The sequence below is a fragment of the Acipenser ruthenus genome, chromosome 10 (genome assembly GCF_902713425.1).
Source record: "Acipenser ruthenus chromosome 10, fAciRut3.2 maternal haplotype, whole genome shotgun sequence".
In the NCBI taxonomy this organism is placed as follows: domain Eukaryota; kingdom Metazoa; phylum Chordata; class Actinopteri; order Acipenseriformes; family Acipenseridae; genus Acipenser; species Acipenser ruthenus.
Window position 1 is genome coordinate 15,972,943 of NC_081198.1, and position 72,089 is coordinate 16,045,031.

The following is a 72,089-nucleotide window of genomic DNA, read 5'->3' on the forward strand; positions in this document are numbered from 1 at the left end:
GGAAATACGTTCAGTTTGTGAGTGTCAGTGACAGAAAGGGCAAACGCAATACACTGATAAGCAGAAATCAATATTTTGGAAATGATTATTGAAGGGGCCATTGTCCCTGCTTGTCCTATACCCCCAACCCCCCCCCCCCCCCCCCCTTGTGCACGCCCCTGTTAACAGTGGTCTATTGAGTTGATTGTGGATAATGAGATAGATAATGCAGTGCATGAATATTGCAATTTGGTTTTACTTTCATTTACAAGTAGGAATCTGCCACAGCACGTTCATCTGGTGTATCAAGAAACAGCATGCAAACGGCATGGCGTATTACTTTTGGCACTTTCTTAATTGACTCGTATTTCAGGTGAATGTTTAGTAATTAAGGATCCTAGTGTTCCGCAATAAAAAAAAAAAAATAATAAAAAAATAAAGAAATTCTACGATAAAAAACGCGTTATTCCGCAATTAAAATAAAAGGATACAACTGAGTCACATTATAAGATACACAAACAGTAGGCCCTACTATTGCATAACAGTTTTTAGAGCAAGTATTTATTGGTACACTTTCAAATTCGAAGGAAGTTACAAGCTCATCAGAGTGTCATCAATTAATAATATAAACAAACGTACCATTTTACTTTAAACATTACAAATAGCCTGTGTACAAATAATAATAATAAAATTTAAAAAGAAAAAGTTATTTGCACCTGGATGGCTACTGCCAAACTCTGACCATTAATGTTTAGGGGTGTTTTTTCTGCATCTTTAAACAGCTTGTTGAGTAGTAAAAACGCACTGAAGAAAACTGCAGCTACGTTTCAGCATGAATGTGACGTGTGTCTCGTTCACCAAAAGCAGATTTATTGAAAAAGTGTACTAAATTTGAAGCAAAATTGCCTTTGTTGATGATTATATGTGATAAGTGTATTAATTTGATTATAAACAACCAAAAAAAAAAGCCTGCATGTTTTTTGCAAATGAAAACCAAACAAAAATCAGCATACAAAATCCGTGTTATTCCGCAGCAAACAGATTCCTAGGATCCCTGGTAATTATTAAGCACATAAAACACAAAAAGTTACATTGCAAATAGTGGTTGCTATTGTTACAATGGGGAACAACATCAGCGGTGACTGTGATGTCACAATTTACACTCCCGATTGGGCGAGGGGTTGGGCGAGTTTTCGGGAAGAAGTGGGCGGGTTTTGGGCGGGTTTTCGGGAAGAAGTGGGCGGGTTTTGGGCGGGTTTTGGGCGGGTTTTCGGGAAGACGTGAGAGGGTTTTTGTAAAAATAGGTGGTAACCGTGAGTACAGTATTGTGCTGCAACCAATGTCGCAAGTAATACCAGCAGTAGTAATGGACACAATCGAAGCACTAAGAAATATGGTGTCCTTTCCTTTCGATGTATATCGCGTGTATCATTTAATTGCTGTATTCTGTCTGGTAACCTTGGTGCTGAAAATAACAAAGCTGTTTATTCGTAGAAAACAATCGATCAAAGTATTGGAGGCTTTTCCTGGACCGCCACCACACTGGCTTTATGGGCATGTGCATGAGGTACAGTACTAACATGTTATATTGTGAACGGGCTGCATATATATATATATTCAGGAGCTCTAAATTTGTTTAGAACAGTGCGATTCGGGTAGTAATTCTGTCTTTGGATTTTAATGAATGCAAGACACATTAAATACAAAAAAAGTAATTCAACACATGTATACACGACCACAATATGACATGTACAGACCTTTATACAAAGCTACAGAATACGATATAAATCAGACTTCATCAAAACTACGGATTAATCGGTCGTTAGTACACTTATAAGCAGTTGCATACTCATTTATGTTTTGGTGTTTAATATTGTACATACCTACCTCCTTCTTCCCCAACCTGTGAAGTTTCATCAAGATGGGACAGATTTAGACAAGGTCGTCAACTGGGCGAAACAGTATCCCTACTGTCTCCCAATGTGGTTTGGGCCTTTTGTGTCATTCCTGAACATCAATCATCCAGATTATGTTAAAACTATCCTTGCAACAACGGGTATGTGACTCTGCCTTATTGTATTTACAAACATTTTCTTAAAGTGTCATTTAAATTAAACTGCAGATGTTTTAGAAATGTTTTGTTTACCCGGTTTTGATTGTATAGGTTTGTTTATTATATATATATATATATATATATATATATATATATATATATATATATATATATATATATATTGGGGATCAATCAAGATGTTGAATACATTTAAGGAATTGTCTTGCTGCAAATCTCCAACACTTACAGTGTGGATACAAAACATTTTATCTGGTGTGTAATATACTGTAATAACATTTTACACCGTAGATATTATATCAGAAGCAATGAAAAATCATTTTATTTACTACAAATATATTATAAATCTGGGGATAACAGACCAAGAAAAAACTCATTATTCAAAGAGAATTTTGTTAAAAATATTACCAGTTGTTTTTTTTTGCTATTGAAATTTGTTTGATTGATTTGCTTAATTTTATTTAATCTTTACTACTAAAACAGAAATCTTTCTGTACGTGGGGTTATTTTTAGCTTCAGTTAGGAGGTCTGCATGATATATTATTGTAACATTCATGTGTAATGCATGTAAAATATTTTGAAGATGCATTGCTTCTTGAGCTATTGGAACAGGGTTAAGCTTTCTTTGCACTTTATTTTGTATTTATAATGATTTAAGATGCATAATTTTCTTCTTGCACTTGGATTATTTGATCCTGATATTTTTTAAAGCACATGTGAATGTGTGTAAGGAAATTGCATTTTAATTGATTAATTAGTCCAATTGTTTGTAGCTGAATACTTTATAAAGCTTCATTAATAAGAACGAGGAGAGAGCTTTTGAGAAACTGCTACTTTGTGTGTGAAGTGTATGAACTGTAGTGTATACTGCCGGTGGTGTGTATCCACATATGGTAATTGTAGCTCACCTGTTGCCGCTGCTACTACTACATTCTTAGCACGGCACTGGCTCTATCTGTAGTGAGAGGGGTAGGTGAGATCTAGAATGGCTCCTATGTGATTATTTAGCCTGTAAAATGAAAATGAAATGAGCTCTGATTTATCTTGATTTGAATATATTTCATTGACCGAGTCCTCAACCATGTCACCGAATTCATCAAATTAACTAACTCTGGATTGTCTTATTCTGCTTCGGTGCCCTTCAGTGCTTTATAACCTGCGATGCTGACTTGTGAACGACGGTGTCTAATTTGTGTAGCTGATGTTAACTAATAGGCCTCTGTTTTTACGAAGCCCTGGAAGAAAAATGATCAATTTGATATATTCTATTTTTGTAAATGCAAAAAACACATTTTATTATATAAATAAAATCATTGAACTCCATCTTTGCTTGCTCTCTGCTTTTCTTGTGGTTCATGCATTGGTCTTTCCCAATAAAATAACCTTTGCTGTTAAACTAGGGGACAATTGGGAAACATTGAATTTGCGTTGCTCATTTTTTATAGAGCTGACATAGTCGGATTACTGCATGGCACAGTGGTGGCTTAGCCTGAGCGTAGTTGACCCGCTGTAACCCCTACACTAGTTTGGCTTCATTATCCCACCCCTGTTACACTATTAACTTATTTTTTTTGTATTCCTGTTTACAGAACCAAAAGATGATATTACGTATAAATTCCTTATTCCTTGGATCGGTATGTACTGTTCTTTTGTCTACCCCAAAACACAGTACGGCACTTCATTACTGAAGAACATTGCCTTTGTTTGCTCTCCTCCGCAAGATCCTGACAATGCCATAGGGAAATGGGATAGGTCTAGCTTGGTATAGTTCCAACAGCTGTATAGTTCAAAACAAAGAGTGAACAAGTGAATAACACTGCTTTGGTTTATCAAATTTATCAAATAGCTATTTACTTATATTAAAATTATATATATATAGTGACAGATTGCCTTCTGGTCAGAGGTTTTCCCTTCTTCAAACAAACACTTGACAACCAGGATGCGAGGAAACGCCTTAGCGTGTGTTTATTATTTACAATAATAAAAATAAGATAAACAAACAAAACCGATCTCGGGTCCTAGCTAAATAGAAGTTGTCTCTCGCTAATAATGACGCAGGCTAGGCCTGTTACCTCATCTTCAAAACAAATTCACAATCCAAGCCATAGTCCAAATACCTTTTCCAATAGTTCATTGTCCAGTTTCACTCCTCTCCCTCTCCCTCTCCCTCTCCCTCTCCCTAAACACAACTTCTACCATCACCCTCTCTGACCCCCCCCCCCCCCTTCCCCTTCCCCTTCCCCTTCCCCTTCCCCTTCCCCCCCCCCCCCATTCCTCAGTAGATTTATGACCTAGGGTATTAATCTGTACCCTGTAGTACTCTGTCTCTTGGGAATGTAAGAAATACATCAGTTACAAATACCACAAGTAACAAATGTGGTACTTCATACTTCCACTACGGCAGAGTGTTGCAGGGTGACAGGTAGATAGGTAGATGACCAGCTGTATAGATAAGCAAAGGAGGGGCTTTTAAAAAAGTCACCCTGTGATGGACTGAAAAAGAAAACACTATACAAAATGATTCTGAACATATTAGTTAAGATATCTGTGATATTCCAGACTAAAGTTGCTCTTAAGAGATGTATTTTTTTAAATTTATGAAGCATACAATATACTCCACATTTCACCAACATGTTTACATATGTCAACAGGAAACGGATTGCTGGTGGCAGATGGTCAGAAATGGTTTCGGCATAGGAGACTTTTGACGCCCGGATTCCATTATGATGTTTTAAAACCATATGTGAAACTGGTAGCAGATTCTTCAAACGTTATGTTGGTATGAACTATTTTATATTGCTTCTTAAAACATAAAACAAAGATATCCTTTATATCAGAACATCAGTGGAGGAGGAAGAGAAAGATTGGCCCCGGTGCAACACTTATTGTGGGCCCCCCTTCCGCCCAAACGTTAATGAATGTAACACTTGTTTATAAGCAAATGCAGCATGTATGCAAAAAATGACTACATATAGTAAGCATGTATACAAAAAATATGACTACATATGACTACAGCGAAAACTACACTATTTTTAATCACTAAAAAGCTAAAAAGTTTAATCAGTTCCTCTGATTGGAGAATTAAATACAGAAATACACAGAAATTGGTCATTTTCTCACATAGAAAACAGGTTTCCCCTCAGAAATACAGGCCTGTTCATTTGCGTGAGTGTGTTTTGTGACTCAGCAGCACCCGTTAACAGCTTCTGCCAAAATAATCAGCTGAATCGTGCACACATAATATAACTGCAAAAGACCATGCTGAACAGAACCTCAAAACCCTCAATGAAGACAGTAGGAAACATGCAATATTATGCATACATCTAATGCTGTCCACCTACTAGTATTAAAAAAGTATGGAACAAATATTCAAATAATCAAACAAATAATTCTTGAAATGTATTTGGTGTCATAAAAAAGCTGTCATGCAAAGGAAACCATGCATGCATGACATCTGAAATGAATAACATTCTACTGTGCAGAGGGATGATTCTCTGCTTTCTTTTACAGGTCATTTTATAGTGTACTGGGTTATTTTACTGTAGGTATGAATTACACTTTTTTGTCCAGATAATTTGAATATTCGTTAAATTATGAAAGAGTGTTCAAACATAAAACCCATTTTGTCCCAGTACTTTTAAGTAAAATTTTGGGATTAAATCAAAACTAGCATGTGGCAATGTGCCCCGCCCCTGTGTGCATATTATGTGTTGTATGTTGCGTGCATGTGTTAATGTTGGTGTATAGTTATTGGTACACGGGATATAAACGGGTCTGTGTTTCACGTGTATTTAAAAGTGTAGATTTGTATTTAGGCACGAGGAGGGCACAAATCACTTCACGTGCTTGTTAAATGTAATATGTGAGCACGGGGTTGCACAGAATTAATTCACGTGCTGGGATTCAAGTGAATAATTAATTAGTAATTGAATCCCAGCACAACAGTATATATAGATGCACATTTCTTTCAGTCGGGGTTTTGGGTGTTCGGTGAGTGGAGAACGGGAGAGAGAGAAGGAGAAAAGTAAATATAAGTAAATAATAAGTGTTTTCACTCACCGTGTTTGTTCGTCTGTCTGTTTAAGTGTTTAGTACGTTTTGTTTGTCTATTTATTTTGGCGCAAACCTTGTTTCAAACCTTTTATTTTCTGTGCTGTTTATTAAATGCTGAGCGAAAGCATTCGCTCAGCTCCACCAAACCACAAGTCTCTGTCTGTTTATTTCCTGCTTCTGGTCTGACGCCACCCACTCCGGCCGTCTTTGTGACATAGCACCAGAAGTAAAACACATAGCATAGTTGTAATTCTTTCTTTCACTGACTTTACTGTAAACATGCAAGCCTTAATTTCTTCAAACTTTGCATTGTATCCATGTTACTGTATCCATGTATCACAGGGCCACTGAATTGTATAATGTGTTTTTTATATTATTTGCTGAGGTTATGTGTTACAAGCATTTTCCTATTAAACAGGATAAATGGGAAAAACTTGCTGGGAAGGAGGAGTCTATGGAAGTTTACCAGCACGTTAGCCTGATGACCCTTGATAGTATAATGAAGTGTGCTTTCAGTTACCATAGCAACTGCCAGACTGAGAGGTCAGTATATTTATATGTCAATATTTGGCACATCAAAATGTATGAGGATTCTTCCTAGTGAATACAGTCAAGGACTTTGTAGCATTGTCAAAATTTGGAACAATAAAGTAATTGCAGAGGCAAGAAAGATAGATTGTGTGTATTATTTTGTATTTTTAAGAGACTGCCTTTCCTAATCATACATTTCTATTAAAACACAACTGTGTGTTAAATGAACCACTAAAGCAACCCTATGATAGTAAGTATGGTGGACTGTGCATTTCTTGTCTCAAGTATAGGAGCTCTGCTGGTTCTTGGTCAGTCTCACTAGAAATACACATTAGAGAGTTGGCATTCCTTTCTGTTTCAGATTTTTTCCTCCACCCTTTAGCACCACTAGACACATTAGCAATTGATATTTTGCAGAATCTGGGCTGCATACAATGTGTATACAAAAAGCTATCAATATCACAGACTATACCAGTCCAGCAGAATATGCTATATAAGGAGGGGCTTGGATAACAGGGTTCTGTTGTATGAATTTTAGCATGCTTGTTATACACAGTATAAAGGTGTTTCTGTGTTTTTCAGTTAATATTTACAGAAAATAGGATGGTTAGAAAGAAAAAAGATAGAACAGCTACATTTAACAGTTGCAATTAACCATTTTGTGTCTGGCATTATTAATATTGTCATGTCAACATGTCATTAGTGATAAGCAGGGATTCATATAAAAACAATATCAGTGTCTTTTTGTGTTCTTTTTTTCAGTGGTACAAATTCTTACATCAACGCTGTGTATGAACTTTGCCATCTCACAAATACCAGGTTTAGGTATTTTCCTTATCACATTGACATTATTTTCCATCTTAGCCCACATGGTTATAGATTTCGGAAAGCCTGCAAGCTAGCACATGGTCACACAGGTAAAATATTTTATTAAAAAAAAAAAAAAAAATTCTGGTATGCTATTTACTCATAAAAGGCTGCATGGATTAAATTGTTCATAATAATAATAATAATAATAATACATAGTTTGTTTCTGCCACAATACTGTGGAAGAAGGTTTCTTTAAAGAAAGTTTTATAATTATTCCCTTATGACAGAACAAGTGATAAAACAAAGAAAAGAAACTCTACAGGATGGAAATGAACTTTTGAAAATTCAGAAGAAGAGGTATTTAGACTTCTTGGATATCCTGCTGTGTGCAAGGGTACGTTACCACAGTACTATCTTGATTTTATATCTTGTCTCTTCCTTGCAAACAGTTCAAAACATTTGTTTCACCTTTAATTTCTACAGTTAGTGGACAACCAAAATGGTGAAAATATTCCTGATTGGTCCATTTAAACACATTGCACTTATAGTAGTTGTCTATAAGTGGAGAGTGCTTATGCCAGGCATGTTGGTGCATGTGGTTGCTGATGCATTTGACATCCCAGCTCATTCCACATTTGCTCAGTTAGACTGTGTGGGCCACGGCAGGTGTTTAGGAACAGTCAATAGGTCATATGCAAACACATTTTGTCCATCAAAGTAAAAGGCAATTAAGCACCTGCCCATTGACTCTACCATTCAAAGGAGTAACTGGTCCCAGACAAAAGACAAGACAAGACAAGTACATTATTAAGCAGCCTGGGTGGTTGGCCCAAAACAATCAATGCAGATGGCTTTCTCCACACTTGTATTTTTTCCATCCATTGTGTCTAAACTTTCTTCTGACAACATGTTTTTCCTGTTCTCCATAGTTCATTGACAGGGCTCTTTGAGCTATTGTAGACAAACTGCCATTTTGCAGATTATAAGTGGTTACCTAATAGGTATACAGCTATGGATATTCACCCTGTGTGACTCTGTTCATTACTTTCAGTGGCAGAATTGTCTTTGTAATGCGCAGTGACAACACCTCAAATTACTGAAAATGTTGTTTCCCCCTGTCAGTGAGGAGCTGATTCTGACCATGCATACAGACCATTCAGCAATTGTATTCTGTGGAAGTATGCCACTCTTTGAAGACATGGGACACAGTGTTCCTTTGTGTCCTACTTGCAGTAACAGTCATTAATGCACCATTCAGAGAGAACTGACAGTCATTACCCTTTACATAGCAAATATTGCAAGGGAAAAGGCTACTGCTCTGAATGAAATCAAATATATGTAATGGCATTACACCAGCAAGATAATTACATGATTGTTAATGACATGAAAGGTGGTGTAAGAATACCTGACACCATGGCCTGCAAACAGATTTCATTACCATTGTGTAGTACCTGAAGTTTTAAAATTAAATACATGTTTTACATCAAAGCGGCACCCTTGAGACCCAGGTACAAGTGGAAGTGTGCAACAGTTCAGTTGTATCAAATCATTTTGTGAGCTAGAACGACTTTAAAAAAGAGTTGGAAATAAAAAATAAATAAAAAATATACCCCCCTCACGTTACACCCTGCACAGTTTCAGCACACACTTTCACAATAAGCAATGAAGACAAACCTGTTTTCAATTGTAGGATGAACATGACAAAGGACTTTCTGATGAAGACATTCGGGCCGAGGTAGACACATTCATGTTTGAGGGGCATGATACTACTGCAAGTGGTATTTCCTGGATATTGTACAACCTGGCTGCCAATCCAGAACACCAGCAGAAATGTAGGGATGAAGTACAGGCCATGCTAGTGGGAAAGGACACCATGGACTGGTAAAATCATAATGCTTTCACCTTCGCTTCTAGTAGAATTTTGCCTAAATGTGGCCTGTTGTCAGAAATATGCAGAGCATATATACGTGTTACACAGCATTATACATACAATTTACATTGAGAGCTCTGGCCAATCTCACAATGTTTTCAAAACCGGAGTGCATACAGATGCTCCAATCAGATCAATGTAATAGTTTAATCGACCCCATTTTCATTTCCTTTTAGTTTGACATCCATAACTTCAAAAAGAATAGTTTAGAACTGATGAACAGACTGTTACACTGTGCTATTTGTATTTCATGTCTTAAGTTTAGAGAATAACTGGTCATTAATTCCGATTTCAGGGAAGATCTCAGTAAAATACCTTACACTACAATGTGCATAAAGGAGTCACTTCGTCTCAACCCCCCAGTACCTGGAATAGCTCGGAAACTGACTAAACCAATGACATTCTGTGATGGGAGAATGCTGCCTGAAGGTGTGTTTTTTTTTATCATTGCAGGTTACAGAACTGCATCATATTAACACACATTTCTACTTATTTTCTTTTCAAGTGAAAAAATTGTAGTTCTTTTAAAGCAAGACAACTTTATTAGTGATTACTGAACTGAGATACTGCCCTGTGCTTGCAAATTCAGTAGCAATTGACACAGGGACCTAATGTGGTGGCAGAGCCCCACCAAAATAGCTGACTAGTGTCTGTATCCATAAGCTGCCAATCTCCAGAAATGCAATGGTACAAAAAGGGAAGAATCAGACAGGTTTTACCTAAGACATATTGCTCCTCAATGAAGTGATAGATATGAAGGTCATGTCTTACTGATTACAAAATATTCCTATAGTCTTCAGCTATTCCAAAAATATTTTATATATGGTTATAGAATAGCTAATACAAATCTAATTAATCATGGGTGTAATTCGTAATTGTAATTCGCCATGGATAAGGGTGTCTGCTAAGAAATTAATAATAATAATAATAATAATAATAATAATAATAATAATAATGAACCTGTGTAAATTGTATCCCTCACTCTTCTGTCATGTTAGAGTTGCACTTTACACTTGCTGTACTTTGTGTACCAATGCTCTTGAACTTCAGCACAGTAAAGTTTTTTATGTTACCTATTATTTGAACAGTCTTGCTGCTATTGCAGTTCAAAACATAGCATTCCCAGTGAGTAAACACAACAGAAACATTCAAGAAAGTATACCTGTCTCAGTCACCTGAACAACATGTCATGGGCTTTGGGTTTGTTAGAAGTGTTATTTTCAGTATGACTAAAGAAAGTCTTGATTTATTTGGATTTTAGGGCTGTGTTACTGATAGATGTACTGTACAGCGCTGGCATGATGTTGCTCTCTCTTGGGTTATATCCGCTCTTGCTGTGGCTGTAGAAGATAGTGTAAAGTGCTGCCACAAAACAAGCAATGGGGAATGCAGTGATGCAATAAAAAACAGGAGGTGTTGTTAATGCCCTTATGTGCCTGTCCAATGGTTTTGTGAACAGCTATATTGCTGTGTGTTTAAGGCCTCCGTTCATTAAATATTATTGTTACAGGCTTTCTGGTCGGAATCAGCATTTACTGTATCCACAGATGTCCAAGTATTTGGGAAAATCCAGAGGTATGCTTTAAAATGGTACAAATGTAATATTTATGTACTAGCCTATATATATATATATATATATATATATATATATATATATATATATATATATATGGTAACACTTTATTTTAAGCACTACACATTAGGCATTTATTATGTACTTATGTTTGACTAATTAGCACATAATACATCATATATAGCCTCCTAATAAGGGGCTATTAGGTACTTATGCTTATTCTATATATTATATACTAACAGGTTACTATTAACAGTCTTCACTTCAGTATAAGGCATGCAAATCCTTTATTAATGTCCAGTAACCTGTTAGTAAGGCATGTTTGAGAATAAGCGTAAGTACCTAACAATCCCTTATTAGGAGGCTATATATGATGTATTATGTGCTAATTAGTCACAAATAAGTACACAATAAATGCCTAATATGTAGTACTTAAAATAAAGTGTTATCATATATTTTTATCTCTGCTGGAGATATTGTGACGGTATTCTCATTATGTTTTTATGGCTCACCTTAGTATACAATTATCTAAAACAACCATCTATTTTTACCTAGAAACATAGGTAACATTTTTTTTTACCACAAGATTCGATTGAACATCAGAAGTATATGTGTATAGGTTATGGTGGTCTAGTTTTCTATGACACTAATAGCCCCGATTTATGTAAAACTGTGGCAAAGGATGTTACTAACTTTCTTGTTTTTTAAACGTATAATTAACATTATCTTTTAGGAAATGAAACCTGCTCTACCTAAAACGTTCCCATAACATAGTAAAGTGTAATGAAAAAATTATAAAATCATGGTAAAGCATAGCACAGAGAGGCATGGTAAAGCATTTTTAAAAACAAATGGTAAACTTTGGTAAAATCATGGACAAACTGCAACACTACTGGGTACATTTACTGTGGTCAGTTTGATAAGGGTATAGCTGTCACTCCTTTGTTTTTGTTTTTTTCACTTTTTGTTTTAGGTTTTCGACCCATTGAGGTTTTCAGCTGAGAACTCAGCCAAAAGACACCCACATGCTTTTATACCCTTCTCTGCTGGCCCAAGGTTGGTGCAAATCAGTAACCTTACCTCTTCATAGCATCTAAAATAGAAGAACTCATCCACTTATTGTTATGCTAAATATCTTTTTGTTCTGTGCTTCTTTTTGTAACCAGGATACCACATAGGGTGTCATTTAAACCTTTATTTAATTTGAAGCTGGCACAAGAAATGAAGGACCAGTGATACTCTTGCTACATTAAACAATTCAAATTAGAAAAAGTCTGCACTCCCAACTATTACACAGGAGCTGGTTTGTAAAAAGTAACACAGCCTTGAAAACAGCTTCAAAGTGCAAACCCTGTACGTCATTGTATTTATTAAAACACTGAAAACATCAATGTTTAGATGCTGCTAGAGCACATTCATCATGATGAGGATTTAACCACTCAAATATGCGTTGAAGTAATGTGACACATGGCTTGGCACTGAGTCCTTGTTATATAGTCATTCAGCTCACAGAGGAATTGAATTGATGTCACAAGCAATGACCTTGAGCTTTGTAATGTAAGCCCATTCTGGTATTGTATCACACCCATCTGATTATAACCTTGCAGTGTCATTTTTTATTGCTAACAATGTCTCGTCCTTGATACCATGATAATTTCAGTTTTGCATTGATGTACATTATTAACTTATGCTAAGTTGTACTCCAAAACATATCATGATAGAAGAATACTTCTAAGAAATGCAGGTAAGGCACAGTGAGTTAATGCTTTTGCCCAGGGTGGATAATTCCAGTGCTGGTAAGTATATTCCCTGCAGGTTTAATATAATTAATCATCCCTGTGATTGGGTTGTATAAATGTGCAGATCCACCACTGCCACGACTAGAACTGCTAATATCTCATAAACCATTTGAGCTTGCATCTATATATTTTTAGGTTATGGAAACTCCTCGGCTTTCACTTTGACCTCATTGCTTTAATGATACAAACCACATGTTTTCAGACAGCTTGTCTTTCAGTGTGTTTACAGCTGGTGCACGGATGAGTCTCTCAATAAAGTAATACAGTTCTATACAAATTATACAGATTTTTAAAAAATTGTTTTACATATTTAAAATCCATTGAATCGAATGTTCCCACAGATTATGCCCCTGTTAAAAACTCACATGTCTAATTACTGCTACTTAAGGGCATGGATTGAGGTTTCGTTTTGAACATGGTTGGAACAAAGACCTGGACTGGAAGAGACAACTTTCCCTGCCATAGTTTGAATTAGTGAAATCAATTTACTGCTCTCAACTTATCCTTTAGTAGACAGTAGTCAACCTCACAACAATAACTTCAAAACAGAAACAGCATAAGATTCAGACAGGGAAATCAGAGGAAACTGCTTATAATTGAGTCTTTGCTCTATGGGCAGACAAATAGAGAGGATTTTTTATAGCTACAGTTCAATGAACCATCCCTACAAAATGTGGAAACATATTATCCACACTCCATGTGACTCATGTGACATTCCTTGGCTAGCTGACTGGAAAAGTAAGAGTACTTTGCATTCTAATGTGTTATTTAAAGGTAGATAAAGAGTAAGAATCTATATCTTTACTACTAAGTGCAACATACAGTTTCAAGCTGTAGCTTTGCCTGCTTTAAAAAATAAATAAACATAAAATATATATTTTTAAATATATGTTTTATTGGACCAGGCTTCGTGATACTCAAGTATATACAACAAGAACAATATTAGATCTGTTTGTTTAAGGGGTAGTGCCCAAGAAAATGAAGGCATTTAGGTTATAAGAAGCTTAGCCGTCTCCAATGTTAATTGAGTAGCCTGCATTTATTTATTCCTGAAAATCAGGTTTAATGTTTGCTTCAGATAATGCAAATACAATTCTTCTTTCATCTAAAAACATGTTTAATCTTATTCAAATATCGGTAATGTTTCATTTGAAAACATTTTTTATTGCCATTTCCTTTGCCTCCAAGTTGCTTTTTAAAATCCATGACCATATTTTTGAATAGGAACTGCATTGGACAAACCTTTGCCATGAATGAAATGAAAGTGGCAGTCGCAATGATACTGAATCGATTTGAAATGGCTGTAGACCCGTCCAGAATACCAAAGAAGATCCCTAAACTGGTCCTCAGGTCACTGAATGGAATACATCTTAAGATAAAAAAGATTGAATAAAGATTCAAGAGTTGGTTGCAAGATTGTAATATAGAACTGCTGTATCTTTAAGAGATTAAAACATCTAATTAAACATGTAATTTTCATTTCCAAGAAGTTTCAGTTACTCATTTATGATGACAATTTAAAATATTATAATTATATACTAGATTTTCAAAGTATGATATCTTTATGTTCTTGTATGGAATTTTGTGAAAATCAGACTTACTATGTCAAATAGATGTTTTTTGGGGTTTTTTTTTCTATCATGAATTAAACCATGCAAGTATACCATAAGTATTTTCTTAATTATGTAATCACAGAATCTGTGCCAAATTGATTTTTTTGTGTAAAGCATAGAAGTGCAATGTGTAAAATAAAATATGACTTGTCTTTTTGGGCGCTTTCCAGTATCGGTCTGCATTTTCGTTATTTACTGTATTATTTAGCAACACTAAATCATTAACTGTATTCAAAAATAAAAATAAATCAACCAAGTTTTTCATTTTAAAACAAAAAAATTGAAATGCTACTGAATTATTTTAGATGTTTTGATGTCTACCTTCCCTTTATAGCAAAGAAATGTTACACTGTAAGAATATATATATATATATATATATATATATATATATATATATATATATATATATATATATATATATATATATATATGTATATATATTAGCTCAAAGAGCCAGCTGCCCTTATATATATATTCTGTTTTATGATATTCCAGCCCTATCTTGTTTTATTTCTTGAATGTATCTCTTCAAAAACCGACATCCTGACACTCATGATTGGATTAGATTAGTAATTTCATGTTAAATTAATTAAATACAACAATAATCATACTGAGGTGCATGTACATGCACATATACAGTAAAGTTTGAATCCTGAAAGATAAGTGGTAAACAAGACTAGAACAGCAGACAGCCCCATCTAGTGGCTATTACTGTTAAAGCTTCTAAAATAAACTAATGCAAATGGACAATGAACACCACAATTAGAGATGACAGTATGTGACCTTTTGTCACTTCTCAAGGGTGGTGCCCCAATTCTCTGAGAGAAGTTTAAATTACATGTTCTTTCTTTTTCTTTTTACTGTCCCTGTCCATGTTTCTGATGATTGCAATCATTCTCAGTGGTTCTTCGTACAATTACTCAAATATTGCAAATTATTGTTGTTTCTGTCAAGGGGAGAAAGCCAGCACCCTTTTTGTCCAGCCCTGTTATCTTATGCAGATAATATGTCAGCACAAAGTTGTTTTTTTTTTTTTTTTAAATTTCCAAATATGAATTGCAGTTGTCAGCAGCTGTTTAGGTTTAAGGAGATCTGCTTTCGCTTCCCCCAAAGCTGACACATTTTGGATATGCACAATTAACAGATGGTAGGACATGCCTTTTCTGCCAGTTCTACTGAATCAGCCCTTCTGTGCTGTGAACCCTCTTATTTCATATGGTAGTTATTTAGGATTTAGGATTCCAAATGTCAGGTGTAAAATAATTCTTGCACCAAACTGATATTTCCATGTCAATAGCAGTTGTAAATTAAGTTACTTCACAAACAAGTGTAAATAAGGATTTTTCTTTTGCCCACAGTTGGCAAATTAAAAAAACAAATCTGTAAACCAAATATTTGTTAACTGATAGTTGATAATATGCCCATCAGATAATTTATCATTTGATGTTTATCATCAGCTTGAAACTTGGCTAGGCAACTTGGCTTTAACATTAGCTGTTTTGTGTACAATGCCTGGTAGAACAGGACAAGCTGACAAATAAAACCCATCTATTTTATCCATGGATGAGTTGGAATCATAGACAGCCCCGCCACAGCTGTAAATTCTGAATTTGAGCTGTTAATATGATGAAAACGTTGATGACCGTGACACATATCAGCAGTATGTACAGAGTAGTATAAAATAAGAATCATCAATGATTAATCACAGAACAGTATTGAATAAGAATGATCAATGATTAATCACAGTTTCATAAGCATTTCTCCAGACATATGCGCTCGGCCAATTGTGCGCCACCCCCTAAGAACCCCCGGTCACAGTTGTCAATGACATTACCTGGATTTGAATCTACGATCTCCAATAGGGCGCATCCTGCATTCCACGCGGAGAGCCTTTACTGGATGCGCCACTCAGGAGCCCAGGTTATAAATGGTTAAAACAAATGAATACATCTCATTCATAACAACAAGTATAGAAAAGGCTAAAAATTTCATAACTACAAATATTGAATTATCTAGGTAGTCTGTAAGAAATTAACTCTGGTCCTGTACACACTCTCTCTTTATCATCGGCTTCACAGGTGTTACATACTCTTTTGTTAATTAAAACCCTCCTTTTCTAAGATTAAATTAACTCCTGATAAATTATGACAATTAAAACAGATTTGCTTTTAAATTCCCACGAAAACAAAAGAAACAGTCGCAAGAAGCACTGCTCGTTAAGCTATTAACATTATTTCATAATTAAACAAAATTTCGGAAATTACATTAGCACAATTATTTTAATAACGAAACAGGCAACACTGGAGTTATCATTTATGACCTTTTGAAAATCCTGCCCAGTATAAAGTTCTCAGTTTCCACTCCTTACTTTCAGGAAATCTCTTATACTTCTCTTATACTTCTTGTGACAGGATAGTGTCAGGAAGCTGCAGGGAAAGAGCTGGTTGCACACGTTTATTAACAAACCACAATAAACAAAGCAAAGAAACAGAGGTGTCAAAATAAAAGGTTCAAACAAAACACAATAATCACCTTTGGTCCAAAATAAATGCTTCAGCTTGTCCAGCCTGAGCAATGCCTTCACTGGCCCTTCTCATCCAACTTCTTCCAAACACCTCCAACTCTTCATATACTGTGGCCATTCACAAATCAGCACAGAATTATCTCATTAGGGAATGGCCACATTCCACACATGGATTCTCACAGGATGGAATTAACCCCATCCCTGCCAAACTTAAATTCAAAACAATACATTTTCTTTAAATATTTTCACAAAACCCACACTACATCCACATAGAAAGTAATTTATACCTCTTATGAGAAGGATCCCTTGAGACAGCCTCTGTCGGCATCTGGATCAGTTTCCCGCTGTTGTAACATCAATTTACTAAATAAAGCAATTTGCTCTAATTGCTCTTAAGCAATAACATAGCTAATAATGAGTATACTTAGTGCTCTAATAACAGTGAAAACAAATACTTGTTGCTGAGAGGAAATGCTGAAGGACTGGCTGGCATCAGTACCGCTGCTCACTGAACTTCCAGAGCTTCAAGCTTGTCTCCATGGCAACATGTGCTCTGTGAAGCTGGACTTGTCGGCCCATTCTAGTCAGAGTCTATCCTTCTGTCTAGTGTGCTGTGTCTGCTACTTGAAGAATTTAGATGAGAGATTTTGGGTTAAAATGTATATGGGAGTTTAAAAACATCTTAATATATATTTTTAAATGCATTCAAATATTAATATCCATACACTTATCATCATGTCATGAGAGCCACATTTCTTAAGGAACCACTAACTGTGCACCCTTCTGGTTTACAAATCAATGTGGTCTGTCCCGCTGTAACAGGGCAGAGGCTGGTGAACTGGCGACTTAACCACTGTGTAAAAGCCAGGCTTGTTGGCATTCATGGTTAAAGAGCTTTTTTAGCCTCATCTCATCTCAACGATGGGACAGTGTTTCACACAACAGCCTGTTACTCAGGGATTTTTAACACATATTGGCCTAGATGCTCTCTTTGGGGGTGCTAGCCTCAATGGAAATGATAAATGTCCTTGTACTTGTGGGAAGATCATCAGCATTCATTGGGACAGCAAACCACTGGCATCTGTGTATTTTACCACACAGTGCATTTACATGCCAATTGCTGACATAAAGAAACATTTGTTCTGTAAACTGTGGTTAACAGAACAGAATGCCAGTTGATGGAAGAACCAATTGGCCTTCCGTCTGCGTCTGTTTGTTAAAATGTCTTCAGTGAAAAAGACATGCATCAAAGATCGCAAATATTTCTGCTAAAGATTGCTCGACGAGCACACAACCTTTTAAAAGGAGCTGCGAAGCACACTCTGGTTCTTTTTCCAACCAAAGGTATTCCTCAGAGGGAGAGAGAGAGAGAAAGAATCACATTAAATCAGCTACGAAATCACTTGGACAGAGTGAACTCATCGTGCAGTAAGAATTCTGTGTGTTAACCGTGAGCAACCGAAACACTAATAGAGATTAGGGCTAGTTTAGGGCTTCCTCTTGTCTGAGGTACTTGATGCCCCCACCCTCCACACACATATGCACATACCGGTTGTGGCACAGTGTGTGTGGAATATTGGGTGACAGGGAGGGGTTAAATTCCTCCCTGCAAAAACAAGTGGGAATGTGGCTGGAGCCAAAAATTGAATAAATGATTACATGATGAATTAGCCACAGGTGTATAAAAAGGGAGATCACAGTGTTAGAATTAAAATTAGTGGTGAGACTTAATGTTGGTGATAGCAGTGCAGTGTTTATGTCCGTGAGTTTTTGTAAATCTTTTGTTTAGACCCTTCTGCTGTTTGTTTTGTTAAGTGTGTTTTTGTTTAGTGTACTGTCTTTGTTTGCTGTCTGTTTTGTTATTAAACATGCGTCTTTGCACTTTAATCTGCAGCTTTTCTCTTCTCTGAGTCTCTCTTTCTGCAGGTAACAGCTTGGCCTTGATGCTACCCTGTCACACCGGTAAAAAAAAAAAAAAATCCAACATGCCACTGGCTTCTCTGTATGTCACTGCTGTTGTGTTTTTGGGTTTTTTTGTGTGTTTTTTTTGTGTGCCACCAATCCATTGTGATAAGATCAAACTTAAAACTGCACACCACGCAGTAAACCGATAAACAACGTACATTACCAGATGGCAGTGAACTTCACCCAAAAATATGCAAGCTTAAAGGCGCCAGACAGATGCACAGCACCGTCTAGAAACTTGTACATGCCTGGAGGTGTCAGCAGTAAGATCTGCTTTAAGTTAATATATATACAACTTTTTACATTTATAACTTTAAAGTCTTTTTCAAAGCTCTTTTCAAAATGGCCGCTCTAGTCCACTGAGGTTTGAGATCTGTCCTAAATCACTGCAGGAAGAAAGGAAAGGAAAAAAAAACATAACAAGTGCGCTGGCTTTTCTGTTCCATACCACATCATGGATCGTTATTGCTGTGTTACGTGTTTGACAATGTGGGCACAATAATCTTTACACTATCAGTGCAGTAGAGTGGCCATTTTGAAAAGAGCTTTGAAACAGACTTTAAAGTTATAAGTGTTACAAGTTGTCAGGATGTTAACAATGAAAATAAAAATGACAGGTATGTTATTTAAGCAGTTGTAGCAACACATGGGGAAGTGGAACGCTGTATTTTTTTGGAACCCCACCACTTACTCTTTAACTTACACTTATAAGCCACCCCTCACAGGGCTCTGTTTCAATTTATTTAAATAGCAGATCCAAATACAGGCACTGTATATGCAATTTTCTCGCTGATGTCCTCATCAGTTTTTCTGACACTGGTGATGGCATTAGCCCAGAATGTTTCTATACTTGAATGAGCTTTTGCCCTTAAAAACGATGTAAAACTTTAGAGAAAACAACTGTTTTTCTATTATTGAAAACACAGTACAAGCATTAGTGCTATAGAATTAAAAAAATATGTGTACTACAAAAGCATTTCCATTTCCACAACACGAACAACAAAAGCCACATGTAGGTTATGTTTTACTAACCATTCTTGTTCAGATCTGAATGAATCTGAGGGAGACAATGGCAATTGCTGGAACAGTGTACTCATTGAGAATGGTATGACTGTGCAAACAGATAAAGCAGAGTGACTTAGGTAAGGAGGGTAGGAGACACATTTTTTTTACAAATAGTTGTGAGGGTAAGGAATGGGTTCCCAAGCCACGTTGTTGATTCAGAAACTGGGAACAATCAGGTACTAGGCATTGACATGCTGAATAGCCTCCTCTTGTGCATTATTTTATGTGCTTTCATATGAAGCTCTTTATAATTCTCTGGCTTGATGCCATTCCTTTTAGACAGCAGAAACACAGCACAGCAGTTTAATTTGCTCAGGCTTAAGCTGCTAATTGTCAAGAAAGCAGGAAGACAGAGAGAGAAGAAATCTGAGCTGCAAGTCTCCCTCCCAACCAGAAAGGGTGCTGTGTAAGGTTGGTGGTATGCTTTTCCATAGACGGCGTGACTTGATAGTAGGTGGGAACCGGAAATCAGCTATTTTGGAGAAAGCGTGTAGCTGCGAGTTTGCTAAACAAATCCATTGTGATCAGCTGCGGGGCATGCAGCGATTGGATAGACCGTGGTGCCGGGCTGATCACAGGGAGGAGTTTGGCAGTGCAAATGGGACACTGCCCCTTACACTGGAGTTACTAATGCGCCGGAGCACTGTGTTTGTTTTTGTTTTTGTTTTGCAGAGGAATACGAGACAGGAGCTGCGGCCACAGAGCCATCACAAACCCCAGAGCACTACCCTCACTGCACAGGGTACCCCGTTTTGCAGAGCACATTTCCGTGCACCATTGGGATTATTAAGAACTGTTTTTTGTTTTGTTTGGGACTGTAAACCCGCCGTATACCCCCCATGATACCATTATTGGTCGAGGGGCAGATTTATTATTTATAGTTTAAATAAATAGGGATGTTTTTTAACTTTAAGCACTTGTCTGGACATTCACTTCCTTACCCACATCACTCACATCCTGACAAAGCCCACCATCAACAATAACAATATAATTGTTAAACGCAGTGTTCGGAGAGTAAGTGCGTGCTAAATCTATTTTCTGATTAACTGAAAATAGTTTTAGATGCTCAGTCTTAGCCCTGTCTCATTTCACCTAGACCAACCAGTTTTACTTACACATCCTCCTTCACATCAGGGTTTTACTAAAGCACCATTTAGTAAATGAAGTAACAACAACTACCATTATACAATGAATATAATATTCATTATATTGTATACTCCCCAAGTAAGGTTAATATTAAACATATAGCTAGCCCTAATAACAACAAGTACCCCCTCATGCTGCAAAACTGAAATGAAATGTATTGGATAAAAAGGTGCTAATAACTATTTCTGAGAGAAAGAAAAGCACAGGAATGTCTCTTCAGTGTTTAGAGTGGTGGGGTTTCTCTTGAGGTGTCGTGGGCTAGTCGACGAAACACTGAGGATGGAAGGTGCCCACTTGAAGACCCCAGAGATGTACCCTACTTAGCTCAATCCAGACGGTTGTCATGCTGATGCGCTGGGGAGGCTGCACTGTGGTTGATCCCTGGAGCCAGCATCGCAGCCGTTGTGTGTGCTGATGTGCCAGGGAGGCAAAATAAGATGATCCCTGGAGCCAGCATTACACTTCAGCCATTAACACCAGACAGAAGGATATCTACATCATTATATGGAAGGAAACGTAAATGGATGGAGACACATATGGATCACATTAGTTTACTGCAAAGCTACGTCTTAGTTGGTGCTTATCTTGGCGAGAGCTGAGTTCAAATCAGCATGAAGTTTTAACATCTACTCTCGTGTAATGGAAATCTTAGCTTTTTAAATAATTGTGCTAAAGGGCAGAGAGTAATGAAGACCCAGGGATCTTCAGGACTGTAAAATTGATGTTATGGGCTGGACTAAAATCATGAAATAGATTCAGTAAATACCTAATCTCGTAATCAGAGTAAATATCCCAAAACATTATTCCAAAAATAAATGGAAAAATATCAGGTTCAACATTATGCCCCATACCAAAAAGTTTAAATGGAGAACAAATATCCAACCCAGTTGTCCTGTATTAGTAGTAAATGGATAACATGTGGTGAACCACACTGCATATGGAATGTCGAGCTATCGGTTGTAACATGGCTGAAATCTTTGCATGCATTCATAGAGGACCATTATCTATTCAGAGATACTTGGACTGTGTAAACTGTGTTTGTAACCTAATGATAACTGAGGAACCCAGTGCTATCCTGTAAGACAGCAGCTCTCAAATGTTTTCAACTAGGACTCTAGGGTCTGTTGTGAACCCCTAAAATACCTCCTTATAAATGTATCATAGAAATACATCTGCATGTTGATTTTTAACAATCAAATACTTGTATTATTCTTAATCAGGCCTGGATAGAAATCAGTATGTTATTAGGTTCCATAAAAAGGCCTTAACTTGAAGTAGGGCTGTGCTAAGCTATATTGTTTTTTTTTTATTATTTACACATAGGTTTTTGTAATAGCTTTTGTTCTATTAAGTCTATACTAATCCTAATTTAGTAATCACCAAAAAACAATATATTCAGTGGTGTACAAAGATACAGAGATTTATACAATTTAGAACAAACAGGCCCTTTAGTATTGTAAATGTCATTAGTTGCTGTATTTGTAGTATTAGATTAGTTACAATTTCTGCAATGTCTGCAATATATTGAGTGACCAGTAGATGGTAGTCTAATACAGCATAATTAGGATGTCCCTTTGCAATGCTTGGTGTGCATAACACATCAGTATATGAGAGTTAGCAGTTCTTTTTAAATCAGTTTTTTGAGCCTATATTAATGTTTACTATTATTAAAGGTGTTTATTTTTTATAATCATCATTTTTGAGAAGACAGAACCACATTCTTTCACCATAGAACAGTGTGTCCTGACGTACTATAATTCTGTATCTCACTCTAATACTTCATATTGCAGTTACATCTACATGTCACAGTAATGAGATACTACAGGTACTGTACTTTATTTCTTAAAGGTTAATTGCATAGACTAAACCCATACCCACACTACACCAAACAAGAACCCTCAAATGATACATTTTCAGGAATGATTACACTTAGCCAGTACAACTAATGCTAATGCTGGATGCATGTAAGTATTCCATCAGTAATTGCTGCTACCGGATTATTCCATGTATATTCAATGGATTGTTTATAATTATCTACATATAAGATTTTTTTAACACAGCCTATCCTGTTGCGTGTAATGCTCTTCTGCCTGGTTGTTATGGAAAATGTGATAACTAGCCTTCTATTTCTAGTATTTACAATACAGAACAATATTGTATTGTGCTTATTTCTTGATTGGCAAAAGATTTTATAGAAATAATTTGCTAATTTAAATAAATCGATGTTATGATTTTACCCCCTGTCCCAATCAGTTTGAATGAAGAAAATAGAGTTTTTACTGTACCTGACTATCAACTTACAGCATTTGTCAGTTATTAATTAGTCCACTTACATTTACAAAGTAACTAGTTAAGGATATCCTTTAGCACTAGGTATTGATTATATTAGAATCTACAGAGTTAAGGAAGTACCTACCCATTTGTCAGTCTCTGTTTTCAAGATACTAATGGCTCTAATTATATGATTAATGTCAATGACATATACAAAAAATAACACCTGCACACACATGTTCCATGCTGTTGTCTTCATTGCAAGGTGACCACCCCCTCCTTCATACAGAAAGGACTACTGTAGGTCAGAGAACTTGGGTACCCTTGATACAGCATACAGCTCTCTGCTATTTGTATCACACTATCAGTACGGTCAAATAGGTTTTTGATTATAGCTATCAATTTTGTTAGGATATTGAAACTCCCAGCGCCACACTTGGCTGGAAACTAGTTCCCAAAATATGAGGACCCATTAAATGCCAGGTACTGTACTTCCATAGGGACCACCCCCCAGGATCACTACAGTAATATAATACTATGAGCTCCCAAAGAAAACCCCTCATCATCCTCTGTCAAACATTTTAGAATACATTATTGAGCTCTGTCTTTTGTTCCATAAATCTGCCAGCCACTGGATGAAAAGGCCATCCCTTCCTTAAATCATTCCGACTGCAAGTCAACTCCACATTACGTGTGTTATTAGTGTATCTGGATCAGTACATGCCTCATCCTGTCTATAGAAGGCAGCATTCAGAAACTCCTGGGTGCTGGCAAATAAACAGTACACAAAATATTTGAAACAAGACGTGAAATGTGCCTTGCTGTTGATCATACATCCTAATGCACATTATGCTCATGTAGTATGTACCATGGATGTATATTAAATATACAGTAGAGTGTTAATCCCTTGGAGCATCCCACTGCCGTCTGCTAAAAAACATACTATAAAATAATAAATCTGTGCGATGTGTTCATCCCGGTGAACAAAAATGATTAGGCAGAGGAGCATTGTATACTCCACCCCCCCTCCATGACAAGGCTGGGAGCGAGGTGGTGGTGGTTGAGGAGGAGATGGTAATTCAAATGCACCGCAAGACTGAGTTTGCGAAATAGGTATATATATATATATATATATATATATATATATATATATATATATAGTTCCAATTAACCTTATAGGTTAATTGGAACTTGCTGGTAATAGGCTTGTAGATTAACCAATGGATGTACCAGGCATTTGTACTATAGATTTCCTGCTGACAAGCTTTATAATACAGAATAATGGCATGGTAACCATAGCAAGGGTTTTTGGATGATGTCATATTTTCTGGCCACACCCACTCTACAATACAATTACAACTATTGTATTTGAACTGAGCTCCAAAATATGCCACTTTGTGTTGCCAGTGGTAATTAGAAGTGGAGACACTATAAAAGTAATGTACATTGACAGTTTCTATCTAAAATACGACCGTGGTCCTTTCTGGTCCACAAGATCTTCTTAAGTTGGATGCTTGTAAAGCTGCATTGCCTATTGAGCAGGATTTCAAAAGGAATTGGTTACCAGGAACAGAGTAGGTTGTCATATATCAGCAGGGCTGTGTTCCAGCTATGTATGTTTGTTATTTGAGTTAAAAAAATAAAAAAAATAAATAAAAAAGAACTTAATCAATTTGTTTTATTTACATGATAGTACATACAATCATTAAGCTTGAAATATTCACAGACACTAAAAGGTATTATGCTTCCTCTTAGAAACGTGTATGTTACCATGCTATTACCTATGTTTAAAACTGTAAAGTAGGACAAAACAGACATTTGAGCTTTTAGGGGAAATTATTTACAATATATAATCATGAGGAAAGGATACAGCTTTAGTACATAGTAGCTGCATTTTATATTACATTTTATAATAGAACTTTGAGACAAACAGTATTCAAAACTGGCATAAAAAAAGTACTTTTAAGAACTGGACTACAGAAAACACTATTTACTATTCAATAACATCTCAGAAAATGCTGTGGTGTATTTGATTGATCTAAAAGGCAGCGGATACAAGAGGTGAACAATATTGAAATAAAAACCAGCATGATACATAGGCTGGTGAAGCTACCAGATACAGGAACTCCTCAGAGTAGACAGAGATGGAACTCTTCAAAGAATAAAAATAAAGCCACTTTAACTCCAAGTTTTATGAAACTATGTTCAATCTCAGTAGGCTAATTAAAAGATTTCTCTTGGATGCATGGACAGCATTGTGAAACTTGACAGAGGTTATTTCAAACTGTGCTGTTGCATTAGAGCTATGTTTACTTGGTAAGTACTTAAACCCTTGAAACCAATTTAAAGTTGCCCACGCAGAAAATATACAGTGGGATGACAAGCTATGCTAAAGAAGACTGAGAATTATACCTTCAGTAGCCGGGCCAAACTTAATTGAATTAAAAATGCTACAATGTGACAGAAAACATATGGACAGTATAAGCCATACACTGTACTAGTACCTGTCACATAAAAGTTGTATACAAGAAGGGATAATAGTGTTATTACAAACTGATGATAAATAGAAGCTATCTCTTTTTTTATTCTGTAATCCCTGCCCAGCTTTTCATTGAAAGCCTTGTAAATTTGCAATTCTGAATGATTATGTGATGAAACAGCAGGCATATTTACAGATATCAAACTACACGGTGGTTTCAGTTATTTTCAAAGGCGAGTAAAGCCGAAAACAAACCAAACTATCTTATTCAAATACTAGTTATGTTACACTACAGATTTAATTTAAATTAAATTAATAGGAACCAACAAATAGTTGCCTGATCATTACGATAGAATCTCTGCTACATAATGACATAGATGTCAACTTTAAAAGTAATCAGTCTCTGAAAATATTTAGTTTTTATTCCTATTTCCAGTATGTCTCCCCTTATGTTACAGTTTGCAAAGTTTTTTGTTACACCATACAGTGGAAATAGTGAGGAATAATTAATGGGGTTTGCAGCACTCTGACAGCCTTAAGCATTACAACATCCATTTTGTTGTCCTTGATTTAACTCAACACAATGTCCTATTTTTCCATGTACAGTAGTTTCCATTTTTTTTGGTTCTTTTTTTAAAAATTTTTTTTATCTAAGGCACTCAAAACAGCAAGGCACATTTTTAAACAATCGGTAGTATTCTTCTTGGATCTGTAAAGGAAGAAAGATATTGTTACAAAACAGCTTGAAAGAAAATCTTAAATGATCTACTGCAGTCATTTGTAACTTCAAAAAGCTCAATCAGAATTGTAAGGTAAAACTTCGAAGTCAAGTAAACTAACTGTTTGGCTAGTGTCTTTTTCAGTGGAAAAGTGGTATTAATTTCATAGGGCTAATCCATTGTGCAATGACTGAAATATACACACATTTCATAAAAATTGTGAGTTTTGAGCCAAAAGGCTAATTCATGAATAGAAAAGGACAGCTCACATTGACCAGGATTAGAAAAAAAAAGATCATTATTATCAGGAGGAACTTTTTAAACCTGGATTTGATAGCACAGTCACATGCCTCATCTGTTTCACATTAGGATACTGCATTCATCGAGTTAAAAATGGCTTGAGTCTACTTTAATAAGGTGCAATGATTTTCTCAACAACACACTGTTTTTCAATGTCTCAGGTGGGATTAGAAGCCTGGATATCTTGGCTCCACATCATCAGCTGTAAGCACTGGGAAATATTACCTCCCACTGTCCAGGAGAGTCCAGTGGGAAGCCATGATATTGAGTGTTTTAATTATTTAATTATGGAGTAGTGAATACAAGCCATGGCACTAACAAATCACCTCAGAATATCAGGCACAGGGCCTCATTCACTAAACAGCGGTACCGGTAATGTGTTTTGCACGCAGTAAGCCCCTTTACTGTGTGCTTTGTACACCTGCTGTATTTACTAACCAGTAGCAGGCAACCTAGCACGTGGAAAAAAGTACAGTGTTCGAGTCATTTAAATATAATGAATAATGTTAATATGTGGAAATGTATGTAAATTACGGCACAAAATACTGCAAGGGAAGTATTTGATATGGAAACCATATTCACTTAAGGGCGCTAACTTTATTAGGTGCCTCAGCGTGTGTTAAAAGTACCGCTTATTGAAACCAGGCGGTGTCACAGAACCAGCAGAAGACCTGCACAGGAGAGTCAGGGAGAGAGTATTTCAGACCAGGAAGACGTTACTAGGGCTGTGTGAGGAGGAGGTAATAACTAGATAAAGATCGAGCACAGATCATACTAGCCTTATATAAAGGCCCCGGAAATTCACGATATCATGAATTTCACAGAAATGGGGTATTTGACTGCCGACTGTGAAAAATATGCATTTTATTTTCCTTACACTATTTTAATGACCTCCCCTGTTCATGTCATACCGTACTTTTATCAAGTAGAAGCAGCAGTACAGTAGCTGTACACAGTTCGTTGTCAATGACGTGCGTGTGGTTACTAAGGAAACGGGGTCAAACAAATACCGGCTTCATGATTGGTGAATTCCTCATACTGTACAATGACGTAACATCAGAGGCGGGAAGTTTAAAATGGTTGTTCAGATATTGTTGATTTATTAGTGTGCAGTGTAGGATTAACATTAGCAATGCAGACAGCTGAGCTGACAAATCAAAAAAAGCTAAATTCATTTAAACAGAAGATCGCGTTCAGAGCTAAGAAAAGGGGGCATTGCATGCAGGTGGTGGGATTCTGTTTTGCTCAACTTGTAATGTATCTTTGGATCATCTAAGAAAACATACTATTGACAAGCATCTTGACAGCGCAGTACACAGAAACAAGAGAATCAAACTTGAAGTTCTGGCTAAACAATTACCGAACGAGCAGGTCACAAATCACAAGATTGTTTAAAAAGAGCACAGAAAGTGGAGAAACACGTAATGTCAACATGTTTGAAATAGTGGAAGTCTTTGTGCAGCAAACATACCGATACAATGGCTGGTCAATTAAATATTACGAAGTTTTTTAATGAAAAAAATCCCAAATTGTGGAGCCGTGCCTCACTCAGACGAGAGTATCTCCCTAAAGTGTATGCAGCACATGAAGAATATTTAAATGGAAAAAATAAACGATTCTGAGTCTGTTTGTGTTGTATGCGACGAGGACACTGATGATCAAGGCAACTGTGTTTTGTACATTATTTTCATTCCACAGAGCTTTACAATTGCTAATTCAGAGGAACTTACTGCTTACTTAGATACACTGCATTTTGACTCTAAACACACGACAGTAGTAGGTCAGGATATCATTAAGACACTTGTGGAGAATGGAATTGATTTCAATTGTGTGTCTGCTTTTCTAATAATAGACAACGTAACAGAGGGAGAAACACTAGGGTTCAGTTGCAACGAACAAAAAGCTGCGGATGATCCCGTAGTTAGTACCTCAGGACTAGACTAAACTAGTGTGCTAGTGATCACCAATTGCAACAAACTAAGAACTTCCAGATAATCCCCAGGTGTGGATTAAAAATGTTCCCAATTGCAACAAACTCCAGATGATGACTGCTGCCCCTTAGATGTTCCTCATTTACACTACTAAATTAAACCACCAAGCTCTTTAGACTAAGTAGAAGAATTTAGTACTAACTCAAGGTTTATTTACTCAACATACGTTGCCAAAAAAACTATTACCTTTCTGGATAACACACAGAGAAATATAAAGATGAACATCCCTTGAAATGCATTTGAGATTGTGAAGAGATAAGCCGTAATCGCCGAGTCGTGGACAACATGAAGGACGCCAAACGTCCAGGTAGCACCGAGAAGAAACAGAAGGGCCAGGGCGCCACGTGCACAGGACCTGAAAGATTTGAAACATCATTCTCTATTATTTTCCTTTATGTATTTGTGCTAGTTAAATATTATTATTATTATTATTATTATTATTATTATTATTATTATTATTATTATTATTATTATTATTATTATTATTATTTATTTCTTAGCAGATGCTCTTATCCAGGACGACTTACAGTCGTAAACAGAAATACATTTCCAAGAATCACATTACAAGTAATAATACAATTAGGAGCAAGATAAATACAATGACTTTGGTTCTAGCAAGTACAAGTATGACAAAATACGATTCAAATGACAAAATACTGACATAAAATCTATCAGCCCAATTTTTCTCTGTACTACACTGATAAAGCATAGCTTATTTCATTTTTATAAGTCAGGTATGACAAATCAACCAACTGACATGAAGGTTAGTCAGAATTCCTGTACATCTTATCCTGTGTACAGAAGACATCCCATGCACAGAACCTTAGGATCATTTCAATATATATATATATATATATATATATATATATATATATATATATATATATATATATATATATATATATATATGTGTGTGTTTATGTGTTATAGTAATTCCTGGCTATAGTATCACTTTTTGTGTTATAAAATAATACAGTACTGAACATCATGTGTAGGGTGTTTATTGTTATAAAATACATCATTTTGCACAGTTTAAGCAGACAGAACCTGTTATACTATAAGAGAGCCTACACACAACTTGTTAAGTTAAAAACATGTTCTGTAATTATACCTGGTCCACACACAATTGGAATAAAAACTGATGCTGTATTACGAGATAATTGAGAAACAATAGCATAATAAAGACCCAAGGAGCAGCTGCCTGAGGACTATCATGCCGGCAATCAGTGGCAGGCAAAGGGCTTTGTTCCAATTATATTAGTGATATGGATATACTGTAATAGTAAGAAGAATGGCTGCAGGACAGGTACAGAAAGCAGGGTTAAACATGTTTATTATTACATGTATACAATATATGGCATTGCCTTCAAACCGCAGTAGCCCTTGGGTTTCATCGGAAGTGCACAGATACTACATGAGGTGAATTGAGGATTACACTGATCTCAGGTAGTAGAACACAAGTGTGCAATATAATGGGAGCCTACAGCACGGTAAAGTGTCTAAATGTCTCTTTACACAAGACAAACTGCACTTTTCAACATGGCTCCAATTTACTATCATTGACCTCAAATTGGATATTTAAACAACTGCATACAATACAAGTTAAAGATTCAAATTCCACTTCAATAGCTTTCTTAAAATATATTTTTACATTTTCCTTACAATTGTATGGTGTTTCGGATCATTTTGACTGGTTCTAGATTATGCTATTCCAAAGAAAAATGCTAATAACCTAATATTGGAGAACAGAACCACGCTGAACGATTACAAACCCTGTAAAATAGTAAAGGAAATGTAAAAAAGTAAATAAATACATTTACATTTAAATGCATTATACTCTTTAAATTGTCTATAGAATAAATTGCAATCCAAAACATATATACTGTATACTGCAGACCCTATTCCTTGTGTGTTATTTAGACTGTTTTAAGTCTGATTTTTTATAAATGAAAGTCTGGCTGCTGTGGTTTTCTGTTTTTTAACAGTAGTTCACAAAAATGTCATGAATTAATTGTTCAATGTTTCACACAGTAATATAAACATTATTAATGCCACTGCAGCACATTTAAAACATTTTTTTTTTTCAAATATATAACCCACCAAACTTATGAAAATTAATATATTAGACAGGAATCTAGATCCCTTCTCTTCTAAATTATTTCTCAGGGTTTTAAATTACATTACTTTCATGTGTAGTTGACTTTATTTAGTTTCAGTCGAGCCAAACTGGGAATTTTAATTATTTTTCACAAGAATTATAAAATTCATTATTTTAACTTACCTTATATTTTCATAGCAACTGACTTCAGGTTTTTTCACAGCGGTATGGCGAAATACTTTGTAAATAATCACTCCAAACGCCAACAGATTAACCTGCAATATTGTATGAATAATATTAAAACTTGAAATATATTCTAGAAAAAAAAGACCCTTATCAACCTAAAAGATGCAGTGTCTATCACAGGAATATATTAAAATAAATCAACCAAGACGTGTGATGTTACTTTTAAGTGTTAAGATAATTGCAATGTGTTAAGAGCAGATGTTATTTTTCTCACTCTGAATGATGTTTTAAAACTATAAAGTTGTGTGTTGTGCTTTAGTGGTCTCTTCCTTTTTGAATAATAATAGTTAAAAAAATGTGAGCAATATTTCCAGTGTTTTTAACTGACATGTTAATTAACTCTGTGTTGATAGAAAACAAGAGCAAGTACTGTAGCTTCAAACAATCATTTTAGTTTCCTTTTTATGACGTTTGTAATCATTCTGTGTGCTGTTGTTAATACTCAAATACTGTGTTTTCTTTATTTTTGATAAGTCTGATCCAGCCATACATTGGCTCTTCTATAATGACACTTTCACTCATCTAGCCTTGGTTGCCTACGGTCTGTCTTTGGCAGATCATTAGAACTGAAGAGCAGCTCCTAAACTCAGGTGAAATCAACCCTGAAAAACACATTATTTGAATCACTCAGAATGACTACAAATCTCATAAAAAGGTAAGGGGACAGAAAAAAACAACAAATGTAATTTGTAACTTTAATACTTCAAACTGAAAAACAAAACTTGAATGAACTTAAGAGACCGTAAGCTATATTACAACATACTTATACAGCATGTTATATGTGCTGTCTTACCCATTGTGACTGAAACAGAATGCAAAAGGAGATGCAGCTTTTTTATATTACACCCATTAATCACTTATGAGGGACAGACATTTTATAGCCATTTATGAGCTACAGATAGCAGGCACTTCTCATTTAAAATATATATGAAACAGCATACTGTACCTGATCTGAACTCCCCAAACTATTCACCATTCCCTTCTGACAGGAAATAATGGGTGATGAACGTCTTTAATTGAACTAAAATATCACAGAAACGGGTTTGATGGATTTCCCATTGTTTGATTTATGAGTCAAATCATATGTGTTCCATTTTAAAATTGATATGTATGCCTATAAATTCTGTAAAAAAACAGCTGCTGAATTGTAAAAGTAATTTACAGCTAAAACAGGAAGTGTCAAATGTGCAATATGCATTTTGTTTTGATGCACACATTACTATAATAGAGTTGAAATGTGGAGGTTTTGGTTTTCAATTGATTCTTTATGCAGAATGTTTGTGTTCCAAAAGTACGTTGTAGTTTGACAAACAGAAAGAAAAATACAGGAGACTGCTGTACTTCAAACTAGAAAAGTTTCATTCATCCAGGTTTAAAGGTTTTTGTATTCCATTAATCTCAGCCTGAATCAGAGATTCTCTAAATAGTTTGTGAAGAAAACCCATCAAAGGCAAAACTTTTCTACGCTTCTCAAACATAAGAGTACACTTTATGTCAAAGACTAGAACACTTGAATCCCTATTGAGAACAAAACAGACGTTATTTTCTGCTAACCGTCTGGAGACGGTACCATCACATCAGCTTGGGTTCAGTACTATCAATTCTGATCCTTAATCTCCATTAATGCCATCTGTGCTAGGTATTATTGCTTAATTATCACATAGGTACCGTCTTTTTAACGCCTCTAATGTTAAAATCTGGATAACCTAATAGTCAAAGCAATGATCAATGGAATATTGTAAAATCTGACAACTGGTTCATGCAGCACATTTAGATGTCTGTGAGCTACCCACCCTTGAAGGACAAAGTGAGGCGAGTCCCTGTCATTTTTGCCTCCCTAACCTGCGGGAGTGCCAGAGCTGATTCGAAGAACAGCAAAAAGCGCACAGCTGGGGTGCAAACCTTTACTTTATGACAGCCTGCACACCTTGTGTGTGCCCTTTACAAGATTATGCTTTTGCTTATTATTTTTAGGTCAATGTGACTCAATGCCCTATTGTAAAGCATGTTTGAAGGAATAAAACAATTGTACAGGTCTAAACCTTTGTGTTAAAACAAGTATAAAAATATGAGTAAGCATGCCACCAAGGTGGTAAAAGCAATACAATGAAAAAACAGCAGAATTTATTGAATCTTACCAGAATTATTAAGCATGCTGGTCCTATAAAACTCCATATAAAGTTGTTCTCTGTGCTTAGCCAACACCTATAAAATAAATTGTTGCATTTTAGTCAGACATTTTTTAAGTTTAATTTTTTTAAATAACTTTCTTTCTAACAATTTATTTTAATTGCTGAACTTACACATTATTTGTGCCATAATATTTGTAACCCATGGTTGCAGAAAATGTAACCACCACCGCAGGACTCCCATAGCCAAAAATGTAAAAGTTTTGGTGCAGGAAACCTTTGTTGTATATAACTCCAACGACAATCAAATAAAGATGGATCCCCTCAATACACATCCAGGCAAAAGCAGATAGAAAGAAATAATGTAACAGTCCAGCAATGATGGAACAGAGAAGCTGGAGAATAAAAAAAAAGAAACAATACGTAATGTTGAGATAATTAATGCTATTCAAGCAAGTGGTTTTAAAATGACCTCTTATTTCTGGGAAGAAAAGCTGTCACACTTTAAACTAAGGATCAATTTTTAAAACATCTGAACATGTGTAATTACAGTTTTATTAAATTGTGGCTTTTAACAGATACTTTTTGTCTTTTTAATCAATGCAATAGTGACTTGAAGATTTGAAGTCTCTTCTTGATAAGATTTTAATGATCCATAAACCAAAGTGTTATCAATATATTTTTCATATTTTCAGTGTTTAATCTTAATTCAGGATTTACAGATGTTTCAAGTAGTACTCTATACATAAATAATAATAATAATAATAATAATAATAATAATAATAATAATAATAATAATAATAATAATAAAAAAACATTGTACTGTTGCTTCCTGCTCTAGTCACTTCCTGTTAAATAATGGGATTATTGTTACTCAGACTTCAACCAAGTGGGCCGTGCCAAACCCAAAAGCAAGTAAAAATAGGATGTCATACAGTGGTAACAATTCACACATCTACTGTCAATAGAAATGACAGTACAGACATTTGATACGATACCAATACTTACTTTATTACTGTTCATATTTATTCCAACCAGAAAGATTAATTCAGCCAAGAACAGACTGCAGCATAGGTTTTTGTGAATTGTGGTCCTGGTGCTCTGAATTTCACTGAAGAACCAGAATGTAAATATGCACATAGACAGACAGATCAGAGATAGTATTATTCCCAGCTGAGTGATTCTTGTAAGGATGTTGTAGTGAGCCTTCAACTGCCAAAACAAGGTACAGTAATGTATGAAGTGAATTCTGGTACTGTACATACTGATGCTCAATTTTATAGTATTACAGACAGTCTGATCATGGGCTTCTGGCTTAGATTCATTATTATTCACACTAATTTATATGAAATATCAAGGATGTTTATTTAAGCTTGCCAGTGTACATTTTGTAAATTATAAAAAGCGAATGTGAAGATAAATACAGAAAGTTGAGTTGTGTCATAAGGTCATTGCTTTATATAGTTTTTCTTAAACCTCTTTCATCGGGACTCCTCGATATCCTGTGATAAAACGATACTGTACAGTTTGGATAAACAAACATAATCAAGAAAAATGGGATCAACTGGTCCTAAATCATTATTTAATGATATGTTTATGTGGATATTATTTTACCAGCTTTAACTACTTATTGTATTATATATACTTACATCAGCCTGCCCTGATGACATCAGAATAGCAAAATGCGTCAGGTGATTACACTTGCATCCAGTATGGGAAGTATTGAAGTGAGTGCGTTCACAGCCTTCTGTGGACCAATGACCCTTCATGTTGTCTATAGAGTACCTCCAAAAGGCACACTTTGTTTCAACGTCTTGATTCACTGGCTGTATAAAGAGAAAGTTTATTTGGTATCTTTCTTTACTGCTTCTCAAACTAGTCATTCACTTGACACAGTAACTTTGTTCTGCTGTTCAGTCATTTATTTAGGTGAATGAATAATGCTCCAAAACAACAACAACAACAACAACAACAACAAAAGGAAAATGTAAATCATGTCTGAGAAACCAATCATTATAAAGAATGTGTCAAAATTTCAGTGTATCTCACTGCGTGTACATCCCGTGCAAAGAACATATAACACATCGTTTAGGTTTTCATGTTTAATAGTCGTTCTTTGGTACAAGATCTTTAAATAAAACCCTGAAGCTGTTTTAAGGTAACCAGCCCTATTTCATAGTGATAATTATGGCTTGACTGTTCTTACCCTCACATGTTTAAGAGTAAAAGTTACTTGGTCAAGCTGGTAGATTTTTGGGGGGATTGTGTTTATAGCTCCTGCTATAACCTGTGAGTTTAGAGTGAAGTCATCTGGTTCTTTTGCCAGGGAGTCATCCATTTCTTCAGAGATGTCATTTGGTTTAAGGAGAAAACCAATGCTATCATAACGGAGAAAAACAATAGCAATGCTACCTAATAAAAGAAAAAAAAACAAGATGTGTTTTCTTTTAAATACAGCAGCATACCACAAGTATTCTCTGCCAAATAAATAAATATGCTTTATCTTTGTCATCTTTTTTATTGTCAGTAAGGAAAAGAGTTCCAGCTACTCACCATTAGAACCAACTGTTTTGTTTTGTTTTGGTATAATCCTTATAACATCCCCGTCTATATAAGCATGTGGGTGAATATGATTTATTTGGTGTGACTCAAAGGTGTACAGTTTAAGAGCTGCAAAAGAAGAAAAAAAACAAGTAAAACAAATGTATTTGTTGCCTCATGTGTAATATATGGTATTGTTGCAACTGTCATTGGTTGCTTTGATTCTATATCAACTCAGAATTACTCCAAAAGCAATTTCACTTACAAAATGTCCTCCCACTGTCCTCTGACTCATTTTGCAGCACTTCTTTGTGAATTAAACAGTTTCTACAGTAATGATGTGTTACCCAAAGGCACAATGCAATATAGCATTCAAACAGCAAAATGAATCAGACAATATTTCCAGCTAAGGGGAGTGAAATTGCTGTAGGAGAAAACCCCGATCGGTTGATAACCCGGTCTTATTCATAAACTAATAAAACAGACCCTCTTATTGATAAACTAATAAAACAGACAATACTATTTCTATTGCTTAAATTCCCTCCTGTCAGTGGTCAGTGAGATCATATAGGCTACTTCAAATCTACTTACCATTAACCAAAAAACATCCTATTAATTCATAATTAATTTTGTTGTTAAAAATTAATAAATGTTGTCTCTGCTGTTGGCCTCTAGAAAAGTTTCATGAATATCAAACTGCATATGTCAAAACAGACTTTAAAAAAGCACTTTAAATAATGCATGTGAATAGGGCTTTATATTTTCAAAATAAGCCCAAGGGTTACCTGAGGTAAAGCAATCTAAAACATAGGTATACTACCTAAGATTATAGATTCCCCCAAGGATTTTCCAGCATTATAAAGTATCCAGGGAAATACTGTTAAATACAGGGAGGGAGAAGGAAGGAAGGGTCAGCTCAGTTACTGGTGCTGTCACTCCTCAATACCCTTTAAGCTGACAGCCAAAATGTTTACTTGTGGATGTGCCCCTGGAGAAAGCATTTGCCCAGCTACATATATTATTTAGGATTCATGATTTCCCATGCTGAATAGAAACAGCAATGTATCTATATATAGACTGGCTGTTTCTCTACCTATGTCACTTGCATTGACTTCCATCTGTGTGTTCTTCTGGAAGTTGTGAGAAATGCTCAGAGTCGCCTGTTCCACAGTGTGAAGCAGCTTTGTAACACTTTTCTTCCTGTCTTCCTGATCTAGCTGATTCCAAACCTTGAGTTCATCCTTTTCGACAAGGTTGTTTACAGTGTTTACAAATGTCTGTAAAAAAACATATATAGAAATACAATAAACCAAATTAAACCAACACATCAACCAACCTCAGTAATACTTTCTACATAAATAATGTTTTAAAAGAGAAACATACAATTTGGTGATACAAATTTAAATAACTGCCGCTTTTCTTGTTATTACCACTTTATTATTATTATTATTATTATTATTATTATTATTATTATTATTATTATTATTATCATTATTATTGTTATTGTTAATAATAATAATAATAATAATAATAATAATAATAATAATAATATGGGATAAAGTACACCCAGCTGTACTTTCAGAGTTACATTTTTAATTTTCTCAAGGTTATTTTTCACTTGCAGAATTTACTTGCTGTTCAATACTTTCTTTGAGTTACATTTGTAAATCAAAGATGATGAGTCATAAATGAACTGCGGAATCTATTCCTCAAACTTTCTCTGAAGCATTTTCCAGGGGAAAGAATGTACCTTATAAGGATCACAGCATATACAGAACAATGCTGGTTTTCTGTTCCAACAATATGCCACTCATTTCAATCACAGGCCATGCATTATTGCCCAGGGGAGCATGATCCAGATACACAGCAATGTTCTTTCACCTGGCAAACATCCCAGAGTAAAAGGGGACTTTTTTTGGGGGGGCGCAGGGGGGGGCGGGTAAGTGGGCTGTGCGGGGAAACTACACGTACCTGTATTATTATTAAGAATCAGAATAGAAAATTCACTTGGCTTAATTGGAGGGTGTAGCTGGATGATTTCCTCATCACTCGAGCCTCTGCTTTCAACACTGCCTAACATTTCTCGTTAAATGTATGTTGTTTATTGTTAACTTGCGTTAGTCTGCTCTTCTACAAATTTCTCCCTGTCTTCTGTGGATAAAACTTTCAATCTACAGGCCATTGTTGTTTGTTTTGATACTGACAGTGTTTTACTGTGTTCATGCACTGGTGGGAGGGGTTTTATTTGATCTTATTCTTTTTTTAATTGAGGTTAACAGTTTTATCATCAACCTAATTATACATAGGCAATCTTATTATACACGGGTCTGCACCACAACCATGTTAAATAAGACTGCAAACACTTACGTTTAGAGGAAATGATCATTCACCATGTATAATAATAATAATAATAATAATAATAATAATAATAATAATAATAATAATAATAATAATAATAATAGTACACAGCAAAACAATCATTCATGAAAGCTTACTTTGATGGTAGTATTGGTAAGAGCTTCCTTGTCAGTGACATTGTCATTCATAACACTTAATGAAGACACTGACTGTGATAGGACCTCAACATAGGAAATCATATCAACAGGTGACAGATCCCCTGAAGTCTGTTTGCTTATCTCTTCCAGCAGATACAGTGGTTCTTTAATGTTGCTGATCTATAGACATAAAAATAGAAGTCTTTAAGCAAGTCGAACATGCAATGAATACATAAGTAAAAGAGAGTTCCTGCTGGAGGAGGTTTTCCTCTTATCCTATCTAAAAAGGCATTACAAATCACAAGCTAGAGAGACTATCAGATTATAAATAATAATTTTAGCATGGGCCTGTACTCTTGGGAACTGCAATACATTCTATTGTACCAACATTATTATATTAATGAAATATTATATATAATATTCTGTAAATAACCATGATAATTGGAAGAACCAACCACAAGTGAGACACCTCAAGTTTAGTTGTCAAATGATGGCCTTTGTTATTGACAGAGTAAACCATTTACCAGTAAATCAATGAAGATTCTCTAATCTGGTTCCATGTTTGTTTAATTAAAGTAACAGTCAATTAAATAATTGAAATACATTCTCCTGGCTTTCAATATGAAAGACGTCTAGATTAAAGGTTAAGATCAAGGTTTACACTTTTGCAGCTGTTTCAGTAGCCAGACTTTTTAAGTTTAATTGGTCCCATGGTGACAAAATAAAAGATTCATAAAGCACAATTTTCATATTAGAACAATATCAAAAAAGTTGTCCTCAGTTTAGTTTACCCTCAATATTTAAAACTTTAGCCCTTATGAGGAGCAGTGAGACAGAGAACGTAATCGGTCTGGAAAACATCTTAAAGATTGAGTTTTCCTGTAATACATATAGATAGTATTAAATTATTTAAGACTTTGGTCGACACGGTATTGATCCTGTGACGAGGGAATGGCGAAGACACTAGAATGGCAAAGCTAGCTAGTACACAGTTCCACTGTCCTGTGCTCTATGATTTATATCAGACTTGATGGAATGACCAAGCATTAAGAAATGACCTATCAAGGATCAATATTTTCCTTGCAGCTGTAAGTGAATTGAAATAGTAAGGTATGGGTGGATTGTGAATATGTTTCTTCGTGGGCAGTTAATGGGTAAATACCAATGATACAATATTTTATTTTACCTTTAGGGTGTTATATCATTAATGTACTTTCTACAAAAGAAATTGGATTTTTCATCAAAACTTGATCAACATATTAATACTTATGTCATGTTTCTTTATGTGGACAGACTAGCTAAATGTAAGATATATTTATCAATGTCAATCGCTGGAATAGTCTAAATTGGAAAGGCAATGCCTTAGTTAAACAGACGGAAAAACAAAATGGCCTTCGGCTTGGACATTTAACACCACTAGTCCATACATGCCAACAGTCCCTATATGGTCGGGACAGTCCTGATTGCCTAGCAAATGTCCCGTGTCCCGATGCATAAGAAGAAAGTCCCAATATTTACACATAGAAAAAAATTAATTTATTCTGCACAGTAGAGTTAGTGAAAACCACACGCTGTGCTCTTTGTGCGGCTGACACATCTGCTGATCACTAACTTACCGGTATGCAAAGGTAAGAACGCTTCATTGTCTGTGTTTACTGTCATGCTGGTGAGGTGTCGAGTTGAGGGGATACGTCTATTATTATCATGGGCAGGAGTGTGGAGTAGTGGTTAGGGCTCTTGACCGGAGGGTCGTGGGTTCAATCCCCAGTGGGGGACACTGCTGTTGTACCCTTGAGCAAGGTACTTTACCTAGATTGCTCCAGTAAAAATCCAACTGCATAAATGGGTAATTAAATGTAAAAATAATGTGATATCTTGTAACAATTGTAAGTCGCCCTGGATAAGGGCATCTGCTAAAAAAATAAATAACAATTATTAAATAATAGAGTGCTTTTTGCGTATGACCCCTCCCATGTTTATGATGCGTATAATACCCTCCCCCCCCCCCCCACCCCGAGGATGAGCGTCCCGCTGAACAGTTTCCAAATGTTGGCAAGTATGCAAGTTGGGCCTTAGCAGACAGTAAAGCCCTCTTCTTTGGTATCTATTTCTTAATTAGTCATGTATTGGTTAAACAGCTAGATAAACAAGTGACACAACCTGTGTCTACTTCAAGCATCATTTCTCCAGTTTGAACACTTGATGGAGCTTTTTAAATCTCTTGTGGCTACATTTATGTGCCTCATTGTCAGTCTAGAGAACTATGCATGACAGCCACGTTTAAAGAGCATTCATCACTTGTGCTTCAGTTACCAATATGATTGCAAATGAGGGTTTTGCAGAAGATACAATTTAACAACTTTAAGACGTTGACATGTTATCAGTTTGTTCTCAGCACTGGCACCCAATACAGTTTTAAGTCTATCATTTATGATGTCTTTCTTGTTTTCGAAGAACCAACATTTTCCGCATCATAGATTGGTATGTCATGTTAAGTATGAATCATATTGATCTCAACAATGTTATCAAAACTGGAGTACACTTTTATACTGCCTTAATGTCCCCTTCAATCACTGCATGTATAATCGTACCATGCTAAACTTCCTATCTGTGCTATACTTAATGCACATATGTACTATAATGCACATATGTCCTGAACTGTACCAAACAGTTCACATAGAAGATAATATTCATTTTACTTTTCAACATAGCAGTTTTCATTTCCATAACTCTCCATGATGGTACTTCTCAATAAAACCAGGAAATATTACTTTTGGTTTTCAAAACCTGAACTGTTAAGGGCCCGCATAAAAAAATGAAAATGAAACTATGCAAATATTTCCAATATAAATCAAAGTGCATTACAATAATACAACCAAAAGAGGGCGCCAAATGCACATATCATAATATTTCTGGGCCAAGTTAGTATAATGAAGTTTTAAGAATGTTTTAGTAGAAGCATGATATGAATTAGTAATATTACCTTACTTTATACTTATAAGATATGCAGTATGCTAGTGCCAGCATTGAAAAGAAAAGAAGAACCTCCATTTTCTATTGAGACTTTTATGCTACCCCTAAAGCTTTTGTTTAGTGCAATATGTTGGTTGTGGGTTTGTACAAAGCATGAAACAAACTCCACATTTTATTGAAATACAAATAAATAAATAAATAAATAAACACATTATAGCCTAAGCGTGATTTCTCTACCCTATATGTGCACATAAATTCAACTATATTACTTCATATGTACTTGTACATGGTAACATCAATTACTAACTTGTTTCCAAATAACAGTAAAATAATTACCTAACAATTAGATTGTTACACTGTATTTACTAGGGGTCGGTTTTATCAATACCCTGCCTGGATAGGCCAGGGATGGATTTTATTGGAGAATTGTATCGCACTTGGCTACCCTGGATAAAAAATATCAGTGATTTACATTGCTTTACTTACCAGCTCAAGTGTTTTGTTAATGGTCTCTGATACACATGTGCTGTTCAAATGACAGTTTTTCTTGGGGTTTTCTGGAAAAAGATAAATAAAGAATGGCATTTTTTTTATCGACAGCTTTTTTCAACAAATATAGAATACGTATCAGAAACAATCTTTTGAAATGCACATCAGAACAATATGCATATTTTAGATCATACTGTTTTTAGAAAACATGACATACCCTCTCGTCTGTCTTCTACCCTCTGCTCTAATTCTGTCTCCACTAATTTCTAATTGACTAGGTTGAGGTTTTACCTGTGGCTACAGTTACTATTCCATATCAATCATTATTATTTGTAATCTAAATAGTTTCCCCTGTCATGAGCATGAGATATGGTTCAGTTATCATTTTCAGTCATTTCCACCTTTTAGTTGCAATAGTCATGGCCAGCCCAATTCACAAAGCTTTAACTTGTGACATTTGTTGAGGGGTTTTCTTTTTTTTTCTTTTTTGATAGTCATGAAACATTCCAAGGCCACATTTGAAAAGTCAAGTCTAGAAGCGCTCAAACTGATCAAAACATTCTTTAAATAACTCATGAGTTAAAGGTCTGTGAATAGGGCCCAGGGCATGCAAGTGTGGTCACTGTTGCAGCATTTATCTTGGGGAAACTCACTGCTGTGATATTCACCATGTGAGTGATGTGAGGTGCAGCTTTGTGTTTGATTTGCTATCTCTATGTTTGAAGACATTCTGCCTCTGTACTGTTGCTATGGCATATATTATGATATTGCTTTGATCCCATAGTCTTGTATTAACACCTGCTAATACTGTATATTATATCAAGACCTGATAATATCATGTCTGTCACAATTTGTAGTCTGTGTTCCAGGAATTTATACAAGGCAGTTAAGCTGGGGATTCAGTGGGCAGTATGTATTATATGGTGCTTGATTAACATGGTTCAGGAGTAGAGACAGCCCCAGTGCTACGTTTCTTTCCCAGTGATACGTCACTTCCCTCTGGGTATAAATTCAATTTTTCCAGTCAGCCAACAACACTCATGCTGGCATCAACATCCCTCCACCTCCCCTTTTGTGCCTCTAGGCTTATATATATGTGTGCGCACCAGGAAGGAGGTCATATACCGTATCATTACACTGTTGTCATTTCCATATAATATCAGATCTGTTTATTAAATCATGTTTTGTCAATCTCCAAAACAATCATTAATAACACAGCTATACATGTGTCATAAAGGATGGTACACTAAATATTAGACAATTATTTATAATATCATTTAACACCCCTGGTTTAATTTAGGGTAGACAGCTTATCAATATGTAATTAATAAACTTACCAGTTCTCTTGTTTTTCAAAATGTAAATACCATACTTTTCAGTTCCAGGCAAAATATCAAAATATCAGGTTATTTTTATTTATTTATTTTTTAATTTATTCGTCGCCAATGGTTTTTACCCTGGTTTTCTCCCCAATTTGGAATGCCCAATTATTATTTTTATCCTGGTTCACCGCTGCAACCCCCCCGGCGATGGAAACGCGTCCTCCGAAACGTTTTCCTGCCAATCCGTCATTTTTCGCACTGCAGATCCACAGTGAAGCCACCAGAACTATAGTGCCGGAGGACAACACAGATCTGAATGGCTCCACTGCAGACAGGCAGGCGCCCTATCAGCCACAGGGGTCGCTGGTGCACGGTGAACCGTGGATTGCCCTGCCAACCTAAGCCCTCCCTACCCAGGCGGCGCTCGGCCAATTGTGCACCGTCCTCTAGGAACCCCCGGTCATGGTCGGCAATGACATAGTCTGGATTCGAACCTGCGATCTCCAGGCTATAGGGCGCATCCTGCACTCCACGTGGAGCTCCTTTACTGGATGCGCCACTCGGGAGCCCCAGGTTCTTTTTTAAAGCAATACTGTTATCTCCCAACTGAGATTTTATCTCATCTGAATATTACTTACACTTTACATTGGAATAACTGTATACTATAAAAATGTCACGCCAAATGCGAAAAAGGATGGTTGTGTGAATCCTTGTGGGATGGTAAATACAAGGAGCGTGGATGCTGAGGGATGCATTTGTAATTGGCTATATTCCAGGTCCATTCCGGCATGTACTCTCATCACGGGGAAATTCAAAAAGGCAATTATTAGAAGAGGACGTTTGGGAGGCCAAACCTCCATTTTCTAATTAATGGTAGTTGACCGTAACTGATACAGGGAGATTCCTAATTTCAAGCAAATTTGTGCCAGATGGCATTGCTCTCGGATTAAAGATAGCTCACTTGGAGAACATTGTATAACACTCTACAACCTACGTAAAACATGACTTTTATTAGCGACAGAGCATTCTATGGTGATGCATGAATAGCATGCCATGTATGTAGGTCAATGTCAATTTATTTTAATAAAGGATAACTGTAATGGAAAATTTAGTGCAACTGCCTGTTCTTTATGTCTAACTCTAAGATTGGATTTTAATTATGACACCAAAACCCTTATAGTGGTGTTAAGTAAGAACCAAATAACAAATCAACCAACAACTGTGACAAAGATGTTTGTTGCAATGTTATGTAGTGTTATCATTAAATAACTGCACACTTAATATCAATTTTATTATTAAGCTGCTATAAGGATAGCAGAGCCATTATTAAAACTGAGTAACGTATACCTTATCCAGGACTCGTTTGCAAAAGTTTGCAGGTGTGCTTGCAGATCTTTGGAGTATTATTTCAATTCACATTATTAAATTGCGTCCTCTTCATTATACAGGGAAATTCAACAACAAATATGTTTTTATTTTCTTCTCAACTAACCTGTACACACAGTACCGTCTTTAGGGTGAAAGAATACCTTCCCTGTGGATGGTAAGTAGCCTTTTCTACAAGAGCAGTCAAATGATCCCTTTGTGTTGTAGCACTCTGCAAAGCCTCCGCAGGGACTGGACGTTGTGCATTCATCGATATCTGCAAGCAAAAATGCACAAACATTATATGTTATAGTATTTTTCATATCAGTAATCAGTTTATGGAGGGTATTAAAAACATTTTCCACAAACATTTTCAGTCTAGAATTCAATTTAAACTATTGAACTGCTATCCTTAGCTTTTTATTATTATTTTTTTTATTTATTGAAAGTAAAACATAACAAAAACTATGATAAATATGCAATTATTTAATGTTAGCAGTTTTGTTGTTTTGTACTGGTGCAATTATCCACCCAAACATACATTCAAAAACAAATGGGTGACATTTATTTCACAAATGTATTTCCTAATTGTGTTTCTAAATACTAACTCTATGTAGAGATATCAATAATTTAATTAAAATTCACAAAGAGAATTCCTATTTTGTATTTACAGGACACTCGTGGGTGGCCATATTTAAAGCAAACTCATACTGATGCAAAGAAATGCTTAACCAACATTGATCACATTTTATTTTAAGGGAAACTTTTTTAGTTTATTAACTATTAACACCTAGCTTACTAACATGCAAACACATGTTTCTGTTAATTGCCAGTTAACATATAGAAACCTATTTACAAGTACATTTTGGTTGTCTACTAGCTTTGTCTTTGAAATACCTACATATCCCAAACGGAATTACAAAATACAAATGAAGAAAGATAGTAACAGATCGTATCAGTGATTATATTCCTGATCGTGCCAATAAGAGGAAAGAACATGGATTTTAAAACCTTGGCTAGCACTCGGGTTGAGTCATATTTCAACGTTCCTAATCAATGCAAGCTAAGATTAAAGTGTGTACAAAATCAGAATCAGAACTTGTGATTAATGTATGAAGAAACTTTTTGAAATCATGTTTATATTAATATTCATATTGATTTATTTAATTAGAATTGCAAATTTTGTGTATCTGCTGCCAAAGTTGCCTTCAATATGATAATAATAATACAAAAAGGTTTAATTACCACGACATTGGGTACCATCATTAGGTAAAAAGTCTTTCCTCCCAGTTGATGAGTAACCTGATGTGCATGTACAGAAATAACTCCCAACAGTGTTTGTGCAGTTTGCCAACTCTCCACAGAACTGGGTTGCATTTTTGCATTCATCATCATCTGTTGATACAATAAAGGACCAATATGTAAAGCAAATTTGCAATTTTTTTTTTTCACATAACCAAAAAAGTCATGATGATTGTAAGAGGGGAAGGAGCAGACAATCCTACCCTTCCAATCTTCAATCAGCTTGCTATTTAAACCCCTAGTCAAGCACCCTATTTTTTTTCATTTGCACTTTTTGCTCCACAGTCCCACCCCATCACCACTGCATCTCCCTTGGGGGGCAGGGGAAGCTCACCTTGTCTTCTTGAGGGCAGCTATCAGATAGACGGAGAGGGACGCCAAGCAAAATCCATATGAACCACTCAAGCACAATCGCACCTGACATTGCTCTTGTCCAGTGAATATGCTTAATAATGACTACTTTAACAGTATGAAACCTTGAAATATTAGAGAACTATCACATTGATACTGTTCATTTAAATATTATTTTCACATAAAATGACAGGCAACAGTTTGAGAAATTATTTTCATGATAGTACCTGAGCTTTGTGTAAACTGTGAAGTAAAATACTGGGCTTTTATGAAAAGAATTATCATTTTATAAAGAACAAAACAAATTACATTAAGACGTATTTATTCACGCTTTTCTCACACTTTGAACCAATTCTTAAGAGAATAGAGTTTCGAAAAGGAGAGTTTCATGGGAACAGTGTTTTAAAACATGCAGACAGGGGGTGTATCAAAAACAGTAACACATCTATTTAAAGTTGAAATTGGAAAATATCCACTCATGACTGAGAAACAAAACAGAATACGTGAAGTGATTCCATGGGGATCTCCTTTGTGTAGTTTTCCTCTTTTAAAACACTCTTCAGAAACTTTAAAACAACTTTTGTCTTTTCAACAGTAACACTAGAGGTGACTCTTCCAGGGGATGATTTGATCTTAAACTAAGGCAGCGTGTGTGTTCTAAGAAGCCGAGAACATTGTGCATATTTCCATTTTGCGCTTTCTTTTACGCAGCATCAAATCTAAAAATTCCTGAACATTAGAGTCACAAAATAGCAGCAAGGTATATTTATGTTGCTTTTTTTTTAACATGGATTACGAGCTATATAACCAAATGGTCCATATTGCCTGTGTTAGATGTTATTATATAGTATATATATATATATATATATATATATATATATATATATATACATATATACATATATATAGTGAAAGGTGCACTGTTTTAAAGGTTCGTAGCCCTTTTAAAAGCAGACCCAGAGACAGGAAATGAAGGTTTAAGGCACTTTTGTGCCATTTTATTATTTACAGAAAATAAAAGTTTGAAAACAAAAACGAAAACAAAACCTAACTCCATTTTGGAGTGCTGACTAAACTTCTTTTTACAGCGCTGACTGACATCGGACGGTTAAGCTGTTTACCGACCACACAATACAATTCTACACACTCCCAGGTTTTCACACTACCTTTACCAAACCACACAGGTTTTTGTTGCACTGACAGGCTCTTGCCATCCCACTGACTGCAGGCTGCCCCAACAAACATTTCTCCTTGATTTATATACCTGTCTGCTAATCACAGGCAGGTGATAATGATTACAGATTGGAGCCAGGTGACTCTCCTCCAAGCTCCTTCCTGTGGCATTCTGGGGGGATATAGTTCGTGTAGGGATAGTTTTCTATCTATTCAATACTAAAACAAAACTGAGAATCCTGTAACAACCTGCGCACGTTTAAACTGTTAAGAAGCACACTGTAATGTGCCGACACTTCAGATAAATAAATTCTGTGTAATGACCATATACCTTTATATCACTCAGTACTTAAAAAAAAAAATACAAAAATAATACATTGGGTAATGTATTACTATCACTGGGACCATTATACAGAACTCATTCATCACAGTGTTGTTGATTTCAGATGATGTGAACATGTTTCTCTTCCTCCCTGGTGGATCACGTGGAAAATGTCTATCCTGTATGGGATATCCTCAGCTTCCTCAACTGGGAGGCAAAAGCTTTGCCAGGAAACCTGTAACTTTCCCAAAACTAGCGGCTTCACTATTGCACAGAAACTTTTATAAATTCTCCCCCCAAAAAAGTCTGCTGCCGGGATCATCCCCTCAATTTTTTATTAGGTCAACTTATACAGTACCAATGAGTGTCCCTTTACTCTAGTCATCACCATGTCATCCTTATGTTGCTACTACTGACAATGTTACTGAAATACATTTCATCTGATAAAAAATCTGATAAAACTATGGTCTAGAAACCTGTTGAAAAACAGTTTTGTGTCAAATCTGCTGTCACACATGACATTACTAAAACAAACAAAGTTAAAAAAAAGCAACAAAAAAAAACTAACTCTAGCTTGCTGTACATTTATTTAGTCTTTTCTTACTCGTGATCTAATCAGTGACGGATCGAAATATCCTTGTTATATAATTAAAATATTGCTCTTTGGGTACCAAGCTTATGCAAATCAAACACCTAACAATGAGTCTCTTCAGTTATTTCTGTCTAAAACGCTTGGAAGGGTTTCATTTTAAAGATTTAAATTGATGCCAGTATTTTGATCTGCCCCTACCTACTGTAGATCAATTGAATAAAACCTGTAAACTCTTTCCGGACTCTATAGGAATGCTGGCCACCCACCCTTATACAGAACACCACACCACCTGCTACTGAAATCTATACCAGCTAGTGCAGTATTTCTAGTTTCCCTGAATCCATAACCCCTTGCCAATATGCAGTTAAAGCTAATAAACGATAAACGATAATATAGTACCAAAGGAGTTAAACGTGAAGTAATTGTATTTTTTTCCACCCTTGGCTTACAAAAACACAGGAAGATCATTTTGAGATTGAATGTAAGGAATGTCATGCAGGTGACAAGGTAAGAACATTTGACAAATAACTTTTTTTTTTTTTTTTTGCATTTTTTTATTTGGCTCAAAGTAGAACTTTCCAAATGATAAATCAACACAGAAGCCAACTGGCAGCAGATTCCCTCCTGTAGTTCTTAAATCTGAAATTTCCTCAGCTGCTCTGGTTGCCAGGGCTTGGTATGTTTAAACTGGAGATTTCACAGAGGATTCATTCCATATGTTAACTATATTCCCTTTTTCAAAGTACAGCTGTGAAAACATCACCATTTTGAGTACCTATATATCAATCCGCAACACTGGCAACTCCCACGCATGTATAATAAATGGACGCCAATCTCCTCTTATGAATCTCTTTAACCAAACACACCTACGTAATGAGTCCTGAGACATATTATTATTATTATTATTATTATTATTATTTATTTCTTAGCTGACGCCCTTATCCAGGGCGACTTACAATTGTTACAAGATATCACATTATTTTTACATACAATTACCCATTTATACAGTTGGGTTTTTACTGGAGCAATCTAGGTAAAGTACCTTGCTCAAGGGTACAGCAGCAATGTCCCCCACCTGGGATTGAACCCACGACCCTCCGGTCAAGAGTCCAGAGCCCTAACCACTACTCCACACACTTCTGAACAAATAGAGATAGATTCTCAATGCAGTGCGACCTAAACTGGGAAAGATTTCAATTCTGCTGAATTTCACAAACTGAAAATTGACTTTTAGGGGAGATTTTTTAATGTGAATTTGAACCGTGCTGTTTAAGAACGTACCGTTTTACCTAGTGAGGGTCATACTGTATAGCACTTGACATTGTATTTATACCACTTTAAATGACTCACCCATCCGGAAGAAAACAAAACAAAAACAACACCCTGGAGCAAAAACTAAATCTTACTTAAAGCTGGTTTCACAGACTCTTTAGTACTAGTTTGGGCATTAGCACTAATGGGGATAAGCATCAATTAAGGTATGCAAACTAAAATAAAATAATTAATTGCTTCAGTTTTTTTTTAATACAAGTCATCTTTTTAGTGTATATTGGGCAGTGCTAAATTGCCAAGAGTTTACTTTTTGCTATGAATAAAATACCAACATACATAATTTGCACTATTAGCGAGCGGTGATGAATTAATGACTGAGTTCGTTGAGTTGGCTACCAATTGGCACTTGGCTAGCTGGACTAGGTTTTCTACTTGTTCTGTTTTTTCTTTTTCCTTCCACCACTATAGGCATTATAATGTTGTTTTTCTAGCTGATGAGAAGCATAATCATTTTTTTTTGCCTCCAACAGATGTTAAATAAGGGCCCATTATTTGCAAAAGGTACAAAGCTACACAGAAGTTAAAATACAAATCCCTGAAGTCAAGTTACATTAGCAAAGTCTGCATTAAACAAAACAATCCCCCATTACAATTTCAGATATACTGAACTGTCCACTTCAGATTTCCAGATCATTAGAGAGGAAATGTATTTTTGCACATTTAATAGCCCTACGCTGTTGATTTTATACAATGTGAAGCATTATGCAGGTTTTCACGATGCCTACTATATTGTTTGTATTTAATTTAGTTATATTAATATTAATAATGTAGGATTTTTTTTACCTTTACCTTTTTATAAATCTGTTTGATTTGAAAGTCATAAATAATTCCATAAGAATCTCACGGGTCTATTTTTGATTTTTGGCAACTCATGAACATTAATATAGGCACTTGCATGAGTAATGCACCTCATTAATTCATGTTGTCATGTGAGGTGTTGTTTCGCTTAAGTTCTAAATGTCATGATAATGAAGCTTCATTTTCTGCATATCATTTCCCTAATGTCTATATTAGAATATATATATACAGTATATACATATATATACTGTATATATATATATATATATATATATATATATATATATATATATATATATATATATATATATATATACACACATAATTTTGTGACAACTTTTGAGCCGCATAAATTCTATATCTACATGAACAGTACAAATGCAAGTCTAAAGTGTACTATAGATTTTAATGAATCACATATACATTTTTTAGAGTTGGATGTTTATAAAGATGATTCAGGTTTATTACATACATCAATCTATAGGAAAGAAACGGACAGAAATACATTCCATCCTTGACATTTCATTAACAGTATTCCATACAGCCAATTTGTGAGATGAGACGTAATTGTGATGAGGATAAAGAATATTAAAAACAAGTTGAAATAATTCAAAAACATTTTTTAGAAAGTGGTTATGACGTTTCTAACATAAATAGAGCAATTAATCGTGCAGCTATTAAACCAAGATCTGATTTAAATGTTAAAAAAATTGAAGAGTCACCAATTTTTATGACTGATTTTTCAACACAAGCTCAAGATGTGAGGAGAATTATATTAAAGCATTGGAATGTATTACAGCGTGATCACACTTTAAAACAATTTGTGGAGACTTTTCCAAGAACAGTGTTTAGACAAGCTCGTAATCTTCCACCTGCACACCCGAGCCGTGAGAGCTCCAGGCCCTCATGGCACGGGTGGCTTTCCACTAGCAAGATACCCGAGCCTACCCGTACCGTGAAACAGCCTTGCAACATATCTGAATCTGGCTCTGGGCCGAAGCAGGCTGTGGGCGGGGTTATTGCATTTCATCATCACACTCAAGCAAAAAGGACAACCCCCAGGACCACAACCGGTAAATGTTTCTCTAACTCCTTACCTTTACATCGCGGGACACATAACAACACACATGTGACTAAAATACAAAATAAAATAACTCCCTCTGTATAATGCACATGTAGTGAAGCAAAAATGTAACTTTACATGAATTAACCATATATAAAGTACCATGTAATCAACACTATATATTTTTTTTTTAAAAAAGGTAACATACTCACTCATGGATTTTAATTAGCAGTTTTTAAACTATAAATAGCCTCAATAAACGGCGGTCGGGACTTCAATTTGAAGTGATAGACAACCAAACCAATTGCGAGAACGGTATCACAAAGTACATGGCTTGGCGGTCAGCCCCAAGGGAATTACAAATCTGGCAATTGTGCTGTGTGTGGCAACTCTGATTCATTTTGTCATCCCCACAGTGGAAAACTGTATCAAATAAAACAATTTATTAATTGCAATACAGCGTTTTCTGTATATACGCTAGTGTGTCCATGTGGAAAATCTTATGTGGGGAGGACAAAAAGAACATTAAAACAGAGAATTAAAGAACATAAAACTGCCATTAGAACTAAAAATATGGATTACGCTATGGCGAGACATTACATGCAAAGCGAGGTGGTGATCACTTAAACATACTTCTACAATGAGAATCATTTTGGATTTATACATTAAATACTTTGTACCCTTCTGGTTTGAATGATGAATTGGATTACATCCGCTTCCTATAGCAGAGTTCTTCCCTGTATGTATTTTAACACTTTAGAATTTTAGTGGTTTAATTATGAAAGTGTATTAATGACCAGGTGTTGATAATTTGTGATTAATTATGGATGATTGACAAATGTTTCTTGATGCACTAATGTGATTGTTGCGGTTTGAAAAACTGTTTTTGATTGGAACTAATATGTGTAATATGTAATATGTAACTCCTGAGTGAATTTGATGTGCTATCCTGATGAAGGCGCATTTGTCCTGAAACCGGTAGATCGCTATGTCTTTTTATATATATACACACACACCCCCAATTTCTTGCATATGCAGAGAACACATTTATGGCACACACTAAATATTTATATATATATATGTGTGTGTGTGTGTGTGTGTGTGTGTGTGTGTGTGTGTGTGTGTGACTTAAATGAAAAGCAGCTTTAAATGTTTTTGTGTTTTTCAGTTTTTTTATGCTGAATTCTGTGGTCTTGCTATTTTTTTCTGTATCAAAATTTACTGTATCACATTATCTGTACCTGTTTTAAGTACTTCCTTATTTCAAAGACATCGCCCAACTCCTTCTACTCTTTATATCATTTCTATATATTAGCAAGTGCACCCAGCTGTGTTAAAATGTGTGAGAATATATCCTTTAGAATCATGCATTGCATCACAAACTACGCCAGTCATAAGTAACACACGATGTAACAGGGTTATTGTACTTATGCAGATGCATTTTTGTTCATATCAACTAAAAATAGAAATCCACCCAATTCATTCTGTACATGAATATAGCGGCAATAAAACCATTTCTATTACCAGTACCTTAAAACAGCTACAAAAACGTCCATGCGGAAGCAATATACATTATTTTTTATAAATAGGTGCCACAGCCTATTTACGTTTGTGTCGTACTTTGTACACTTTCTTTGTCTGTTTTCTGACACCATTTTTCAACTTGCGTCAACTTGCCTGATTGTAAATGCAGCCCCTGATATACCTTACCCTATTGTCCGATGTCTGCTTGATCGCCATATACCAAGATGCAGAAATACAATAAAGATTATCCACTAGTTAGCTCTTTCTTTCCTTTCAATAAGTCTATCAAATCATTTACCACTTCTAACTCCCCCCCCAATAAGTCTTTATTATTAATCCGGGAAAGCTAAATGTTTTTTAGTTATTTATTTTTAAAGCTAATGTTTTTTTGGTTATTTATATTATGGAAGAGCAACAAACTATAACATATGATATCAAATCATATTACACTTATACAAAAGGTGTTGAGAGTTCTAGCATTGAATAACTTTTTCATAATCAAGCTCCAGAGTGAATACACATTTTGGAATCTGCTTTCATTCGTTTAAACCCAATGGCAGACCCAACGAAGCACATTGTTCCAAACGAGGCCACATTATCAAGCAGCTGCAGAGCTTGATCTAAGGTTTGTCATTCTCCAAATTGAGCTCTGTAATTTAGGTTTAAACAAACTTTCCATACAGTGTGCTTGCTATATAAACAGCGTACTCAATGAACATTTATGGAGTGATGTATTTGGGAATGGACGTAGAGAGCACTCGAAAGTACTTTGTGAATGGTGTATCATGGAGTATTATCTGTCGCTATACGTTTCCATATATTTTATTAATAAGGTATCATTGAATGATTTTAATTTATCTTTATTTTTTTCCCTCAACTGCTAGTATGACATTTACTTCCCTGCCAAAATAACCCATTCTATGGTCAATACAATGTCATATTGATATTGCTGACTGTATTGGTAAACTGTTTTCTGTATGTATTTTACTTTTTTATAAAAGTGTTGGTCATATATATATATATATATATATATATATATATATATATATATTTTATTTTTATTTTTTTTGCTGTGTCGGTAACTATAGCAAAGCCAATTGCTCTATATTGAATCCTAAGCTTCAAGCATGTGGTCATTTGGACAATAACACAGATATTGTTCAGCTTCCATGTTCTCAGGCAAAACAACAGCTTCCTTCCTTCAAATGATTACAATTTTGATTAGCAGAACAGTTCAAGGTAAAATAATAACACGGTTTCCAAACACGCTGGGCTGTCTTTAACCCCTACTGGGCAAAATATCAGATGTTTTTTCGCTGGGTCAGTTCTAAATAAAATCAATTTCCTTATCAGCTTGCAGCACACAAACGTCCTGCTTCTTTTGAACCCCCAAATGGATTCTGTATAACCGATGTTGCTGATTGTCACCTATTTGAAAATAGAGAACTCCTACTCCAGGGCTATCTTGAGATTTTTATTTAACATATACAATTTGCTGCATGTTTAATGTGATATTTTCCATTTGGGTTTTTATGAAAAAGTTTTTAGTTGTAATTAGTTGTTGAAATCATAATTCCTAGCTGTATTGCACAGACTCTAACATCTAAGATTATGGATCTCTTAGCAGATGCAGCTGTCAGTTCAAAAACATCAGTCTTTTCCCTTAAAGTATAAAAGTTCTATAGGGGTCTTGGGAAAAAGCTCACATCCCTCAATTCTTTGTATAATCCTTTCCAATCAATACAAAACATCAGTGCATTTGATCACAGGCAGATCACAGCATGCTTATTAAAGACCCTAGTGAGAAATCCTAGTGAGGAAAAAAAATCAATGTAGTGTAACTATAGAACAAACATAGAAACCACCAGGCAACTGAACATCTTTGTGCAAAATACAAGTAAAAGCGTTGCAAACAATAAAATGTCTGTGCCATTTTAAACTTTTAAATAAGCTAATACGAATCATTATCGTTAATGAACACACCTTCAATTACTACCAGCAGTCATGCGTGGTAAATGTCTGTTTGAAAACCTCATGTGGAGCACTTCTGTTTCCTTGACTCTGAGTCTGGGGAGAACCCTGTTTCTTATTTTAACTCAGAAACAGTTTCACAGTTTCTAAAATGAATGATAGAAACACATTAATACAGTCTAGTGTTCCAGCTGTGCTGCTGGCTTACCACAAGGATTCAGGTTCAATGATCCAGACTCTACTTCCCCTATTGGAGAAGGTCAAGGTGCCAGATCAAGAGAGCATGATCTGTTAGTTTTTATTGCAATGTATGCTACGCTCTACAGCTATGGCCAAATGTTTTGCATCACCTAGAATTTACGAATGAGACATCATTTAAATATATATATATATATGAACATAATTGAGATATTTTATTTAACATCATGTAATCAAAGAAACTACAAAATGATAACAGCAAAAGTCTACCAGAAGCCATAATAGTAGTACAGTGTTTCATGTTAGACTTCAAAATGTTTCACATTTTTCCATTTGTGTCAGATTTCGTTAAGTATATGTAAAACTACAAAGTTAACGTAACATTATTCAACAGGTTTCATTCAAATTAGATAGAATTCTGTAAGGTGCAAGACTTTTGGACATATATGTAGGTCCCACCTCAAAAAAACTGCCATTCATGACTTTTAAATAAAGTCTAATTGACACTGAGGATTTAGAGAACTTTTTTTTTTTTTTTTTCTTTAAATAGAATTGCAGTTATTATTTGTCTGTGAAATAGGATAATACGTGCTGGTTCATTTACAAGAAATCAAACAACAGATGATTAGCTTTCAAACCACAGGGTCTCATGTTCAGGTGAGAAGTGGAAACTGAAGTAAAGAAAGTTCCTCTTGCAGGTCAGTTCACCATCAGAAATTTAAAAAGCTGGTTTATTGATACAGTACATAATCAACTGACCCCATTAAAAGGTACCACATTTGTTACATCATAAAAGTCTGTTTTTTTTTTTTTGCTTTGCTGTGGTTGATCATATATTACAACGATATCCTGTGGCTTTGGTTCACGACACGTTGGTATATACTTGCACACCCCAAACTGATTTAGTTTATGATATGTTTTATGCAGGATGAGGTTTTTATTTAAAAAGAATATATCAATTACTGTTCCTGTTGATATAATGACACCACAGCAGGAGGTTAAGACTATTACTTTCTTTGGTTGTTCCATAAAGGGAAGACAAACAATGTCATCATTATTTGTTGCAGAGGTAAATAACTAACAATTTATCATGCAGAAAAAATGAAAGACAATACCATAGTGCTTTAAATATGTCAAGGCTAAAGTGATTTTAGATGGTTATCATTCCAGATGCATGGACCAAATCAACAAATAAAACTGGAGAATGACCCTACAATGAACTCATTGTATTGTATGAAGTCTCACTTTCTATAGTATTTCTGATTGTACATGCTTTCAATATACTAATTACTAAAGTATTAACATAATGATCAATTACTGGATGTTCTTGGCTTTTGTAAAACCCAGCTGAATTGTATTTCAATTGTATTGAAAAGTATTGAATCTCCATGTCTAATAATACAAATGCTTATTGTAAACGTAAACCCAAGCAATGTATTTAAAATTATGTGTTCTTACCTTTGCAAACTGTTCTCCCGTTACCTGTAAATCCATTTTTGCAGAAACAGCCATCGGATCCATTAATTGTTCTACAAGTTGCATTTGTATGGCAAGTATCACAGATGTTGGAAAATCTGCAAGGGTCCAGCAAACTGGACATCCATGCTGGTTGAAAACAAATGCATATATTAATAATGAATGTAAAAATGTATCAGATACTTACAATAACTGACAATATTATTAGCAAATATGTCATGTATTTTGCAGGTATTGGTTATTAACATATGAAACTAAGTATCAGTTTAAGCGGTCAAAGCAATTCAGGTTAACCACCAGGAAAGATATAAATAAACCCGATTAATGATATTGAAAAGCTTACTTACCCACTAAAATTACTAGTTTCATTGGGGACTTTAGTAAAGACTCCATTCTTGGGACGGGAAAGGATAACTTTTAGCTGAAACGCTCTGCTGGGTGACGTAGTCCATTTCCTCAAAGCATTTTCCTGTTTCTCAATTCCTAACCCTTCCATATCCTGCCCTTTAATCAACTTTTTACAAATATCAAACTGCAGGACACATCATCCCCTCAGATTCAGCCAGGCAAACAGTTGTTGGTGCAGTTATATAACCCTGCTATAAATTTCAGCAAAGTTGGTCACTGATCAGTACTGGACAGAGATGGAAGTTTGCTGGTATTCAGTGCTGGTTTAACAGAATCAATGTTGTTTGAAGAACATGTTGGTTCCAAAATATATTTTCTGAAGTGAATCGATTATTTTCTGCACTCTTAATTGAATTGCTGGAAACCTGTGAACCTATATGTTGTTCTTTATTCCTATCTGTTCTTTCAGCTCACCCGATGTTGCTGGCATTTTCAGCAGAGAAAAACATGCCTTAAAGACAATTACCTGTTCACTGATGTTGACCTAAAACTACAGTGTGATACACGGTTCATTTTACTCTTATGCTTGTTTGAATGATAGGTGTTTTTGCCTGTCATCGACGTTCAGTCATTAAGAAAACCATTCAGTCATTCCATCGTGGTGATGAAAACAACTTCCACAAACAGACTGTGCTTTGCAAACCTATCCACTGAAATACACATGTGGCTATACTCTGTACTGGCACCTAGCTGAAATATATATCTACAGTAAAGACAATGGAAGTCGCCAGTGAGTGAGTGTATCTTCCTGTTTCCCTTCTCACAGGACAGTGTGCTTATTGGGGAGTTTCTTTGCAGGCCTGCACGTTTTCAGATGTGATGTCTTTTATAGTGAGACTGATTGTTCAGTCTACAGGGAGTAGCTTCTGAATTCCATCCAGATTCTATTGTTTCAGTAACTCAAAAGTCCAGGCCAGACAAACACATAAATATCAACATTCTAAAAAGCGTGACTTTTCCTTTTTTTTTTTTTTTACATTCAAATCCTCAGTAAATGTGATACATTACAATTGAATATTGCAGGGATTATATAATCAAGTAGTCACAAAAGTTTTCTCCTCACACATTTCTTGACTTAGTCGTTCATTTCTAGTTTTAAGGTTGACAAATGACAAATCCACTCACACCAGTGGTTAAAGACAGTGATTGGTATGACTTGATTTTGGTCTGAGAACAAAGAAAAGTGTTGTGGCTGTGTCAGCTCCAGAACATAACATACTGACATTTTCAGATACTGGTTTGCTCCCTTAACTGTGCAACATTTACTTAAATTACAGACTTTACCATGGTGTGTCTTTATGTTTGGCATACACTGCTGTGTATGTTTTCAAATGATATATTTCTACTTATCTTTTCTTTTTGTTACTGTTATAATATTCTATGTATACATACATTGTATTGAATGCCCAAATGCCTGCTTTCTATAATTTGAATAATGTGTGCCCACTGCATGCTCCTTATCTAAACCCTCTTTGTTAATCACATAGTTGGCATAAAAATACAAGATACACCCATGGTTATTTCCCACAAAAAGAATAGGGTTGGTTTCCATGTAAACTGTTCCATGTTAACACATAAATAAAATCACCAAGTGTGTGTTATTCTAAGGCTTATCTTCAAAGACACACTTGTTTGAGGAACTTTGAACAAAAGGTCTTATCTTCAAAACAGTGATTTTTTTTTTTTCAAAAAGACTTTATAAAGTTTAACCAATTCAATGTGAAAGTAACTGTTGATAGAAATGTGTAATAAATCCAGTACATTACCTCCAGCTGATAAATACACAATAAGGCTTTAAACGACACCGTATTAGCACTCTTACTCCAAAGGACTTTCTTGGCTTTACCTTGTTAATTCACACAAACAGCTTTCTCGATTTGCAATACAGTTAAAACAAACAGAAAAAATGTTACAGTGTTCATATTATTCAGGGAATGTTCTGTTTTAAACATCATTATTTCTTTCTTAGCAGACACCCTTAAACAGGGCAACTTACAATTGTTACAAGATATCACATTATTTTTACATACAATTACCCAATTATACAGTTGGGTTTTTATTGGAGCAATCTAGGTAGAGTACCTTGCTCAAGGGTACAGCAGCGTCCCCCACCTGGGACTGAGGAGGCTGTGTGGTCCAGTGGTTAAAGAAAAGGGCTTGTAACCAGGAGGTCCCCGGTTCAAATCCCACCTCAGCCAGTCATTGTGTGACCCTGAGCAAGTCACTTAACCTCCTTGTGCTCCGTCTTTCGGGTGAGACGTAATTGTAAGTGACTCTGCAGCTGATGTATAGTTCACACACCCTAGTCTCTGTAAGTTGCCTTGGATAAAGGCGTCTGCTAAATAAACAAAATGACAATGCAAAACACACAGTGACTGTAATGGCAATAAACCCTCCGGTCAAGAGTCTAGAGCCCTAACCACTACTCCACACTGCTGACCATATAACATTTCAGAAATATTGCACCATTTTACACAATATTATATTAGTATCTCAAGTAAACCATGTTTATAACACTTGATATCCATTTAGAAAACTGACACAAATCAAAGAACGTCAATAATGTAATATAGTAACATGTTGGTTAAAACATACTTTTATGTTCGTAAAAGGATTGCTAACCCATGCAATAAAATGCACATCTTATTAGCAAAACCAACATTGGTCATATGCTTTTACTTTAAAAAAAATGCCAAACCTGTGTTGCCATTCTAATGGTCCAACTCCAATAGTTTAGCACCAGAGAGCCTACTGGTGCTAAATTATCAAACCCTGCCCTAATCAAGCCCCCTCCCCCGCTCTTCAATATTTTTCATGTTTTGTGTTACAGTAAATATTTTTAACAAAACGTACTCCATATCTAATCACACCCATATTTGTAATCATGCTTACTTGCTTTATATTTTGTAAAAAAGACATTCTGCCATGCCCCTCTCATCCATGGCAAGACTCATAGCAGCATTTCGATTTCTGTTAGTCATGCAAGATCTACAGTCATTCTTCACATATTTCATCACAGAAAAGCCTCTTTTACATTCCAAAAAAATAAACATGTCTACTGGTGCCAGAATTGAATGTTGCTGGCGCTATATGAGGTACCCTGGTACTAGAATTTAGCACCATAGTGCCAAATTTGGACCCCTGTAAAATATCCCAGGATTCTTATCAGAGTCCAGACACAAAACAAAGATTTTTTTTCATAAACGATACAGTAACTAATGCTGTCAATGCTGACAGAGCTGTCAATTTTAATTAACCATGTTAAATGAGTTGCAACCAAACTTTGTCAGTACATTTCATCACACATCTAAAATGTATTGGCCTTTAAAATATTTGCACACATCGCACCTATTTTGAGATGTACTGTATAGAGTGGTGCATGATGATCGCAGTATAGGAGTCTTAAGGGGAACGTTATAATTATGTGGCTACTCATACGACTTTGATTGATGTTAAGGATAAAGATGAAGTCAACTGTGTTGGAGTTTTATGTAAATATGTGGAATTTTATCTTTTATCTTGTATAACATTTGTAGAACTGCAGAGCCCTAGGTATCGACCGACCCCAGAGTGAGAAACACTGTTCTGTCTGCTTTGTCAGATGTGAGCTGTGCCTTTGTAAACCCTTAGGCCAGGTATCTTATTCCAGCAGAGACTAGTGTGCTACCTCTTTATAGTGCCAACTACTTTCACAGCACACAAGAGAGCACTGTGAATTACTCAAGAAGTTACTGAAGGAAACAATGAATAGAATTAAAAATAGTTTGAATAACAGCTCCCAGTACTGTAACAAAAAACAGGTTACCAGCACAGTTAAATAAGCTAGGCAGCTGTGTACAGGGCAAAGCTGTATGAAACCATTATTCAAATTTTAATATACACAGTTTATCTGCTAAGAAATGTTTGGCGGTAACCACGTATCAGTTATTGGTAAGGGTGTTGTTCATGGGGGAGAATTTTGCTACAAATCCTAACAATGCTCTCCTGTAAAATATTTCATATTTCTAGTAATCCCTATTTGTGAAGTATTTGCTGGTAGATTGGATTTGTCAAAATCTGTATTTCCATTAAGAAACTCAAATGTGTTCACTATATTAGATATACATTGTATGTATTGTTTTTATACTGACAGGGCCTATAATTGCAGAGGCATCACAGAAGGACTCCAATATATGGTCACAGAAGTAAAAGAAACCGATATTCTCTTTGACATCCATATAATGAATGTCAGTGGGAGGTGGTTCAATATGGCAGACGTGCACAATACAGCTGAGCCTAGGCTGTTTGGTAATCTCTTCTTAATCCTGTCCACACTCACTATGGAGGTGACAGCACATTCTCTCCTGTGTTTAATATAATAACACTAGAAATGACACACTGAAAATTGGATACAAATTTCTCTGTCAATCATTTCCTAAGTTTACAATTATTATTATTATTATTATTATATATTTTCTGTTCCTTTCCCTTTCATCTTATTCTTTGTGATGGTCTTAATTGTATCCAAAAAGAGATTCAGGGCAACCTGGAGAGCATGCTTTGCTGATGCTCAATGTAGTCAAGCTGTGTGTTACAAATATACAAGCAACCTCAGCAGTTATGCACCCTGCTGAAGCAAGGCATGGGCTTAATGTTCACAAGACGCCTGATACGGGTCTATGGGATTAGAGTTGGGTTAAAAAAAGGATGAGGTTCTCTCTATAAAAAGATATGAATCCCTGCTAATAATTGATGGCTGGATATGATTCCTGGGGTCGCCTATAAAGAAAGGCTGTGAACAGAATGTACTGTAAAGGAACATATGGAAGCATTCCATTTAAAAATGTGATGTCGGTAACAAATGTACCATCTACGTATTTGGAATATTGAAATTCTTACCTGTGTATTAATCTATTATGTGTGTTACCACATGTATCATTATCTATTTCTGTTTCTATTTTTCTGTGATAAAACAGGGTGCATTGAGAGACCATATATTTTAGTGCTGCTTTAAATGAAGACATCTATAAACTCTACACAATGTTGTTTTCTACCTATATACTGTGGTTGTACATGGTTGCAAGGTTAGCTTTGTATTTAGTCAAATATATTATTTTGGTTTTGTTTTTTCCACATTCCATGCTATGTTGAATTATGTAAATATGTGCTGTTTAAAGTTGATAAAGATCCAAACTATTCTTAATCTCTAGTAATAATTACTTAAGGTCAAGGAGTATGCTATATGCCTGTTGCTTCGTATGAGCACAATGCTGTATCATTCTTTCAACAAACAAAAGCAGCACTATCTTTTTCCTGTTTTTTGAATGCTAGCCCATGTAATATTTATATGTTTCATATTTCTTACTCACGTTAGAGAAGGTTTAATAATGTAACCTACTGTATACCTTAGGGGAGAAAACTGATACTCATAGTCAAAGGTAGTATAATATGCATACAGTGCATGTATTAACACGCAAAACAAACATGTGCAAAGATTGAACCATTTTATTTTGTTGTAAAATTAATCAACCAAAAATAACCTTTTGATATTTCAAAACCACTTAGAAAAAGCAATTGTTATTTGCGCCTATTATACCGCCAACCCTGTCTTTTCAAAATACAAGTACAGAAATGCTCCAGTCTCACACACTCTACTGTCAGCAAGCCTCTAATAGTAACTGCTTACGATTGTAAGTCGCCCTGGATAAGGGCGTCTGCTAAGAAATAAATAATAATAATAATAATAATAATAACTAAAATGCAGAAAACAAACTGCTTTATCTTTGACAGATCATTCTCCATGTTGTTTACTGTAGAAAATACACTTGTGGCATTGCTGTATTTAAAAACAAAACATTTTAATTGCTAACATGTAGTTGTTGTAGTTTATTGAATTTTAATGACTCTCTTTATATTGCCTCACTATATCACAGTATCCATACAGTATTTGGTGGTATATTAAATTACTTCTAATGTTTTTAAACAAATACAAAACAGCAACATTCCCCAAATGTGTTCTGTATACAGCGTAATAATGTGTGTATTGCTTCGAAACAATTAAAAGGATTTGTGTAACGCAAGACATCTTGCATTCAATTTTTTGTACAATCTAAATAACAAAATGAAGCTGATACAACTAATACTAAAAATACACTTCAATGTGGAAAGTGCATGCTTTATACTATAAGTTGATGCGGACCTAAACAGAGAAGAGATATTTTAAATGAAGCACTCAGAAAGGAAATGAGCTAATCAGAGATACTCCGTTAACCCTGGTCTATGGCCTGTCAAATTAAGAAAACAAAATAAATACCAGTATTTTCATACAATGGCCAACTGAAAAAGTGAAACACCTGTTTCCTGAAAATAATTCTATATCTCATGAACTAGTGTAGATAAATACATGAATGCTTACATTTATGATGGATGTCAGTCATATAATTACAAACCCAGACATAATCCCCATTCCTTAGACTACAGAGGAATTCCATGGAATGCCTTTTCCATGTCTCTCTTGGGATCATCCCAAAATTATTCAAAAATAAAGCCATAACATTATTCAGCATTATTCGACTTTAGGAAGCAAAATGAGTTAATTCTAAAAAAATAAAGCTGTCATTCATCCTTATCCACTTGACTGCAGAGCTAGCCCTTTAGTTGACAAGAAAGGCATCCATCTCTAAGCCATGGGGTCATTGAGATGCCAATCCAGTACACATGTATGGTAACACCAAGACCTGCTATCAAAATACAATATGTTCTCTTCAGGAGTTGACTGACTAGCTCTATTAAATTCACCCATCCATGACCTAATTTACGACCTTTGTACCCCAAGGCAATTCCTAAAAAATGGACAGTATGTTAAAGCACATAATAAAAGTTATTAAGAAAGGATTACGTGATCTTGACTCTGCAAGGCAGATAAACTCAATGTTGTTTGTTGTATCTGATTAATGACTGATCAATAAAGCAGAGAACTGATCAATGTAGCAGTCACCTAATTGTTCACATATTCATTTCTTTACAAGGAATAGATGCTTCTGGTCATACACAAACAATACATGTTGGATTTGTAAGTAAAGAGAGTATGCCTCGGGTGTCTCAAGATTTAGTGGCCTTTGGTAAAGTCTGTAAAGTTGAGCATAGTCTATCTACGTGACAGGTAGTTTATTAACTGATATAACTGAGAAAAGCAAACAACAAAAGAATGATCATATAGGTTATCCTGGTGGCAAGTCTTCATTCAATTCACAGGGCCATGGTCAACCTTCAGTTGCATTAGTCATCTCTCAGTCACTCTTCTCTGGTAATGACTTTCCCAAATGGATAGTAGATCCTGAGTGCCTGTTGTAAGATTGTAAGATTTTTTTTGTAGTTGCACTTCACAGTGAGTACAAAGCTTGGAACATTGTCAATTATTTGTATTTGCTGAAACAGAGGACATTTAAGGAGAAAAAAATAAATAAAAGTGTAGACACAGAAATCAGCCAGACCAGCTAGAGGTTGGGACCAATGTCCTAACAGAATATCAGACAATCAACAACAATTGAAACAATTTTTAGAACTGATATTTCTATTCTTAAGAAATATTAATCTACCAAAGAGCTAGGAAAGTATATAGCTAGCTACGTGTATGTGAGGCTGAGGCTCCAAATAGGACAATTTAATCTCTCAATGAATCTTTGATTAGTAAGAGCCATGCCGATCGATAATTGATTCATTTTTCCATCTATAAATTAAACTGTTTCATCCCCTCCAAAGACGATGTGTTGCTGAATGGTGTTGCAAGGATGCAGAGGTCACTTGAAACTGAAGTGTGAAGTCATGCTTTCTTACATGCAATTTTAGTTTTTGTGTCATACACAACTGTTTATAAAATATGTGTGCGCCAATAACTGCACACGCTACCCGTGTTATTGAGCTAAACAGTGAGGAGATGAAAGCAAAAACTTGAGATAATGTATTCATTCAAATAATAATAATAATAATAATAATAATAATAATAATAATAATAATAATAATAATAATAATAATAATCCAGTTAAGGGCAATCTCACAGCTAAATCCTTTGTTGCTTGCCTTGACATTCTTTGAGTGCAAGCAGATTTAAAGAAATCTTTAGAAGCTTAAGGTGTGAAAGGAAATGGGTTTATAGCTTTCTGGACAGGAACCGAGGAAGGAATTCAGACAGCTTTCAAGCAGAATCAAGATGAAGTACAGATCACTGGGCACACTGCCTCATTATCGGAGGGAAAACCATTAGCCATTCCACAGTTAGCCGTTTCCTTTAAAAATGGTTGTGGTTTGTTTTTCTTTCTCAACCCATCTTTTCATGCAAATCTATTTTGTTCCCAACATTTAACCAATTATTCCTTCGGCCATAACATATTTTTAAAACAGTTATGATATAATCCTTGCAAACCTGGGTTGTAGGACCGCTGTGGATGTGTATATACGGGTTGGTACTGGCAAGCTGGTATTTCAAAGATTTTTTGAGCCAAGTTAAATTTACATACTCTTCAAACACATAGCAAGACGACTAACTTTCTGAGCCTTTTTCTAAATTGATATACTGCCAAATTTGAGCAAGGAATTGAAAACCTTTTGGTTAATTTTATGTATTTCTTTTTTTTTTTTTTACTGTTAAACAAAATTGCAGTCAGACTATAGCAAATTCCTACAATGCCCATGTATTACCTTGAGGAAAAGGAAAGAGAATATGAATCATTCATGGTTAAAAACAAAACTAAAATATGTATCAGTTGGAGTAATTTCACAAGGCAGACTGCAGTATCTAGAGTCCTCAAACCTAATAATTAGGGAGTTGAAAGTGTGAATGAGTAAATGCATTACAGTGCTTTATTTGTACCTCGGGTACCTTGTCCAAGCTAATCACCATTTCTTCACAAATGTGATTCTGTCTATCTTTCTTTTAGGTGGGTGTAAAGGATAAGATGCATGTTTTCTTTCTTTTGAGGGATGGCCTCTTATTTTATCTCTTAAGGGCTTATGTTGCAGTATGATTAATTAATGTTGAATGCATATATATATATATATATATATATATATATATATATATATATATATATATATATCCTTACCACTGCAGGCATAGACACAGATTATGCTGTAAAATAACCTTTGAACTAATTTTTATTAAAGTTTAAGCCATAAGGGATAGAACCAAATAAATGACCTGATAGTTAGCCTTTAAATTAGCCTCCATTTACAGGTCACTAGACAGGTTAAACAAAAAAATGAAATGGTCAATCTCAGAGGAGAGACATGTTAAGCTAACCATATAGTATAAACCTATAATAAAATAGATGTACAGTACAATATTGGTTGTAAAGAACTGTTCCATCACCCTAATCATAAGACTGAGACAAACCCAGTTTTAATGGGTATTGTGCCAGTCCCAGCTAAGACTTGCTGAAATTGGTCTCTCTTTGCAGGAGGGAGTTACAAATGAGGGTCCAACACAGAGGCTGTCAAAAAAAAAAAAAAAGGATACATTTAGGTAATCTTTAACATCTGGATTGCACAGTGCATATGCAACTCAGTTTGATACTGATATGAGATTAGTTTTACAGGCTAGTTTCATGGGGCAGATGAAAACCTGCTATAAGTTACATAATTGCATTATTGGTTCAAATCATTAAAAGCATTTACATTACCAATGGGTGATGTCACAAAGACGGCCGGAGTGGGTGGCGTCAGACCAGATGCAGGAAATAAATAAACAGAGAGATGGGGTTTTGGTGAGGCTGAACGCGTGATCACGCTCAGCATTTAATAAACAGAACAGAAAATAAAAGGTTGGAACAGACAAAAACACTGGACACGGCACTATATGCCAAAATAAAAGGACAAACAAAACTAACTAAACAGTGCACAGACAGACAAACACGGTGAGTGAAAACACTATTTACTTTATATTTACGTTCTTCCGTTCTTATTATTTAGTTTCTCCTTCTCCACACTCGTTCTCCACTCACCGAACACCTAACCCCGACTGCAAGAAATGTGCGTCTATATATACTATTGTGCTGGGATTCAATTACTAGTTAATTATTCACTTGAATCCCAGCACGTGAATTAATTCTGTGCAACCCCGTGCTCACATATTACATTTAACCAGCACGTGAAGTGATTTGTGCTCTCCTCGTGCCTAAATACAAATCTACACTTTTTAAACACACGTGAAACACAGACCCGTTTATATCCCGTGTACCAATCTATACACCAACATTAACATACACACGCATCCATACAACATATAACACACAAATGCACACAGGGGCAGGGCACATTGCCACATATACCCCCCCCCCCCTTGTGCGCAGCACACATGGCCTCAATGGCCACCTCCCCCATTAAAAACCCAGCAGTCCAGAACAAAGTCTCGGGCTGGGAAGGGAGGCTTCCAGGGGCCCACAGGTGGCAATGTTGCCAGTAGCCAGGCTGCTACTGGCCATGCTGTCAGCAGACGTGCTGACAGCTCCCAGACTGACTCCTTCAGCCGGGGCAGTCCTGGCAGCGGAAAGGCTACTTGGGGGATGGTCTCCTGACCTCCCCTCTTCTTCGTAGCCGGCAGCTCCCTCTTCCGGGGCTCCGGCCACAGTCTCTTCTGCAGCATAAGTGCTGCAGTGGGAGCAGGTCTCCGGACCTCCCCCACGATCTCCGGCAGCGAAACTGCTGCTGGGGTTGGTGGTCTCCAGACCTCCTCCCCCTTCTTCGTGTCCGACAGCTCCCCTTTCTGGGGCTCCGGCCACCGTACTCCCCGTGGTGGAAGTACGGGAAGCAGAGACAGCTCCTGCTGTTCTGCTTCTGGCGGTGGTGGAGGCAGAGGCAGCTCCTGCTCCTCTGCTCCTGGAAGTGGCAGAGGCAGCTCCTGCTCCTCTGCTCCTTCCGGTGGTGGTGGCGGAGGCAGAGGCAGCTCCTGCTCCTCTGCTCCTTGCGGTGGTGGTGGCGGAGGCAGAGGCAGCTCCTGCTCCTCTGCTCCTGGAGGTGGTGGAGGCAGAAGCAGCTCCTGCTCCTCTGCTCCTAGTGGAGGAATCGGTGGAGGTGGCGGAGGCAGAGGCAGCTCCTGCTCCTCTGCTCCTTCCGGTGGAGGTGGCGGAGACAGAGGCAGCTCCTGCTGCTCTGTTCCTGCCGGTGGAGGTGGCGGAGGCAGAGGCAGCTCCGGCTGCTCTGCTCCTGCCGGTGAAGGTGGGAGCAGCGTGTAGTCTCCCCTTTTTCGAGGGGACTGGTGCTGCTCTGCCTCTCTTGCAGGGAACTGGTGCGGCTCCGCTTTTGACGGGGAAACCAGCAGGCATTCTCCCTCTGCTGGTGGAGGTGGAACCAGCAGGCATTCTCCCTCTACTGGCAGCTTGGGTCCTAGGGCTGTGGAAGCCCCGACGTCCCTCTCTTCGGGCTGTGGACGCACCGACTCCTCCCTTTTGGGCTGTGGACGCCCCGACTCCTCCCTGTTGGGCTGTGGACGCACCGACTCCTCCCTGTTGGGCTGTGGACGCACCGACTCCTCCCTGTTGGGCTGTGGACGCACCGACTCCTCCCTGTTGGGCTGTGGCCGCTCAGGCTCCTCCCATTTGGGCTGTGGACGCTCAGGCTCCTCCCATTTGGGCTGTGGACGCTCAGGCTCCTCCCGCTCGGGCTGTGGACGCTCAGGCTCCTCCCGCTTGGGCTGTGGACGCTCAGGCTCCTCCCCATAACTGCGGAAGGGACAGTGGGCGAACAGGTGATCCTGGTCGCAGAGGAGGCACCCTGGCGATGGCTTGTTACATCGCCGTGGATGCCTGGCCCTTAGGCGGCACTCCTCCTCCCTGTCCTTCACCTCTTTATCCGTCTCTGCCTCCCGCTTGGGCTGTGAAGGCAAAACCAGCAGGCATTCACCCTCTGCTGGTGGAGATGGAGACAGCAGGTACTCACCCTCTGCTGGTGGAGATGGGGACAGCAGGTACTCCTCTGCTGGTGGTCCTGCTACCTGGGCTGCTGTTCCGCTTATGGTTGCCTCCAGGTAGCTGAGGACAAACTCCACACCTTCCTCCAAGGTGTTTGGGGTGTGTTCCTGCTGATATGCCTCCCATCTCTCACTGTCCATCATCCACAGGGCGCGGACGACTATGGGCAGAGCCTGGGCCTCCAGCCCAGCATTCTCCAGGAACCAGTCCCGCAGTTTGATGGCGTCTTCTGCCATTGACTTTTTTTTTTTTCCCCAAAACAATATTTGTAATCCTTTATTTTTTTATTTTTTTATTTTTTTTAATCCAGACCCCTCCTGGTCTGACGCTTGGAGGCGCGGCTATCCCACGATGACACCACGTGTCACAAAGACGGCCGGAGTGGGTGGCGTCAGACCAGATGCAGGAAATAAATAAACAGAGAGATGGGGTTTTGGTGAGGCTGAACGCGTGATCGCGCTCAGCATTTAATAAACAGAACAGAAAATAAAAGGTTGGAACAGACAAAAACACTGGACACGGCACTATATGCCAAAATAAAAGGACAAACAAAACTAACTAAACAGTGCACAGACAGACAAACACGGTGAGTGAAAACACTATTTACTTTATATTTACGTTCTTCCGTTCTTATTATTTAGTTTCTCCTTCTCCACACTCGTTCTCCACTCACCGAACACCTAACCCCGACTGCAGGAAATGTGCGTCTATATATACTATTGTGCTGGGATTCAATTACTAATTAATTATTCACTTGAATCCCAGCACGTGAATTAATTCTGTGCAACCCCGTGCTCACATATTACATTTAACCAGCACGTGAAGTGATTTGTGCTCTCCTCGTGCCTAAATACAAATCTACACTTTTTAAACACACGTGAAACACAGACCCGTTTATATCCCGTGTACCAATCTATACACCAACATTAACATACACACGCATCCATACAACATATAACACACAAATGCACACAGGGGCAGGGCACATTGCCACAGTGATTAATGGGTGGCAATGAGACGTGGTCAATTTGATCATCAGCAGAACTGGCATTACTGACTGATTTGCAAAAAAACATGATTTTATTGCCAAAAGACCAAGCTGCACCCGTACTCTGGACTCCATGCTAGAATATTTGGTTTGTTTGTACAGGATATTTTACGCATAACACCTGTAAGGAAGCCATAAAGATACATTCATGTAGGCAGTAAATAAATCACTGACTGGATAATATAAATAATCAAAACCAGTACACAGAATTCTTTCAGGAATGAAGCAATAAGTCGATTTGTTGGACCATATCTTTTGAGAGCTGATTTAATTAATTAATTAATAATGGATAGGATCATTTTAGTAATTGATTATTAGATTTGTCTCAGAGGTTCAGAAATTGACGGCAGGTTTCACAGACTGCGATTAGCACTAAAGCTTAGACAATCTAATGTTAGCTTACGAGAGGTAGCCCATATGTGCCAAACAGGGTCTGTGAAACTGGCTTTATCAAACCAAACCTGTTTTTATCTTCAGAAAAAATAACGCAGTCTTTGCTGAAGGACCATAATACCCGTACCCAGCCAGATAAATAACCATAACCAGTTTTCCATTTTGTAATACCTGCACAGGGTTTTTCTGTTGTACCATTTGATTGTAGAGACAAATGTTTTTTAACCATCAGCAGGATGTGGAAAAGGTTGTTGTACTTTAGTTACCTGTGTATCTTAATGTTTTCAACAACAGCTGCCACTAGTAGAGCAGGAAATGATGTTTTCCAGAACAAAGTGATCTGATTGTTCCTTCCTGTGCAGTTCTCGGTCAGTCAGGAAACCTCTCATTTAATAGGAAAATGAAAGGCTCTGGCTTGGGAACATAATGAAAATGCGTCTGCTGAAAACATCTCAGTGGAAAAGTGTGCAGAAAGTGACATGCCTTTCACATCTACCATTATAAAAACACATTTTGATTATGAATTCTCCTCACATATTTTCCTTTCCAGCTCATTAGTAAACCTCTTTACAGTGAAGAATAAAAAGCCATTGTTGTTTTTTTTTTCTTATGCTTTAATTTTCATGTAATTAGTGTCTGAAATAAAGGCAATTATTTCACAGAGCCTACCAACGAGGTGCAGCAGTCAGAAAGGGTGTCTTATTTTCATTTGTACCCTCCTGCATTAATAAGTTGGATAGGTGAAACAAAATTAAGGAAGGGGACCCTTTTTGACCGCTGCACCCTGATACAACTGGTAACATGTATACTGTCAAATCAGTATTGTATATAATATGCCTTGTATACTGCTGAATGGCAGCTGTGGAAAAAACTAAACAAATTGAAGGGCGCTGTACTCTGTGTCCCATGTTTTTATTATGCTGCTTCTATTGTTTATGCTGGTATCTGTATTTAGCATTTAGAGCAGTTACATGTGAAGGCATTAGATGCACAGGTTAAACACCTTTTTGCTTTACATGGAATTCAAATCAGAAAGAAAAAAAATAACATTTTAAAGCTTTAAAAAAAAAAGGCATTTTTATAACCCAGATGTGATCACCGTTCTACACAGTTGAAGCACAGGGTGCTAGGCCTTGTGCTATTCAGGGGCTTAGTTCACTGGACGAATCAATGCATATTCTGACTGTAATTACATTTTTCAGAACCTACAAGATCCTGTGTACAGTATCTATGAAATTACTGGTTAAAAAAAGCATCCTTCAGTGTTGAGTCTAAACTGCCCTATGGAACAAACATATACTGTTAATAGATGGTAGAAAAGTATGATCCTTACACTTTTCATAGATAGAAATTGGCCCCTTTTTATATATTTAAAATATATGGGATATATTTAAAATATATTTTAGTTTGTAAACCATATATTCATTTTATAAGGATTACAGTCTAACATATAACATATAAAATAAATATATGGATTTATTACAGACTAAAATATATTTTAAATATATCCCACATATTTTAAATCTATAAAAAAGGGGCCAATTCCTATATATGAAAATTATAAGGATCATACTTTTCTACCATATATTAAAAATATGTTTTTTTTTTCATAAGGGTGACACCTGTAGGACTAAATTATAGATTATTAATATTCTCAATTATTTTCCTCAGGCCTTACATATAACACAATTAACCGCTGCAATAGAAAAAGGATTGTAC

At 36.2% G+C, this 72,089-nt stretch overlaps 2 protein-coding genes across 3 annotated transcripts; one reads left to right on the top strand and one right to left on the bottom strand.

Moving 5' to 3' along the window:
- The first annotated feature begins 1,279 nt into the window (after nt 1–1,279).
- LOC117412231 (cytochrome P450 4B1) lies at nt 1,280–14,531 on the top strand. The gene is made up of 12 exons (XM_034020402.3): nt 1,280–1,546; nt 1,891–2,035; nt 3,640–3,684; nt 4,702–4,829; nt 6,522–6,646; nt 7,397–7,551; nt 7,732–7,838; nt 9,135–9,325; nt 9,670–9,803; nt 10,885–10,949; nt 11,921–12,003; nt 13,971–14,531. Exons 1-12 carry the CDS (start codon nt 1,319–1,321, stop codon nt 14,137–14,139), a joined length of 1,575 nt encoding a protein of 524 aa, XP_033876293.2. The 5' UTR covers nt 1,280–1,318; the 3' UTR covers nt 14,140–14,531.
- Nucleotides 14,532–24,988: 10,457 nt separating this feature from the next.
- adgrl4 (adhesion G protein-coupled receptor L4) lies at nt 24,989–57,627 on the bottom strand. 2 transcript variants are annotated; one of them, XM_059031869.1, is made up of 16 exons: nt 56,927–57,627; nt 56,562–56,708; nt 45,723–45,872; nt 44,605–44,754; nt 41,788–41,858; nt 38,329–38,508; nt 36,927–37,110; nt 35,846–35,962; nt 35,505–35,704; nt 34,942–35,118; nt 34,301–34,504; nt 33,467–33,687; nt 33,302–33,368; nt 31,101–31,192; nt 29,006–29,174; nt 24,989–26,518 (listed from the first exon to the last, which is right to left on the bottom strand). In XM_059031869.1, exons 1-16 carry the CDS (start codon nt 56,970–56,972, stop codon nt 26,456–26,458), a joined length of 2,238 nt encoding a protein of 745 aa, XP_058887852.1. In that variant the 5' UTR covers nt 56,973–57,627; the 3' UTR covers nt 24,989–26,455. The 2 variants fall into 2 exon arrangements, with proteins under 2 accessions (XP_058887852.1, XP_033873716.3); XM_034017825.3 differs by having other exon boundaries at nt 35,499–35,704; nt 56,927–57,626.
- Between the last annotated feature and the right edge of the window lie 14,462 nt (nt 57,628–72,089).

Bases quoted from the DNA above. Each gene is read 5' to 3' on its own strand.
- adgrl4 (XM_034017825.3), bottom strand. From the start codon at position 56,972: ATGGAGTCTTTACTAAAGTCCCCAATGAAACTAGTAATTTTAGTGG. The intron at 35,705-35,845 runs GTGAGTAGCTGG...TTCTTTTATTAG, and splicing joins CAAAACAGTTGGTTCTAATG to GTAGCATTGCTATTGTTTTT. The intron at 33,688-34,300 runs GTAAGTATTGGT...TTTATTCTCCAG, and splicing joins TAAATATGAACAGTAATAAA to CTTCTCTGTTCCATCATTGC.
- LOC117412231 (XM_034020402.3), top strand. From the start codon at position 1,319: ATGTCGCAAGTAATACCAGCAGTAGTAATGGACACAATCGAAGCACTA. The intron at 7,552-7,731 runs GTAAAATATTTT...CCCTTATGACAG, and splicing joins GCTAGCACATGGTCACACAG to AACAAGTGATAAAACAAAGA. The intron at 7,839-9,134 runs GTACGTTACCAC...TTTCAATTGTAG, and splicing joins ATATCCTGCTGTGTGCAAGG to GATGAACATGACAAAGGACT.